This window comes from Carassius gibelio, chromosome A20 (genome assembly GCF_023724105.1).
Source record: "Carassius gibelio isolate Cgi1373 ecotype wild population from Czech Republic chromosome A20, carGib1.2-hapl.c, whole genome shotgun sequence".
In the NCBI taxonomy this organism is placed as follows: domain Eukaryota; kingdom Metazoa; phylum Chordata; class Actinopteri; order Cypriniformes; family Cyprinidae; genus Carassius; species Carassius gibelio.
Window position 1 is genome coordinate 22,630,222 of NC_068390.1, and position 60,948 is coordinate 22,691,169.

Sequence of the window (60,948 nt, forward strand, 5' to 3'; positions counted from 1 at the left end):
CCCTCCCGGGGGAATAGAGCTGCTGGCTCCCTTCGGTCGCAGTGAGAGCCCTCCATCAGACGCATCAAGCCATGCCTCGCATCGCAAGGGGGACTCGCCTTTCCGGTGCAGCAGAGCAGCAGCTCCCTTCAGACGCAGCAAAAGTCCCTCCAACAGTCGTATTCCAGTTAGCGTCAATCAGGGCTCTCCCCTCCGGGGCAGCACTCCTGCTGCAGAGTTGCGAACCCCCTACGGAGGCTGGGAGAACCCTCAGAGGCACAAAAAAAAAAAAAAAAAAAAAAAATAAAAAAACCGTGCCTCCATAAACCCGCAATGGGGGACTCCCCCTTCCGGTGCAGCAGAGCCGCAGCTCCCTTCGGATGCAGCGGGAGTCCCTCCAACAGTCGCGTCTCTTTGCCTTCTCAGCATCGGACTAGGGCTTCTCTTCCGGTGCAGCAGACCCACAGCTCCCTTCGGTCGCAGTGTGAACCCCCCATCTGAGTTATGTTGCATGCTTAACGATGGCTAGGGATCTCCCTCCCGATGGGGTACAGCCGCTGGCTCCCTTCGGTTGCATTAGGAGCCCTTCATCCGACGCGCCAAACCGCGGCTCGAATCTCATTGCCTATTCAGCATCTGACGGGGCTCTCCCTTCTGGTGCAGCAGACCCACGGCTCCCTTCGGTCGCAGTGTGAACCCACCGTCCGAGTTATGTTGCATACTCTATGGCGGCCAGGGATCTCCCTCCCGATGGGATACAGTCGCTGGCTCCCTTCAGTCGCAGTGAGAGCCCTCCATCAGATGCAACAAACCGCGCCTCGTACTCCGCCGCAAGAGGGACTCTCCCTTCCGGTGCAGCAGAGCCGCAGCTCCCTTCGGAGGCAGCAAGAGTCCCTCATTTCTTGATATCCGGCATCGTGGTCCTCCCATAAGCGGCACGGAGGGCTCGCTGGTAAGACGTTGCGAGCCGCAGCTCTCGTCGAACACTGCACGGCTCTCCCGGTCGCTCTGCATTTTCTTCCCAACACGCATATTTTGGGGGGCAACTAAATTTTAGCTCTCTGGCTGCTGTCCTATGGCTTTAAGCTTCTTTTGGGGAGTTATTTGGGTTCGGGCTATGCTCCGGGCCCGGACCCCTCCCCCAGGACCGCACGCCAAAATATGCCTACTATTTGCCTTCAGATTAGATGTAAGGGTGAACTCGTGAAATGTGGTTTTATTAACAAAGTTCGGGAGAAGCACGATCAGATAATCATCCAATTTGGCACAGGTGCATCTCGTTTAGCTAATCATCTTAAATAGCACGCAAGCGTATATATATCCAGTCTTCCTACCTCCTGTCCCACGACAGTTTTTCGGCAACCCTCCTCCACCCCAACTCCTCACTTCTAATCTATTTATCCCAAATTAGGGATAGGGGGAGTTATTTGGGTTCGGGCTATGCTCCGGGCCCGGACCCCTCCCCCAGGACAGCACGCCAAAATATGCCTACTATTTGCCTTCAGATTAGATGTAAGGGTGAACTCGTGAAGTGAATATTCGTGTAAACAGCACACTGCAATGAGGTCAAGTGTTACAAGTATATATATCTCATAAAAGGAACACAGAGAGCCGATTATTTGCGACTAAATTGTGAATGTAAATTTTAAACTGTAAATGTTATGGGACTTGGCAACATGATCATTTCTACAATCTAGCACCACACTGCTGCCAAATACTGCATGTTTTCTTGCCGATCAAAACATCTGGCACTAATATCATATTTGTTAAAATAGCTGCAGCAAACAGACTTAACTGTATTCTAAATAGAATGAGCATTTAAAGGATTAATTCACGAATGTTAATGTGAATAAAGACGCTTCAGTTTCATTCATCAAGGCACAGGCGTCTTGGATGGGAGTGTGGTGTGTTACTGTACAGAATGGCAACAGCTGTGGTTTTCATTGTTTGTTTGCCACACTCTCTTTCCTCCTGTAATGTAGTGGTCAGGTACAGCAGAAGTTGGAGCTAGGTCAGAGATCAGAGAGCTGGCTTTCAGAGAGGGTCAGTAAGAGTAACTAGTTTGTGCTGACAGGCAGCTGGCAAAGACCATGCTGAGAAATGATCAATGGCTAGTGCAAATGTAACATATTCACTACATTTACATAACTACACTGATTTTACTGTACTATAATATACTACTGTCCAAAAGTTTTGGGTAACTTTTCACAACAGGGATGCATTACATTTATCAAAAGTAACAGTAAAGACATTTATAATGATACAAAAATCAGTTTTAAATAAATGCTGTTCTTTTGAACTTTCCACACAAAAATAAACAGCATAAATGTATTCAACGTTGTAATATACAATGTTTCTTGAGCATCAAATCAACATATAAGAAAGATTTCTGAAAGATAATGTGACACTGAAAACTAATGGCTGCTGAATATTCAGCTCTGACATTACAGGAACAAAATACATAGCTCACCAGCTCAAAGTGTTTATACTGTAGCTCTTACACACCAATAACTACATACAAAAAAAAACACAATAAAAGCACCATATAAGTATGCAATACACTGAAGCCGTACAATACCTTTGCATGTTAAACAGACCATAATTCCAGTAATTATTCTCTTACTGACTTATACAAAGTAAAAACACAATTTGTCTATGTGAACTATTCCTTGAAATATCTGAGGGAAGTTTAGGGAATCCCTGCAACCCTCGACACTCTTTATGAATCTGATAAGATAAATGACGCAGACAAAAAGGGGAAGCAAATCCTTGACATACTCTCACTGTCTGAACTGCTAGTAAGGGTCTCTCTCTCCTTCAGCCTGAGTGTTTACTATCGATTATAATAGATGCTTCCAGACCTCTGAGAGAAGGGGATACGTCCTGGTGCACTCAAACATCTACTTAGTTCCCTTTAAAACTCCTAAAAAACCCTTAGAAGCTAAACTAGGTGGTTATCAATGTTGTAAAACACATAACAGATGGTTCTGATAATCTTTAAGGAAATTACCGTGATAATTAAAGCTTGTGGTGTTTTGCATGACAGGTGCTGGTCAGGTCTTTCATGTGTGAAATATAGACTATAAAACAAGACATGAGAGAGTTTGTGTGATGTCACAACACTGTTACGATGCACATCTAATTTAATGCAATCAATGCAGCATAAAAATAAACTAACAATAGAAATGCATTTAACCTAGAAATGCTGAATGAACATTAATATTTCATTAAATTTTTTATATTCATATATAGGGTTAGATACACTGCTATGGGTGTGATATTGAGTTATACAACAGTTCGACAGCACGAGTGTATAGGAAACATCAACAGATTGTCTTTAAAAATATATATATATTGTGCGAACTACTTCCTTCCGCCAAGGATTCAAAACTTAAGCCAACACATCACTGAGGCATGAAAAGTCCCTAGGACAGCATACAGTGCTCTCTGACCCTGTGTGGTGGTCTTCGATACAGAGGGGTTCAAAAGTGAAAGTTTCGTGACATTCAGCCAAGTATGTTGACCCATACTCAGAATTTGTGCTCTGCATTTAACCCATCCAATGTGCACACACAGAGCAGTGAACACACACACACACTGTGAACACCCAGATCAGTGCAGAGCAGTGGGCAGCCCGGGGAGCAGTTGGGGGTTCGGTGCCTTGCTTAAGGGCACCTAAGTAGTGGTACAGTAAGAACTGTACATGCACTCCCCTCACCTACAATTCCTGCCAGCCCGAGACTCGAACTTACAACCTTTCGATTGCCAGTCCGACTCTCTAACAATTAGGCCACGACTTTCCCACATCTAGAAAAGTCTAGATGTGGCTCATCATGACCGCTGCTGCTGTGAAGATGTTTTCGTGTGATGGCAGCTGGAGAATCGAAACTCTCCCGGAGAAATAACAACACAATCTGACTGAGGAAGCAGCATTATGAGGGTCTTGACCCAGAGCTGGAGAATGCTGTGGGCTTGAAATGGTGACAGAAAATTAGCACCAATCTTCTTAGGACAGCCTTCACTAAACAGGTTTTTTTTCCTTATACTGAAAATAATGTCTATTTCACTTTCTAAGTATATTATAGTATAATTATCATATATTTTCCCTATAAAATGTTGGGGTCTTTTGGATATATAAAAAAGGGGTCTTTTGGATATATAAAAAAGTAATTGAACAATTTCATGTGTCTTCCTATATTTATAATATATTAATTCTGCAAAATAAATAAATAAAAATAAATCTTTATAAAGGCATATACCTTGCAATTTTGAAAGTTGTGTACATGCGCCTTTTCGTGGTAAATTCAGCTTCGTGCCACAATGTCAATACAGCATTACACTAGCTAAAATCCAGCTCTTTTGTAACTATAGAAACAAGGACACAGTCAGACAGAGGTCTGAAAGATCGAGCGGCTGTTGCTGCTGCGGTGACTGCAGCGGTCGGTGAAGGGAGTGAGGCAGAGGGAGTTTATCTCTGCTCTTTTGGGAAAATAACAGCCTCAAGGTAGACCGCGCCGAACAGGAAGGGTGTCGTCAAGATCCGAGCGCAGCTGCTGCCGCTGAGCAGCGTCTGTTCCCTCAGACTTTGATGTGTGGGCACACTGCGCTCTGTGCCACTAGATAAACACTCTGGGAGCGAGGAATTGTTTGTGTTACGCATAGCTCCGTAATGACATGAAGCCTGTGAGAAAGTCAGCTGCCGCCGACAGCACCGCGGGAAGCACGTGCGTAGATAATTGATGAGTGATGTCACTGATGAGTCATAGGTGGCACCTTAATGACCTAAATAATGTTAATGTTAACTTTTTAAATGTAACATTGCTTCTTTTTTTACAATTTGTATAGTGAAAAAAGATAGGAAAAAAATATTTTAGCAGAATACCCCCCCCCCCCCCCACTAATGTCACTTTGGTAACTTACACTCTAAAAATGCTTGGTTAAATACAACCCAGCACTGGATAAAACAAACAAACCCAGCAATTGGGTTGTTTTTGACCCAGAGGTTGGGTTGCTGCCCAGAAAGTTGGGTTAAATTTTAAACCCAATTGCTGGGATTGTCCATATTTAACCCAGCATTTTTAGTGTATTGTAGCTTTGATTTCAAGATTTAAAAAAAAAATGAGAAAGATAAGACAAGACAAAGATAAGATAAAACTTATTCGTGCAAGTCTACGAAAATTCGAAATTGCAACAATCTCAGAATTTTGAGATAAAACAGAATTGCAAGAAATAAACTTGCAGTGTTTTAAAGAAAAGTCTGAATTGTATGTAAACTCAGAATTCAAAGAAAAAAAGTCAGAATTGCAAGATGAAAACATGGAATTGTGAGAAAGAAAGTCAGAATTCTGACTTTATATCTCGCAATACTGAATAAAGGCTGAATTGTGAAAGATACTCAGATATAAACTTTTACTTGCTCTTCCTCTGAAGTGATGTTTTTTTCTGCCAATGTCACTTATTTATGGAAGCTTTGATAAAGAAAAATTAAAAAGGTAATTGTGTTACGCATTGTTTGTGTTACAAGGAACTGTTTATGTAATGCATAGCTTCATAATGACATGAAGCCTGTGAGAAAGTCATCTGCCGTCAACAGCCCCGCAGGATGTCAGGCAGAATTCTGAGTTTATATCTCACAGTTCTGAGAAAATAAAAGTCTGAATTGTGAAAAAAAAAAAGTTATTTCAGGATGGAAACAGGCTTCCATATAGGGCCATGCATGGGCTATTGGCTAAAATTAATCAAAAAGCTTGTGTACCTGACTTCATTCTTGCTTTTCATGATCAAATCAATTTTCAATTGGTAAAATAAAGCCTTTCCCTACATTTTATTCCCCTGCATGCTGTTTTACTTGAAATTACAGTTGCTGTTGCTGAAAACACCAATTCATGTTGACTTTAACCTCTTAAGGATTTGTCTAATTTTATTATTTATTTATTTTTGTTTTAAGTGTTCTCAGTTCTCTTGTAAACACTTTAACTGTGTTTAAATCCATTCCGCAGATTTTCCAAAGTCACCACAGAAAACCCCAGTATATTCCCATTTGGGCCTAATGTTAAAAAAGCTGATACAGAAAATAAACTTTTACAATTGTTCGGGATAGGGTAATGTCATTTAACTTCATATTTTCAAGACTTTCCTGTAAGTCACTGGTGTTGGAAAGCATCCCTGTTGTCGTCTCCAACACTCCATAAAACATTACATTCACCTTGGGAATACTGCTGTGGAGAAAGACTTGTGGCATTGAATGGGAGGGAGGCAGACATTCTTCAAGGGTCTAAAAGTCTGTGAGACACTATTTCTCATGGGTCCTGTTGACTCATGAAGCATCAACAGAGGGCAGAGTGTGTGTGGCCTTAAATCAATGCTTAGCATTTGAAACACAGAGTCTGTCTGACAGAAAACAAGTGACTGGTCTAGTGCTAGAAAAGCACTACATGATCATATGGAAATAACCATATGAGTTGGCCTACAGTTCCATATGCTGTATTATAAGAGATTGAGGGTTGCCGGTTGTTTGGCTTCATCCCTCTTTGGTAATCAGTGGTCAGTTTAGGCCACTGGCTTTTTGAATAGGCCCTTGGGACACTAAAAAGCAATTAGGAACAAGTCAGTTTGCTCTGTCAGTTTTGAATACTCTTCAAGTTTATTTTAGTGGCACTTTGCACAAAAAGAGAACAAAATACAACTTGAGATCCTTTAACTCTTATTATTACTTTTTAAATGTTCATTGAAAGTCCTTGAATCTTTTAGAAAATGTTTATCAATCTCATGCTGGTAGTAGATATATATAAATCACACCCCTTTAAAATAAATCACATGTTGTTGCTTTGCAGCCTGAAAATGGACACAGTTTTTATTTTATTCGGCTGTATATGCTCAGTGCAACTTATAACATCAAAGTAAAAAGATAGAACACCAACATGCAAAATTTTTTATAAATAAATAAAAACCAAAATTGCTGAGAAAAAGGATCACCCCCTGTGTGAGTATTTTGTTGAACTTACTTTTGCTTTAATTAGTCTGTTGGGATTTGTCTCTACTAACTTTGCACATCTAAACTTTGCAATATTTGCCCACTCTTTGCAGTGCTCAAGTTTTTTTTTTTTATTGTGACTGTTTGTGGACTGCAGTTTTCCAGTCATTCCACATATTTTCAATGAAATTTAAGTCTGGGCTCTGACTGGGCCATGTAAGAACATTCCCATTTTTATTATTTTACCACTGTGTGCTCACTTTTGCTGTGAGCTTTGGATCACTGTCATGTTGGAAGGTAAACCTTCTTCCTATTGACAACTTATTGGCAGAAGGCAGCAGACTTTCCTCCAGAATTTGACTGTATTTGCCCCAGATGCAGAGAATCACCCTTGTAAAAGGACATTACCACCGAATGCTTTACGTTAGGAATGATGTTATGTGGATGGTGAGCATGTTGGATTTCTGCCAGAAATGTCATTTGGTGTTGAGGCCAAATAATTACATTGTAGTCTAATCTGCCTCAGAATCTTCAAGGTGCGTTTTGGCAAAGCTCAGTCATGACTGCATGTGGCCTTTCTTGAGGAGTGGCCTTTTTCTTGCAACCCTCCTATACAAGCCACATTTGAGGAGAATTTATGATATTGTTGTCACATGCACACAATGACCACTCTTTGGCATAAATTCCTAGAGTTGCTGTAGGCCTCTTGGTCGCCTCTCTGACCAGTTTCCTCCTGCTCTTTCATCCAGTTTGGAGTGACGTCCTGATCCAGGGAGGGTCTGTGTTGTATTAAATACCATCATCTGACTTGTGCCAGTCCACAACTTTATCCTGGAGATGATAGCTGGTTGTTTGCTTCAGTTGCAGTACCAAGCATTGAAATGCTCCTGGAAAGCTATTTTCCCGCTGAGCTGTTCAAAATGACCAAAGCTGAAAGTCAACTGGCTTTGTGTGCCATTGAGAAGGTGTTTAGCTACTCCTGATTGAGGTTACAAGTAACTTTTAAGAGGGGGGTGATCCTTTTTCCAACTCAGTGATTCTGTATATATATATATATATATATATATATATATATATATATAGATAGATATAGATATATATAGATATAGATATATATATTGATTTACATTTAACTTCATTTTAAATCACAAACTTTATAAGTCACATAAATGTCATCGTAAGACTTTCATTGTTTTTCTGGTCAACATTTACTTTAAAAAAAGCTGAGATGTATAATTGTGTTTTAACAAGAACCATACTTCACTCATTAATCGTGGTCAGCTTTCCAAAGAGATCAGTGTATCAATGTCAGTATCAATGTCCTTCAACACAATGTCTATTTTTTTGCGGAAAACAAGCTTTTCAGAGCCAGACCTCTCTTCCTCTGGCACTCTCCATTGTCATTTTCACTCTCTGGCTTGTGACACTTTTGCGGTCCACTGAGAAGACAATGGTTTTTTTGAGCCATTGTTTGGATCTATTTAAAAAGCGAGAGACTCGTGAGAGGCAAACAAGCTCTCAGGTCCCATAGGTATTGGTGTAACCAGCGTTTCCAAAGACGTTAGTGTGCCATAAACCACACTAATTAGGCTTTGGTAATTGGAAATAATGGAATATTGTATTTGTTTTGACTAGTCATCATGAGTTCCCCTTTATTTTGTGGTATTGCATGGAACCAAGAACATGTAGCACTGGGAAACTGTTGAAGAATATAAAATGTATTGTTTTGTTTTTATAATCAGCAGACAGATCATACTGCACACATTGCTATGAGACTCAGCTGGCAAAGCTTTTTTTTTTTTATTTGGGGGGATTTAAACTGTGTATTGTGCATAGTTGAAAATGTGATATGTCAGATTTGGTTATAATGACTTAAAATCGACGCAGACAGCGATCCCTGCACAGGAATGGTTTCACAAGCCAGTGATTTGTTATTTTAATGAAATCAGAATTATTCATTACAAATTATCATTGCAATAGGGCTTTTGGCTAGCTGTTTGCCATTTCCATATTTAAATTGGCGATTTAAACATTAATCTTATTGACAATGCATGACAGTAGTGTGTAATTCGGTGACATTTGATGAAGAAAAGCTAGATTATTTGAGTTCATGGACTACATCGCTTTCTTTCAAGCACGTGCAAAACCCAGGCCCACTTGTAGAATGAGAGAGGGTGGTTCATTTTCATGCACAATGGGCCGAACCCGTCAGCGCAGTGCTAAATTATGCAAAATCAACCAGCTACTTACACGACTCTGCTCTTTATTTGCATGACCTCGGCATGTTAGAGCATGCATTGTAACTGCAACCCCACACGTTCCAGAGATGCAAGCAGTGGGGTGCGGAGGCAGAGTCTTAGCTTTTGCGCATTCCTGTGAGGAATGCAGGGGGTGTGGGAAAGACCTTGAGGTTGGATCAGCTGATTCATCCTAATGTTTAATTCCCGGTACAGTTTCCATTTGTGCTGGGGGTCCGGCTCTATCGCACAGAGTTCAGCTCCATCAGAGTATACACTGTGGCTGTTGTGACTTCTAAATTGCTTTGATTGTGTTGGTTCAAATGCTTGTAGCATCCTAAATAAAATGGCCTTTGTATGTTTTCAAAATTTCAAAGACTTGCCGAAAGATATAGCAGGACCACCGCCACACTACTCAAAGCGAGTCATTGGGGCCTGAGAAAAAAGCCAGAACAAGTGAGAAGACTTGACTGATCTCTATTTCTTTTAAGGGATTGAATAATGAATGGCTTTTTTCTGTGCTTGTAAACAAGCCATATGGAGAAGACAAAGTGCAATACTATAAATCATTTTGTGCACATATATATTTTTGCTAAATGTTTATTAGGTTTTTAGCGTTGACTGTAGAATCTTTTGAAATAAGCAATCTTACATTATACATTAATTAGTAAAAGAGTGTGTGACAGTGGAAATTAGAGTGTTTCAGTGACGCACAAGAATAAGCTGGGAGTTTGCTGCTCAAATGACTGTGAGAATCGTGTGGAGGCTAAGAATGTAATTATGTGATCCGTGAAAGAGAATGCATGTGGTGGGCCAGTGATGACTTACTAGTCATTTAACAATAATCGTTTTACTGCAACAGCTAAAAGATTAGTCAGACAGCACTCCAAACAACACCCAAAAAAATCCTGCCTAGATTTCACAGAAGTTTCCACAAACTGTTCTAATAAAAAATAAGATAAAAGATAGTTTTTTTTTTTAAATCCACATATTTCAGATAAAGTTTGCCATAAAACATCTTAATGATCAACAATAAAATAAGAATGTATATTTCATCACTGGGATACTATCATAGTTTTTATTAATATTTTGAATCAGACTTCATTTTTATATTTTACATTTAGTTTAAGTTTTAGTAATTTTGTTGTTTATAATCATTTTTATATCAGTTTTAGTTATTTTAGTATATCAAGTTAAATCAAATTAGAATGAAAATATTTATAGATAAATATTTATTATCAATATTTCTAGATTTAGGCTAAATGCATGGATTTAGTGGCATTGCGATTTGGTGAAAAAGCAGTAATAGTTTGTGAAAACGTGATCAAATTTAATTACAAAACACATTGTTATTGTTTTATTTGCTAAAATGGACAGAACTGTCCATTTTGCACTTGCAATTATTTGTATTTATTTATTTTTAAAATCTGACTAAAAACTAAATATTTGTATATTCTATAATCTGGATGTTTAAACCAGTCGCATATTAACTAACAGTGAATAAATTATTTTTAACCACAAAGCTCACTAAATGTAAACTGCACTTACCACAAAGCCCCCAGTCACTCTGGTGGTTTGCGCGTAACTAGTGATCACATGACCGTGGAGCAGGTGAGCATATGCTCCCACCACCTGTTTAATATTTAACAGTGGGAACGAGGACTTTGAGGAAGCCCCATGGCATCTGCAGGCTCTGTGTTTCTGTGGTAACATGATTGTTGGTGCTTGTTCGAAGGCACAAGGCGACACGTCCAACACAACACAATTAGGCTGGCTGGCATCAGAGGAGCGAGCTAATGCTGATTATAATTACGTGTCGATCTCATCGCCTCCTCCTCCGTCAACAGGCTCGTTTAAAAACAGATATCCATTAGGATTGTTTTCACACAGAATGCCCGATCGAGACTGCAGTGATGATGTTGCACTGGACATTTTGTTTGAACACAAAGACAGTCATATGCTATTTATTTATTTATTTTGTAATTAATTTATATAAATTATAATTATAACTAATTATTTATATTAAATATACATTTCTGCATCAATGTTTAATAAAATACTGATGTAAAAACACACAAAACAAACTATTTCCATTTTCTTTAAAAACAATATAATGTTTTTTTTTTCTTTTTCTTTTTTTTAATCAGGGCATGTTGAAGGTTTGAACTATAACCTACCACCTGGAACAAAAATCATTCTGTAATGACTAATTTGTAGTAAAATATAATGAAATTATTTTATGCAAGACATACATATAATAACAAAGCTTTTTGAATAAATGTATTTTTATATATGTATTTTATATACAAATTAAATTTAAAGGTAATTTATAAAATACAATTTTAAATATAAAATGTATCAAAAAATGGTACATTTTGTATCGTATTGTTCATGTGTTTGTTACAGAGAAAAATTTACATGCAAATGAAACATTATAAATACATATTATTAAATAAATATATTTTTTTATACATTGATACATTATTAAAATAAGAATATATAATAAAATAAGAATATATATATCGATCAGCCTGTTTTAATCGAATAAATGTTAATGTGTCATTGTGTCGTGGCTTTACTTTGAGGGGCACATCATTATTAACTCGTAACCTACCCATAAACTAAAATCTGCTCATGGCTTGTTGTTGCATTATTTTGACATGACTTTACTTGAGAGGGCCCATAATAATGAATTCATTATTAACTAAACATACACTTATCATAATGAATTAACTGTTTACTACTTACTAAACTCAGCACATGATTTATTTTATACTTTCTATGAAAATCACATGTACTAACACAATGAGTATTGAGCCCGATTGAGAGATGTGGTGTGTCAGAGATCGGCGGTACAGGATCATCACGGCCTTCGACTGAATGGAAAGTGAACTACTGACACTCAGCAATTGTTCTGATATTAGTTTCTAGTTTGGTCATTTCTTAAGGAATCATTCTACAAATATTATTTGTGGGTTTTGAGTTATTTATTTTTTAAGCTGTATATAAGTCACAGTAGGGTGATTTTTTAAAGGGAAGGAGAACAACACATGTACATGATTATTCATGTACCCTTATTGTAAATTGGTACCATTAATTTGAAGAAGTTAGTTTTACATTCTATAACAACAAATCATCAGTCCCACAGAAGCAAAAACATACTCAGACATTTCAGTGCCTTACGTCTGTAATTATCAACAATTTTCCAGCTTCCCAAATTCTCTGTACGGTACTTTAGCAAAACAAGCATCTTATATAGCTGTCTGAAATTGTATTTTTTTCCAAACCACGGATGAAATGAGTTTGCAACTTTATGGTTCTTCTGCCTACACTTCACCTTAAAAAGCCTTCATGAGTGGTGAGTGTGACATGCTTTCATGACATGCCTTCCCTGTAATTGTGAGCCAAGTGCCCAACCAGAGAAAAAAACAGCAGCTCTTGGCAGGTTAAAAGGCGTTGGGAGTAAGTACCTGTGGACACAAGAAGCTACCAGAACTGGAGAAAGCTAGTGTGAGGCCTTCAGGGCACCACTGCTTTGAACCGGGATCCTGCCCACACCAGAACTTCCTTCATTGAGAGCTCGGGCTCTGCCAATTTGGCATCCTCCATTACTCACACTGCCAGTGAAATGGATTCTGGCACTGCATATGTGCCACCTGGAGCTAGCCCTCTTCTCACCCATGCACGATGCTGTCAAACCAGTCTACTGTCACAAGCAGTGGTGCGTGCTTTTCAAAGAGTTGGAAGCAGATGTTAACTCAAATGGGAAAACGTTTTTGTTTAAAATTATAATGAGGTTTTTGTTGCCTTGAGAGATTCAGATCACAAGATGCGTAAAAAGAGTGCATTTTGGCCTCAACTTTATGTAACTTTCCAGGGATTTACAAGGGTTTGATATTGCATTTATTCCAGTTTAAAAGACTAGTTCATCCAAAATTGAAAATATGCTTCAAATTTATTCCCCATCAGGCCATCCAAGATGTAGATGCTTTTTCTTCAACAGAACTGAGAAATTTAGCGTTACTTCACTTGCTCGCCAATTCTTCTGTACTGAATGGGCGTCATCAGAATGAGAGTCCAAACAGCTGATAAAAACTTCACAATAATCCACAAGTAATCCACAGGAGTCCAGTTCTTCAATGAATGTCTTATGAATAGAAAAGTTGTGTATTTGTAATAAACAAATCCATCAAGATGTTTTTAATTTTATTCAGAGGCAACAGTTTAAAGTTAACATTGTGCCATTTTTATCAGCTGTTTGGACTTTAATTTTGATGGCACCCATTCACTGCAGAGGATCCAATGGTGAGCAAGTGATGTTCTGATAAAGAGTCAAACTCATCTACACCTTGGGTAGCCCGAGGGTGAGTACATTTTCAGCAAATCTTCATTTTTTCAACTATTTCTTTGACAGCCATGAGATCAAAATAAAATATGTATTGTGGAGCTTTGAATTGATGGTCTACAGAAGAATGATAACGTTAATGGGTAGACATGCAGAATATCCTCCAGTCACAGTTCCTGGGTCTGGGAAAGTATCCCCTATGAAAGAAGACCTTCAGAAATCATATCTCTCTGATTCCCATCACATCTAAAATAAGAAGCATGAGAAGTGGCGGATATTAGCGACTTTCATCTTTTTGAACAATACTGAATCTCTGTATGGGAGACAGGCTTCATGCCTTAATTGAATTACCATCCTGCCATCGGTCTGTGGGATACTGGGTGTGCCATACTATGATGATCCAGACAGAGGCCAACTTCTCGAACCATTTTCCCATGTCTCAGCGCAAGTGAATTGGCTCTCAGTCCTCAATGTTTTCCCCCTTAGTAATCAGATTTTTTTTCTGGTCAAGTTGAATGTGTTGAAGGATTGAGTATTTTGATGAAGTTACTTAACATGTTGTATTTTCTGACCAGACATCCCACTGAGAGAAGCCCCTTCTCCCCAAACATACGAAAGGCTACTAGTAAGACTAAATGTTTGTGCTGGGATTATAGGCCCTTGACAAGTAGAAAGCATAAAAACCATAGCAGTCATTTCCTAAACGGTCTTAAGAGCTCAGGTCTTGCAGGCCAGCGTGTCTGGTTGCTGGGCATTCAATGAGTTTCAAAAAAATAGCCAGATTAATCTACCGTCGACACATTTTGGCTGGACACTTATCTTCTATCAGAAAAGTGCTGGGTCTTTTCCTATGCAGGTTGACCAGATGAAATAATACTGGAGTGCTGTAGAGATTTTGTTTGGGGTGGGAGGAACAAATGCCTCTGATTCTATACACAGTCACACTTACCAGCTGGAATCTCATGCACATCTGATGCAGATATGATATATCTTAGTTATTCGATGCATTTGGAGTGTTTGGATGCTTGAACTTTATGGAATGCGTTCTTACAACAATGTGGCAAATGTTTAGGCACTTAAAAGAAAAGTGTGAGCTGTCAAACAAATATGACTGCCTACGTACATACGACAAGGACTTTGAACATAATATCATAAATATTACATCACTTACAAAATAAAAAAGCATTAAAATAAAATATAAATTAAATAATGATTACAAAAAATAGATATGGGGCAATAAGAGGGCAACAAAATCTTTATTCTTCTGTCTTAGAAAATAATTTAATTATAACAATAATAATAATTGTTTTATAATATCAACATTAATATGCATATTAATGACATTTTATATAAAATTTAATATTCAATAAATTACATTAATACATTAAAATAAGTAAAATAAAAATGATATATGAAATTATATGTATATATTAATAATATTAATAATTATTATTACATGTATTTAAACTGTAGTGTTTCTTCATGACGTCACTTACAGTAAAAAGCCCTTGCCTACTCAGCATAACAGTAATGAAGCATAAAATCTCCCTACATATACTTGCACAGTATTTTTAGACCATAAAGTCAGTCCAGACTTTCAATAAATACATACAGCAACTTGCAATGGAGCATTAATGCAAAGGACAACAAACCCGGTTTGGATGATTTTTTCCTTCAGGTTTACCTACATATTCAACCCACATCTCACATTGCCAAAAGTCATTCAACACAAAGATGATGCTCAAATGTTTTAAATGAAAACGATTTACTCATCTCCGGATTATTTCAAAGACTTAATCACACACAATGCAAACATTGAGAAATCCTTGTGGCTTAGTGTGTCAACTCCTCTGGAGAGCTAGGGATAATTGTATGTGGTCTTATGAAAGAGAGTTATTCATTATACAAACCAATAGGAAAAGTGGTGGGAGGTTATGTCATGTTTTTTGCCTAATGAAAATCATCACAGCAGTGGTAGTTTGGAAAGACAAATAAAAGATAACATATGGTTAATGCCAGAAATATCACAGTGGATATTTTGTTATTATTTGTTAACTCATCATTGTCTTCATTTGGATGCTGTAAGATATATAATGTGAAACATAACAGACAGTGAGATACAGATTAAAATAAGGTAATTACTGCTTCTGATACCCATGTGTTTATTTCTGTAGACTTTGTTTGTGTTCTTTGAACATATTGTTTGTGGACATGAACAAGACTTGATTTAGGAAAGGCATGGAACAGAACACTTCCAACAAAACAAGAAAACTAATAAGTCAAAGCCGAATACATATTTATTTATTTTTTTTAACTGATTTTCAGCTATTCATTTAAAGGGATAGTTCATTAAAAAAATATAGTCATAATTTACTTACACCCCCATGCTGTCCCAAACCTGTATGACTTTCTTTATACAAAATAAGATATTTTGAAGAATGTTTATAACCATACATTTGCTGGTATAGTCACTGGCTTTCATTGAAAGTTGGTAAATATCACACACACACACACACACACACACACACACACACACACACACACACACACACACATTTGAACACATGTTGTTGAAATAAAAAATGCACTGCTTTAATGTGCTTTAAACACATGGAGTAGATATCAAGGCAGCTCACTAATCTCTGTCTATGAAGGATTTTTTTCACCCATTTTTGCTTTGATACTTCTCTTTAACACACACACACAGACACACAAGTGGTCAAACACTCTAAAGTTCTCATCTCTGTGATGTTCACACACTCACTATCTCTGTGAAGTCCTTCTCTCTCACACACAGCGCTCTGTGTGCTTTCCTGCCGCACGGGACAAAACCTCTCTCTTTCTGTGTCACACGCAAGCTCTCCCTTTCTTTAATCTATCCAAACACCTCCTCCAAACACACTCCTCAGCACGTACACACTCCACAGGCCTCCCTCAGAGCTTGTACTCATCTCATCTCTGAACTGCATGAAAATAAGTTTGAAGGTTAGTAAGTGGGGGAGATGGGAAAGGTGAACACAGGATGGACAGACATGAGACGAGAGGAACTTGAGCTGTGAGTGGCTAGAGAGAACTCTATCTCTCCATCCTCTCTCAGGGTTGTTCTCATGGCTCTTTTGCCAGGGAGGGAGAGGAGCATCGCTGACTTCCTCGGCCCCAGTGCTACAATCACAGAGAGCTTTTTGTGATGGAAGCCCACGCTTGTCACTTGCATTCGATCCTCCTGGACACACTGCAGTGGCAGCCTACTGGGGTCGCCCCCAGGGCGCTGATCAGGTGACCTTCCTACCGCATTCACAATTTCAGTAGCAGGAACAACAGCATGTCTCTAGAGACAGGCACACATATTTAACACACACACATCTTCCCTTTGTGGATTTCGACTACGTTCGCACTTACATTAAAGCACACTCACGCATGCACATGCTTACACACACTCCTCTTTCCCAAAGGTACACATTGTTCACTTCCCAAGCCTCATTAATTTAGTAAATACAGAAAGTTACAAATATAAACTATGAACTATGTTCAAATAGTTTCTTTAACTTGTGTTCAAAAGTTACTTCACTGCTGTTTGTAAACATGATTTCTGAATTTAATGACTCCATTTTCACATGGTGTTTAAAAATAGCATTAAAGCAGCAATGAAAGCAATTCCCAGCCGTGCACACCTTCTATATCCAGGCATCTTATGAGGAGCCATTATGTGCGTTGGAATTACCTTCAATTTGGCTGATTTGACCATCTGGGAATCCCACTATCTGGATTGACTTCCTTCCATTCAACTTTGTTCTTGACTTCTATTCTTTGAAATTCTCCCATGTCCAGTGTGAATAAGTTACATGGAGGCACTATGTCTTGGCTGGGGAAATGGGGGTTAAGGAGGGTCTTCCCCGGCCAATGAGCTTTCGTGATAGACCCTGTCTGGTTACAGGAGATTATAGATTATATGTGGATATTGTTCGATGAGATTAGATGCTATAATTGATATCTTATTGGTGAATGTCCATATTTCTGGAAGTGATAAATACTACTGGTTCTGGATGAGAGCACCTGAAATGCATAGTTCCACCATTTTGAACAGTTTAAGAAACTTAACCATAAACACAGTTGCTATATTGAACACCGATGCCAGAAAAATCCACTGCTGCAAAGTGCAATGAACCCTGATGTCTGCAGTGCATTAAATTATATCCTTGGCCTTTTTGTCTCTATATCTATTATTAAAATATCATAAAAATCTGATTTAGAAAATGTACAGGGAAAATGCTGGAAATAATAGTTCGATTTTGGAGTACAGGAAAAGCTCCCACTAAAACAGTTTTTAAATGTTTAAATATGCCACAATTACAAAAAACAACATGCACACAAAACTTTACAGTTTATTACTGTTCATGTTTCTTAATTACAGTGCAACTGTAAGCAAAGTCACTGGGTTCAGATTCACGAGTGTTTAAGGGTGTTTAGGGGCCAGCACAATGAGTCTGTGCTGCAGTGTGCTCACAGCCCTTCCCAGTGTTGTGCTGGGCGATCCCCTCACCGATAAACAGTGCCCTCTCCACCCTTACACGTCAATATCAAGATCTGGAACCACTGCCACTTTAGTACCATTCCCACATTGGGCCAATGTGTACGCATGCAACACACTCACACACTCCTCTTCCACATCCTTGGGTTCAACAAGCCCTTAAGAAATCCAAGAGAAGTTAAAGTGACAGGCGTGTCTGGTTAAAGCAATGTAACAGTATAAAAAAACACTCTGAGTAAAATTTTTGGGGTTTGTGTGCTTAGTTGATATAGATTGATGGTTTGGAATGAAATTTCAGTGAGGTTTTCATGTTGTTTGCTCATACTACCCTCCACTAATTAACGTTTGATTAATGACCGGCAGTGAGTTACTGCTAAAGCTAAAAATCAAGCCCCTTATAATGAAGGTCAATGGGGTTCAGTGTTGTTTAGGACCCCACTGACTTTTATTGTATGGACAACAATATCTACATGATTTTTTTTTCATATCACTCCATTTTTTAAAAAGATTATTGAATTATTTGAATAGAAAACTCAAAAGAACAGCATTTATTTAAAATATAAATCTTTTGTAACATTAGTCACTGTCACTTTTGTTCAGTGTAATGCACCCATGCAATATAAAAGTACTAATTCCTTTAAAAAAAAAAAAAAAACTTTTGAACGGTTACTTTAAAATCTTTCACAGCTAAGACAGCTAAAGACATTTTGTATTAAAAAAGGTTTGATGTTTGAGAGATTTGACTGAACTTCTTGCCAAATAAGTGGTCTGCAATCAAATAAACATTACAATGTGGAAAAAAAGCTTTCAAGGAAACCAGAAAAGCTTTAAAATAACTTTAAAATAAAGGTCTAAACATGAGAAAGACCAATAAGGGAGAGTGGCCAAAGCCAGAGAAACATCCTTATTAAACATCCTGGTGAAAAACGTGAATCTCTTTACTTAAACCAATGATTTAATGCTGTCAATATCAGTGGAGAAGTCAGTCTGGGGGAAAAAAAGTGTCACCCTTTCATGAAAAATGGATAGGTGTTGGAAAAGGCGAGGGCGAGCCGCAGGGGAAAGGCTGCATCTGGTCACTAATGAGCCGCTCACAAGCAGCGACGTTCTCATCAGCTCTGTTTGTTTTTATAGGCCTCTCTGTGTCCTCTCCATAATTGTTTTGCTTGGTAGGCCCTACCGTCGTTCTCAGGCTCTCGGCCCCTTGTTTATCAAGTGACTGGTCTGTTGTTTTTGTGCCTCACATTCATGGGGCTAAATATAATATGTCCTTCCTTCTTGCCTAGTCGCTTGTATCGTGACAGACAGTGGTTGTCAGCTACATCGGTAAGGAGAGATAGATTGCCGGTGTTTCCCATTGCTTTAACCTCCTCTGGTGGTGATCCAATAAATGCAATAATATCAGGATGTAGAACAAACATTCTCTAAAATGCAAGTGCATGGAAAAGATGCAGTGTTTTTAGATGTCTATGGATTAATAGGTCTGAAGTTACCAAATTAACTTCCTGAACTCTGGATGTTATGGGAAGGTTTTTTATGCTTTTTGACAAAGTTGGTTTAAAAATATATATTTTTTTTCATTTATTTAATAAAATAAAATAAAATAAAATACATTGTGAAGGACTGGCCATCTGTCCACGTACAATTATGTAAAAAAACAACTTGAACATTTTTGGCCAAACTGCTAAACAGCTCCATTAGTGTTACTGAAAAGTGTGGGTGAACAAATAATGACAGAATACATTTTTATTTTAGAGAAGTATTCATTTTCCTCTAATATCGAAGTCAATTACGATATATATATATATATATATATATATATATATATATATATATATATATATATATATATATATATATATATATATATATATATATATATATATATTATATATTAGCAAAGTGTTAATTTTTCATTCTTTAATTTGTGAATGTAAATTTTTTGACTATAAGTTCCATTTGAATAAATACATGTAAACGTGAGGGAGTAATGAAACTTTGAGATCTTGTCTTCAAAGTTTAAGCTTCTTTCTGATCTCATCAACAGATATTAACCGAGGTTGTCTGTTTTTACAGTTTGCAAAAACAACCACATGACTTGGATCAGTAATCCCTCTTATTGTAGACATGTTGTGACTTTCACTGCCATAATTCCTGATCGGTGATCCCTAAATGCTAATATTACCTCTGTGCTTTTTGGACCTTTATTAAAGTCCAGCACAATTCTGTCCAAGGTAAAATGCTCTAAACATTCGACCAGCTTAGGGATAAAAGTTGTCCCCCCCCAAACACCCTTTTGAATATCCTTTCATGCAACCAGCGCGGGGGGGTTTGGACTCTGATCCACACTCCTTTTTTACAAGTACTACCGCTCAAACATGACAGCAGGCCAGCACTTCAGAAAACTGAATCAAAGGTATGTTCAATAGGTCCTACCCATCACATGCTCTTTGGCTAAATCATCATGACCTGAGATTTCAACCACTCTGCCACACTCTTTCCCAGGCTTTTCTCCTTGTGCATGCTCTGGTAACAGCCAAACCGCCAGCCAGAACGAACCCCCAGCCTCTTACTTTTTCTCTTCAAACATTTCCTAACCAGACTCGTTCTATGAAAATACATAACCGATGCTGTCCCCGAGAGAAAAGAGGGATAGAAAGAGCAAAAAAGAGACTTCACAGATGTTGTGTTATGCAATGGAAGTGGGGCAGTCGCTGTGCAGACAGTGGCACTCTGTGTGAGAGAGCGTGGGGCACGGCGGGGCGGCGTAGTGCTGGTGTTGCACTGGGAACAGGATGATCTTCTCTCGCCCAGCCCCTTATCCCTCACATGGGAGAAGTGGGTCAGCTTTGGTGGCCGAGGTACAGTTACATTTGAGTGCCTCCACTGAATGAGCTCTTCTCCCTTGATTACAGGAAAAGGTTTCAAAACAATTTATCAGAAGTGTTACAAAAGATGAAATGAGAAGCTGAAGGGACATCTTTAGGCCTTCAGTAAGTTATCTGGTAACAGGAGCTGATATGAGATTATTTGTTGTTCTCATTCATGTTCTTGGAAAATTATGACAATTCTACATGTTCATGTCCTCTAACCTAAATATATGCTTCAAGACTGCTGATAATTAATGCTAATTAATAGATATGATAGATGGATAGATAGATAGATAGATAGATAGATAGATAGATAGATAGATAGATAGATAGATAGATAGATAGATAGATAGATAGATAATGAAAAGAGTTCACACATGGTAATACTAAGAGCCACATGAAAATGAATTAAAACTATTTTTTTCTTGGTTTATACATTATTGACGAGTTTACTTAAATTATGGTTGCTCTTTTAGATGTCATTGCTGGGGTTAAATTTCAGAGCCAAAATGATGGCATTTCAACATGGTTGTCATCAAAGAGGATGTAGTGTTACTGCGTTTAAAGTACGTCAATAATCGATTCCATGGCCGCCAAAGGCTTCACCTCTACTTTAACAAGAAGTGAGTAGAGCACAGGCACAGACCTCTCACTGTGTGTCACCGCCGCAGCCTCTCACAGGCTCTAAATCAAAGCTCAGGAGCCATGAATGACAATGTCCCTTTCTTCAGGCTCTTCCCTGTGAGGAAGAAAGGCCTGCAAGCCCCCAATGTGCTCCCTGAGAGGGAACAGCGTGGCCTCCCCCCATTCCCTCCCCGCCGCTCAACTCAGTTTATGGCCGGCTGTGGTTGCTCACTTCAAGGTAGTGTTCTTTTGAACAGAGACTTTGCTGGAGCTCGTGTTACACCTGCCCCCGCTCTAACCTCTCCTCATTCACACGGCCCTCCGGGACAAGGCCCTTTTCTGTGTCTGCCTGCCCCGCCGCACAAAGCACCCACAAGCCATCACTGCCAGTGCTATTTGTTAGCCACCATCACCCCAGCACTGTCCACTCACACAATGCGTGACTGTGGTGTAAAGGCCCCCCTTCCAGATCCATTACCCATTGCCATAGAGATCTAAGCAAAAGAAGGATGCATGCTTTTTATATATAAATGTATACTTTGTAAGTCGTATATGCATTTGCTGAATTAATACAATAAAAACAGCAATATTTTCAAGTATTCTTATAATTTTAAATAAAAGTTTCCTATTTCATATGTCATATGATCCTTCACAAAAACATTCTAATATGCTCAAGATATTTTCTTTTCACAGTTGTAAACAGTTGTGCTGCTTTGTGGAAACACTGTATATTAAAAACAAGCTCAGAAGAACAGCATCTATCTGCAATAGATTTTACTTCTGATCAATTTAATTGCAGAATGATTAGTTAATTTCTTTAAAAATATGTAAAATAAAATATAATACTGACCTATAATACTGACCCGCAACTTTGGAATGGTACTGCATATGGTAATCTGCATATTTTAAATATTTCATCACAATTACAATGCATCATTAGCAGTTTTCCCAAGTTATTTGTTTAAATTATTACTTCTCATACATGTTATTGTTAAAAATATTTGTCTATAGTTTGATGTTTTTTAAAAATAAATTGCTCCAAAAAAAAAAAAGGTACCGTCTATACATTTTTACACCTGCCTGCATAAATTAATATCACATTACAGTTCAACAAGGTGATTATTACACAACAAAGAAGAGCGATTAATACATGAATGTCATCAAGTCTTATTTGGATTTTTAGAAATCACAATATTGGCTTAGGAATAGATCACACAAAAATGAAAATTTGCTGAAAATGTAGTCACCCTCAGGCCATCAAAAATGTAGATGAAGTTTATTCTTCATATCAACATTTTTGGAGAAATGTAACAATATCATGTAGGTATAGAGGACTCATACTTTAACAAGAAGCATTTTAAGTTAAAGATGTCTTGATGGATTTGTTTATTACGCTTCACAAGACATTAGTTGATAGACTGGAGTGGTGTGGATTATTGTGATGTTTATATCAGCTGTTTGGACTCTCATTCTGACAGCACCCATTCACTGCAGTGGATTCATTGGTGAACGAGTGATGTAATGCAAAATATCTCCAAATCTGTTCCAACGAAGAAACTCATCTACATCTCGGATGGCCTGAGGGTGAGTACATTTTCAGCAAATTTCCATTTTTGGTTGAACTATTCCTCAAACAAGTTGTTTACGTGACACACAGATAATTGGTTTATGGCCAAAATCGAATTAAAATGTAAATATTCTTGTGCATGTAGAAGAATTCAGTGGCCAACTCCTACACAATTCTGAATTGTAAATGTTTGGCAAGTCACTCTCACTTGACTATCAAGCAGTATATGTTCAGGGTTGTGGAGGTTCGGTACTGTGTAAACAAAGCGTGTCAGAATCTAATCTCAAACACAGACAAGACAGCACTGAGCAAAGAAGGCCTGTTAAAGTATCAGCGGGGTGCCGAGAGCAGATCTGCCGTCGTCCCCGACACACCCCTGTGAGTGATGCTCTGAAGACCCCACGTGCCCTCTGTAAACATCCCCCTGCACCACAGACGGGACAGCACCGCATTCTCACGAGAAACTGTCGTGTCCCACTGTCCACATCCGGGGCAGTTCACACAACTTCCAGAGAGCTGCAAAATCCCCAAAAAGAGTTCCCAGAGCATTTTTAGCTTCACTTTCTAATATTAGACCTTCTCTGGTCAACGGAGATGAAAGGTCGGTGGAACACTTGAAATGTATTACAACCGAACAGTTAAATATAGAGGAAGAGACAGTTAGGGAGATGAGCGGCCAGCAGCCAGTGTCTTTCTGCAGTCAGCTGTGGGCCTGTTTTCTGCTGCCAGAAGAAGAGAGGAAGGAACACTCTGTTTCCTGTAAATAAAGAGCGGAGTGCAGCAATCATTGTTTTGACAACGGAAGCATCTTTTTCTGACACTCGTCACATCTACGTGTGAAAAGAAGCGTTCCCTACTGGCCCAGGGGTCAATCAGAACCATTCACAAGTTGAAATGTAGATCTCTACGTCAGGTGAAGTTGTAAACAACACTGGAGTTTCTTGCCTCAAAGGGACGAGGCGGTTCAAATTACATCCATGAAGGCACTTTTAGAAACATGTCCGATCTTGATTTTATTTTAAAAGTGATCTAAAACCCAATCCCAGTTTTAGAGTTTAAATACGTGTAATAATAAAAATCACATCAAACTTCCAGAAGGAATCACAAAAACAAAACAAAACAAATCCTGAAAAAGTACATTTTACATTTTTTTAAAAAGAAGAATTTAATGCTTCCATTTTGCAAGATTACATTGTATTACATTAATCAACTGACGTTAAAGTCATTTATAATAACAAAAGATTTATATGTTAAATAAAAAAATCCTAAAAAAATTATAATAGTTTTTACAAACGTATTAAGCACAACTGTTTAAGAATAAAAATTCAGCTAAAAATCTCAGGATTTATAAATATATTGAAATAGAAAACACACACACACACACACACATATATATATATATATATATATATATATATATATAAACTTTAGCATGATTTTGAGAATTTATAATTATATTTATTGAATAAATAATCTAAATTTAGTTTGTCATTTAGTGTGACACAATACGCATTTCCTAACACTGAACTGTATTTTTACATTAATTTTCATGTTAAGCAGACAAAATTACTAAATGCATCTTATGTTTTCAACTGTATGAGCTAATCAAATAATTTAAAATCCTATTTCATTAAAGCTGATAGTATCCCACAATGTGCAAAATATCCCCAGTCAGTACATCCTTCCTGGTGGATGTTCAAGAAGTGATAACCAGAACACCCATGAGCAGGATGTATTGTCTACACCCTCTACAAATAGAGAGTACCTCCAGGAAACGGTGTCATGAGAAAAAGCGATGACTTAGGTAGGGGGAAGATGAACATCACAGAATAAAAGCTATATCTGTCACTACAAACACACACCCAAAAAAAGATCTGCATGAGGAAGAGACTCGTATCCTGTAAATAATGAGTCAGCTGCCTCACATACAACACTGTCTGAGGACCCTCATTTGCATTTTATCACTGTAGAATGAAATTGAAAATGATTGTGGTTAAATCTTAAATCATATACGGAACCACAAAGCTCATCATTTAAGGCCTGCATTTCCTGTATTAACCTTGAATCGATTTTGTTTTGTAGTCTGTGAGGAATGAGCACATGGTGAAGAATCCCACTCACTTACTTTAAGGAAACATTGTAGACAAAGTGTATGTCAAGGCCAAAACAACTGAGGGAAGAATGATTACTATTATTATTATATTTTTTTGAACATTTACTAAGAATCACAAGATGATTAAAATTTGAGAAGTACATTTCAATCTATTATAACAAATATTCTATTTTTGTCAGTTATATTTAAAATTTACATTTAGAGTAGAAGTGAGAACCATGCTAAATTATGGTATTATTCCATAACAGATGGTATCAAATGGTAATAGTGGTACTCTGAAATATACCATTCTAGTGGTTGAGAATTCATGGTATTTACATGTTAAATCTGTAAATGCAAAGGTACATGCAATGTATGTATTTTTCAAGAACCAGTTAATTTAATGTATAAAATTCATTTTATTTCATTTTATTAATAAATAATCAAAAAATCTATTCAAAAGAAAAAAAAAGTATTGTGGTACTGCTTTATATTTAGATGTAGAAATATTTTCTTACTTGAATTATTTATAAACTTAGATATAACTGTACTAAAATTGTGTATACGCCTTTTGTGTAATTCTGTAGGCCTAATACATGCCTGTAACTCATTCTCAATCTCTAATCATTGCCTCTCTCTCAAGTACTATGTAAATACATATGCATATTTTCTATACAGCCGTATATATACAATAAAGCATAAATAATACTCAAATCTGTACATACATTTTCTATTCCAGATTGATACACATTATTATTCTTGTTAAGTCTTGTTAAGTATGTATGCATGTATGTACCAAGAGCTTTTCTAAAAAATAAAAAATAAAAACACAACAAATTCCTTACTTGGCGAAAAAATATATTCTGATACTACTTGAGTAGTAAGACTCAATCGACTCGCTTGTATTCTTTCACCATCTAGTGGCGGTTGCATGTCATTACAAAACCCGGCAATTTTACTCCTGGGGGCTGTGATTTACATCCAGGTCGAGGACGACGGTGTCTTATTGGTTGGTGTTAGGAAACTGACAACATGTTGCAGTTCATGAAACTAGTTGGGCAGCTAAAAGTGATTGATATTCGTATTAAAAATATCAATGATTTGCAGGTTAACCTATATTAACGCTTGCTTGTGTAACAGCGCGTACCAGGTACAGGATGGGTGTACAGAAATATCAAACAGCCTGAGAGTGTGTCTGATCATATGTACAGAATGTCCATGATGGCCTTAACCATACAGGACGTCACTGACTCTGTCAATAAAGAGAGGTTTGTATGAGGCGTCTTAAATTATCTCATTTATGCGGTTCACACTTATTATTCACACTTGTGCAGCTCATTTGGACTAATTCATAGTTGTGTGGCTCATTAGGATTAATTCACACTTGTTCTGTTCATTTAGATCCACGTTTGTGCGGTTCATTAGGATTCATTCACACTTGTTCGAATTCATTAAGAGACATTAAAGGGGGGGTGAAATGCTCGTTTTCACTCAATATCCTGTTAATCTCGAGTACCTATAGAGTAGTACTGCATTCTTTATAAATCTAAAAAGTCTTTAGTTTTATTATATTCATAAGATAAAGATAGTCTGTACCGATTTTCCCCGAAAAAACACGACCGACTGGAGGCGTGACGTGTGGGCGGAGCTAAAGAATCACGAGTGCCAGTAGGCTTTTGCGTTCAGAGCGTTTGGAAGCTGTGACACCGTGAGGAAAAAACCATCATCCAAAACAAACCATGTATATGGCTAACAGTCAGATTCAGCGTATATTTATGATCCAGAATCAGATCCCGAGGCTGAAACTGAACGAGAGCAGCAGCAGCAACGACTCGCTCCGAGCGGGGCTCGAACCCGGGTCTCCGATGGGAGGCGGACGCACTAACAAGGAGGCAGAGATATTTTAAGCAGTTTTACTCACCGCCTGTGGTTCCAACACACGATCGTGACCCGTTTTCGTTGGGATTGCATCATCCTTAAGAAATACACCATACCGAAATCCGTCGTCAAACTGGGCCTTGTTTCTAAAACAAGCATCTTCAAAATGCAGGGAACAAACACTTGCACAACTCCGTTGATGCTCTGTAAAAATAAACTCCATCCACTGGTTCCTTAATGCTGTTTTTTCTTTGGTAATCTGTGCAGGGTTGTCTTGCCCTGGCAACCAAAAACACACTCCTTTTGTGACATTACGCGAAGCTCTCGCTCTGATCAGTGATTGTCTGTGCTCAGCCTCTCTCTGCTCTGCTATATGGGAGCGCGCGCTCTTCCGGGAGAAGTGCCCGTAGGACCCATATAAGGAAATTCCGCTCCATCTAACGTCACACAGAGTCATACTCGAAAAAAACTTTCCAAAACTTGTGACAAACCGGAAGGAGTATTTTTGGAACAGAAATACTCCTTCAAATGTACAACTTAATTTTTGAAACTTTGTCCATGTTTAGCATGGGAATCCAACTCAGTGTAAACAGTGTAAAAAAACTCAGTATGCATGAAGTAGCATTTCACCCCTCCCTGTAACACGTATGAAGTTAATTTAGTTTCATACTTGCTCGTTCGATTAATGAACATCCAGTCGTTCATTCATGTACACTGCAAGTCATCAAATCACCTTCTAGTCGGTCAGTTAATTGTCTTAAAACCCCATTGGGGCTTATACTAAAATTCTTGAACGCAGCTTTCTAGAACAATTATTATTTAATTTTCTAGAATTATTATTTAATAAACATTTATTGTAAAGAAAAAAAAGAAGAAGCTGTCTCCAAACTGGAGCAGTTCCTTGAGATGCATTCACATTGATCAGCTCTTCTCTTCACAGATGCATGAAGCTGGCTTTAGTTCATGACCTGGCTGAGTGTATTGTGGGAGATATTGCTCCAGCAGACAATGTTAGCAAAGCAGAGAAACACAGAAGGGAAAGGGTATTATGGTTTTAAGCTAATTTTTTTACAAATGAAATATTTAGTTTGTGTACAAATTAAACACTGAGAATCTTTCTCTTCAGGAAGCAATGGTTCACATCACAGGCCTGTTAGATTATGGCTTACGGAAAGAGATTTACAACTTGTGGGAGGTGAGTTGATCAAAACTAAACAACTGGTATAAGTTTTGTGTTCCTTTTTTTGGTTCGGAATGATTGGAATACGTCCCTTTTTTTAGGAGTATGAGACTCAGTCTAGTCCAGAAGCCAAACTGGTGAAGGAGTTGGACCAGCTGGAGTTGATAATACAAGCTCATGAGTATGAAGAGTTAGAGGGGAAACCTGGAAGACTGCTTTGTCAAACCTTTAGTGGAGGTAAATAACTTCTGCATGCAGGAGTTCTTTACCTCCACTGAAGGTTTGACAAACACACATATCCAACAAGCTCAAGATCTGATTACATAAACAATTCTAAGAAGAGATACATACATCCATAAGAAGAATCATTGTTATCATGGCAAAGTAAATTGTATCAAAGTGCTCAACAGTGGCCGTTCAATCCTATAGAGAATTGTGAATTAAATAATTTGAACACCTAGGAATAGTTCACCCAAATATCAGCATTTGCAGAAAATGTACTCACCCTCAGGCAAAAAGAGTCCAAAATGGTTCTTAACAAAACCTGTCAGTGGATTTTAAGGAACGTAAGACGACAACAGGGGATGGACTTATCTTTACTGTTGGGAAGCATTACTATGGATTTTTGCCAGAAGTGCTGGTTTAATGATGGATTTGTTTCTTACAAACACAGTTTTAAAAATTTTATTTTGGGGTGAACTATTTCTATTTTGCAATGAATTGGAGTTTTCATTCTTATAATTACTGAATAGCTTTATATTTTGCCTGTATGTATTTTCTCCTCTGATCATAGGCAGGTTCCATCATCCGGAGGTGTTGGGCCTGGTGAAGAGTCTGAATGAGGAGAGAGCTAGACACATCGCTGCCAGAGGAGATAATGATTCAGAGAAAACCACGGACACAAACTCTCACACACTAGTGACACCATGATCTCAGTTCCTGCTACCTCCACACATCTGTATCTGAGTGTTCACTTTGTCCAGATAAGCTCTTTTAGTATAATCTTATTTCACTGCACAGAAGCATGCATGGTTTGTGGTTGTTTGATATTTGTGTCTTGTTTGTTTGAATGTTCTGCAGGAGTTTTGATAAAAAATAAATAAATACATATTTTTCTATTCAAATTAAATGGAAATACTGTCAGAAGTTGATTTTCTGTTTCTGCTGCATTCCAGTAATAGATGCTTTAATAGAAAACAACATTTTCTTTCAGTTGAAACTGATATTATTTTGTTAAATGCATGAAAATTGCAACGGAAATGTAAATACAATTAATTCTAAAATTATAACAACTTTTAAAATATGTTTGTGTACACATTCGGTTCTGTGAAATTTTGTCTTACAACAGTGACTGACACTGAGAAAGTGAAAAGCAAAGCAGAAACTACAAAAAAGATTCTTTAGAAGCAACTCAAAGGTTATAACTGAGCAGCATCTTTTTTGTGAATTTTTTTTTGCAGAGACTTTGCCACACTTTACTGTTTTAGTGACTAAGGAAGAGTCAAATTAATGTTCATTTTATGGTTTCTGATTACAATTCAGTTCACCTTATTTTCATGACTGATGAGTCTGGACTGTCACTTTGCAAAAAAAAAAAAAAACGTTTAATGACATTAATAATAAACGGCATCTCAACACTGAGAATGACTTTGAAGAAAGATTTTAGCTATAAAATCCTGTTCCTTAAAACAACAATTGACTTCAATGTCAATGTTAAGTAAAGCTGCAACACATTATGTATCAAGAAAAAAAAAAAAAAAACGGATACAATAATTTTTGGCCAGTGACAATTATGGTTTCCAATACATTACATTTAAAATCAGGCATATCAGAAAAGCTAATAAATTGCAGTGAAATGTAAATCCACTTTTTTAAATTAGTTGTTTGCATCTGTTATCAGCAAATATGTGCTGAAGTTATAGGCATGCAGCAAGAATAAAAGCATTAACATTCAGGAAAACAAAGTCTAACATCCATTTTGTTAAACATTCTTTTAAGTACTTCTCTTAGGATTGTATACGCAGCCATTATTTTTGGAAATGTATCAAGCTTTGTTACAGTTAAACAATGTTGAGTTAGTTTAAATAATAAAGTAATGCAGGACTAAATCCAAAGACAGTCTCCTCGAAAAATATACATATTTTGAAAAGAACTTAAAGAATAAACATTCTCCAGTTGGTTGTTTTTCTTCAATGCAAAAGTTAAGAAATATTTTGCACAGACAATGCACCAACAAGTTTTTCACAGTGCTCTCCAAACCATTAAGGGTCATCAATGTTTCACTGGTAGACCATTTAAACCCTTAGCATTCATTGTTCTTGGTCATGTTATTAGTAGGGGTGTCCTGGGAGCTGGCTTGGGCCGCTGAAGACAGGACCTCTTCAAAACTGCCCGCACCTCCAGTTCCTCCAACTTTAGACTGCTAGCAACACAAAACTCTCATGGCATTAGTATGTTGACATTCAGGACAGTGAAGCCGAAAATGACCATGTTAAGCTGTTCAATAATTAACAGCACAGCTACAGTTTGCTTGTTTGACCACTAAGGTTACTCTATGCAAGGCTTACCTTAATGTTTGAAACTGTGCTTTCGACTTTCTCCTCAAAGGACTTGAAACTAGGCGAGTTCCTGTAAAATAAAAATAGTTTAGTTTTATTTACCTAATCTAATCATTAAACCTCATCTGGTCCATTCAACTGCAGTCTTAAAAATCTCTCCAGGATGTTTTAGTATAATGTTAATATAATGATGGTACATGCAGGGATTACCTTTTTTTTTTTTTTTTTAAATGCAACAAAACCACTATTTATTCTAATCTGACATACAGTCAATTTTATATATGTATATTTGATATATGATGTCACATGCATTTTTGTGTTGTTTGTATCCTAGAACATCCTATTTTTGGATGCTTTAAAAAGTTTTTAAATGCAATAGTAGAACAAACATGCAAAGCAAGCTGTCACACACATTTACCTCATTGTAGGCAAGCTCATTGAATGCCGTATAGAATAGCTGTCCCATGAAAGCATGGCCAAGCAAAAGATAGGTTCAATCATTATCATGGAAAAACAAATACATTGCAAATAAGACACATAAAAAGATCATATGTAAGTGTAGCCTGCACCAGTGCATTTCACTACACCTACCAAACGTTTGATCTGATCTGATCTGACAAGAGTATATCAATAGTTATCAAAAAAAAAAAGCGACACATGCTGAAACCAGTCATCTGTTAAACTGCATGTAGTCAGTGTGGGAGACAGTGGGAAAAATGATTGTGACTTTGGCTCAATATGGATTTGAACACGCATTTCTGATTAAAACAAAAGTAAGACCTTCTTATAATGCTACAGCACAGTCTGAAACATTGAAACATTTCAGATCTCATATTATCTAATGAATGTATGGCTCCACAGTTTTTTGTTCTTCTCAGAATTAATGTTAGACTGACAAGCATTGAAATTGTGTGGAGACATTCATATTAGCTGTGCAAATACTTGAATACTTGAGTCCCGTCTTGAAGTCAGATTCAGTTTCAGCACCGTCACTGTTCTCATGTATCATGCAGATGCTAAAAGAAAGCAGCTATTGCTAATCTCTATTCTGGGATCTATGAACACAATATCTTACCCAAGAGAATATGACCTTTGTTGTGCATCAGAGATAAGGAAAGAACACTGTAAATATATATTTTTTTATTATAGGCCATACAACAAAATGTTGGCCATATGAAACATTTAATGTTAACATTTAATAAATTATTTTAATTTTAGAGAATTGTGGTCACAAAAAAAATTTGGACACCTAAAAAGGAAATAGGAAAAATATTAAACCAAATGATTAAATCAAGTGTCCAAATACTTTTTAAGTGTATATATATATATATATATATATATATATATATATATATATATATATATATATATAGCCAATTTGTGACTGGTACAACAGGCTGAACAAAGCACTCAGCGTGCACACACACACACACACACACACACACACACACACACACACACACACACACAATATTTATCATAACTTGAGCATTTTGACACTTTTTGAAGTATTGGTTTTTCACATTAGCTCCATATACAGTATGGACTGTAACCATGCTGTATGCTGTTATAGTTAGTAGACAATAAGTATAAAAGGATAAACATGTTCATTGCAAACATGAGGTAGAAAACTCCCAGACTCATGCAGAGAGATGGTGTCACACACTGGCAATAAAACACACATACCTGCTGGGATACAGTATCTGAAAGCCAAACATGCCGAAGTAAAATAAGGTACTGACGTGTTGGATCTACATACATTTCCAATAATAGTAAAGTCAAAAGCAGTAGTGAGTGCTAAATTAGACCTGGGCATCATGCACAGATTTTGATCATTCTTTATATTTTATAATTGATATATATGTGTGTGTGTATTAGGCATGGGCCGGTATAAGATTTTGACGATATGATAACCTTAAGCAAAAATATCACGGTTTATGTGTTATTTTTAAATGACTTGGGGAAAAAACACTTTTTTCCTCGCTGAGCACAATATATCTTGTTTTTGAGCAACATACAGAATATTTGGAACAGTGATATTTGTTTATTTTTTCTTTGGTTTATTTCTGAAACGTCTGCTGAAATGTGGGCTGTCCTGCAGCTTTTTTTGTGGATGGTTGATTTGCTGCTAGCGCTTATGGGACAGCAAAAATTACTGGGCATCATCAGTATCAAATCCTTTATATATGTATACGTACTTACAGTCTGTGAGTCAGAACAGCCTGCATTGTAGTCTACTCTCAGGAAATAGTCCACTGTAAAATAGACTATATACTTCTGATTATTTGTTTGATCTGTTCTGGAACAGTATTGTAAATACAACTTAACTACTGATTTCTAGCTGTGTCCTCTTTTGGAAGGCCAAACTAAGAAGTTTTGCTTTCACAAGGAAACACACAGTGAGTGACTCCACAACATGGCGCCAGCAGCAACAGCGAGAATAAAAGTTACGCCTTCTTTCTTTGCGTGAACATTTGGGCGGTGTTATGCAAATCTATCGACATTGAGACATAGACATGTGGGGGCGTGTTAGACTGAGCCATTTTAGGACGGCGTGGTTGACTCTAAACTTTTATAAAAAATATCCCCTTCAGTTTGAGACTTTAGTCTTTGCAACTTTACAGATCTTCACTATGCACCAAGAGCTGGTAACACTCCAAAGAGAAAGGAAAAGTTGAAATCACATCATATGATCCCTTTAATAAAATACAATCTAATAGGTAGAAAATTCAATTTATTGTTAGCTTCCTGTTTTTGCTGTATCCCTTCTAGCCATAACCTGTTGCACTGAAACACTGCTTTAATCTGAATTATACAGAGACGAGATGAAAAGAAAATACCATTTGAACAGTGAGTGATCTGCCTGCTACAGTATTTTTCTCTTTGCGTCTGTCTTCAGTGTCTCTGGTTTAGGTTAACGGGAATTTACAGACTTTTTTTTACTTTATTTACTTTATTTACTTATATCAGACTTTATTTATTTACAGACATAAATTACTTTTTGGAAAATGTTTGCATTGCAACATAGTTTGTGCATGTCCCAAACAGAGAAAGCTGCAATAAAACAAAAACGTCTGGTTGTTTATCGATTTTTGAAGTGTGGATCTGTCCACAAAAAATAAAAATGGTATTCAACTTATACCTTGAAACCGGTAATCGGCCCATGCCTAGTATGTATGTATTGTATATATATTATATAATAACAATAAAAAAATTTCAGCAGTCAATCCTTTATCACCCTGCAGTAGATGTGGACACTTCTTTTTTACTGTTCTTCTGAAATGAAAGCATCTCTTGTCACAGAGTGTCTCAACCATCTGGGATCCAGTGAAGAAGAGCTGGTAAATTCTTCATGCCATCACAACCTCTTATTTTTATGCCAGCTGGACATGCCCCAATCTGGCCCACTGAAAGCTGCTTAAATGAGGCTTACGTAACACAAACATGCCACTCAAACAGACTGGCCAAAGTAAATGGCTCAAGATCACTGCCATTTCACTGTGCAACAAACACAGCATATGTACCATGCGTTTGTGGGAGTTCCCTGCAGAAGAGAAACAGAAAAGCAAATGATGGACAGCAGAAACAGGCACATTGAGATTTTACCTTATATCTCCGAATTTCCTGCTGATGGCATTGCCCAGGTTACTGAAGGCTGCTGAGGTCCGCTGTCCTGCCGTAGACAGGGTCTCCGACGTCTTTTTGTATCTGCCAGAACAGAACCAAGAAAACAAAAAACAAAACAAAATGTATACACTTAGACATTCTTATCACAGTTGTCATTAATAAAATATTTCGGACAAATATATATTTATCACACATAAATGTTTCTTCTTTAAAAGTTACACCGTGTCTACACTGAGCACAACTGTAGTCACTCACATCGCATTGTGCCTCAACAGCTAAAGGCTGTCTATACTGGACTTGACAATGTGCCCACTGCTTATCACTGGTACTTTGTGGCAATTACACATAATAATAAAACATAATACACATTTAAATAATGTGGCTGCAAAATGAACTGAAATAAAACTGAAAACCCAATATTGATTAAGGCGATTATCAAATCAAAGCCTGTTTGTGATGTGTACATTCACATTTCTGTGGATAAAAGCATTTACAGCATTTCACTAGCATTCTGCCTAAATAAAAGCTTTAGGATCTGAAAATATATAAATTAAGAATTGCCAGTTCCCGAAGGAGACTTAAGAACAAGAACAAGAACAAATTTAGAACAACTACAGGCCAAATTTTCAGAATTGTAGACATGAAGAATTTCACTTCACTTCACTTTTTCTGTGATCTCGTAGAAAACAGGAAGAAATGCTGCTTCAATACAGAGGATTCAATAAGAGTCTACAAAGGGAACACTATGCACAAATTGCTACCAATACTCTACAGAAAATAACAATTAACAATAACAATGATTACAAGTTGTAAGAATGATTCCTACTCTTTGCTCTTCCCTAAATGTTCTCAAAACCAGTCAACTGAAGTCACAGAAACTTCTAGACCCAAGAACTCTTCATTTGTCAGAACAAAACTCCCATATTTAATAACATTTTGCACACAGTACAGTAGACAAACCTGGATACTGATCAGCACATTTTGATCAGCCAAAAGTCTACAGAAAGCTTTGGTGTGTTCCTTACACAAAGCCATGGTATGACTTAGAAAATCTGGTATATAGTACATTTGGATTACTTCTGTGGTGATATTATGCTGTTTATTTGTCATTTTCCGAGTTGATCACCCATTTACATTTATTAAAAATACAACAAAAATATGTCATACCGTGTTATTTTAGTATAATTTATATGCTACTATACTTTTTTTTAATGATATTTAGAACTAGCTTTTATTCTTATATTTTCAGGTTTGAATTTTAATTTAACTTTTTAGTCATTTTGTTATGTGCTTTCGTAAAAGAAAATATATAATTTGTTTTGTAAACAAACCTTCTTAAATATATTTTAATTTATTGTTTCTAGTTAGTAATTTTAGTTGCAACATTTCTAATTTTCGTTTAGTTTAAGTTGTTCATCTAATGTTTATATTTTATTTCAGCTTCATTTTAATTAACAATTTTTTTTTACTTTTAGTTAACTTTAATAACTCTGGGTCACCTTCAGAAATATATAAAATACATACATACATATATATATATATATATATATATATATATATAAATATTAATAATATATTATATATATGTATATATTATAAATAAATATAAATACAAGTATATACATCCAAAATCTAAAAATTCAGTATCTAAACATTTATTTGGCTGTGAACTAAACCTTGAGTTACTTGTTGTACTTGATTTTTCCTTATCTCCAAGTCAGCAAGGACCACCACTGTTGTCTTCTTAAAAAATGTGCATGATGCATCTGTTGTCACAAGCCAGAATGAAATATGACATTAATCACAAGGTTTAGCAAAGACTACTTACGCAGTGCTGGTCTGCATGTCGTACCAGCTCTTGGAGAAGTTCTGTCGGAGTTCACACAGGGGTGTGATCCCAAGTTTCTGTTTCAGCTCCAAGTGACGCTTTTCTTTGGAGGCCAGGACTTGTTTTAAAGTTGTGATTTCTTCTTCTAACTGACAGAAGGAAAATAGGTTAAGGGCTGATTTTTTTTATATTTAAATAACAGTTATCAGAACAACAGATAATTCAGTTTTAATATGAAGTGTCCACTCTTTTCTTTTTGTCTCATATGCAAACTGTTTCACAGTTAATGCCTTGCTCAGTGGACCATGAAGATCTCAGAGGATAAAGTAACCAAAGAAAAAAATGGGAAGGATTTGATCATACGATTTACAATCATGGGTGTATGTTCTGAGATAATGCAGACCATTTGTGTGGCAACAGCACAGTATATTTCAGTAAATACAGTAAAGTAGACTAGATTGTATTTCAATACTAATTGCTTTAATATTGCTTTATAGTAGTATAATAGTAAATGTCAGTTTAACTCTCATGACAGATAGAAATGGCTCCTTAAGTGAACAGTGGCACATTTTGTTACTATTTAAAAGTAAGTCACAACATGCAAAGAAGAAAATTGCTGAAAATGATGTAGTCTTTAGGTTCACAGAATAACATAGTTACTAAGGATCATCCAGCCCATTTCCTGGTCTAAAACTAAAACACTGGGTTAAATACCTTAGTCAGTTCATTCTCCATTTCTTCTCGCTCCTCTTCTGTGACAGTGTTGTTGAGATCCACCTCTGATACTATGTCCTCATCCACTTCCTTTAAAGGCTCTTTGTCCAATGAACCTGGAAATAAACGTATAAAAATAGCAGAACAATGGAAGTTAAGTTTTTATTCTCAAAAAATCAAGAGTGCAATTTATATACTTAAAGGAAAGGTTTACCCTAATGAAAGTATGGCATATATGCAATGATAATGCTAAAACATACTTTTTTTTTTAAATATGCAAATGTCTTGTTACTATTATAATGTATTCACTCAAAAACTCAAATGTGCTATAAAAGCATTATGTTGAAGAGTCAAAAATACACTCATGATAAATGTGAAAGTAAAACTAAATCTTACAATAGCTAGAAAATGAAAGCTCAAATGATGAAGCACTAATGCACTTAATATGACACCAGTAATATGAGTAAATGTTAAGGTTGTTTTTGTCCACAGGAAAACGAGAGTCACATCTCAGAAGTCTGGTAAGTCATTACACGAGAAACTGATTAGAGTGCTGTGGCATGAAACGCGTGATACACTTTTAGCAGCTAATGTAATCAGCAGGTAGAAGAGCAGAGCTGGGCGGTCTAAGCAAAGAAAAGTGCTCAGGAATGAGATCTCAGATTCATCATTTACACCACACAGCACACAACGGCTTGTACAGAAGATCATATCTATCTTTTTGCAGAGTGCATTGGTTGCTAGAGAACACTGACATGATAGAATCAGAACATTTGTTTTGCAATTAGAGTTTTCTTAATTTGTATTTTGAACTATATTTGCTATTTTCACATAACCCATTTGAATTTCAGGTCAAATTTCATTTTGAATAAGCAATAAAATAGAGCAAATAAATACAAAGTTATATAGCACAATTCACTATAAAATGATGCATCATCAATGTTTCATATATCCACACACACACACACACACACATATATATATATATATATATATATATATATATATATATAAATGTATATCTCAATTGGACCAATATACAATTCTGATTTTCTTATCACATATAAGCATATGTTATTATTTGTGAATTTATTTTTGCATTATTATTATTATTAGTTTGTGAATTCATCTGATGAATTAGTAAATCAGCATATCAAAAAATTTTTACTCAGGGGTGCCCAAAGTCAGTCCTGGAGGACCGGTTTCCTGCAGAGTTTAGGACACCGACCCTCCAGGACTGAGTTTGGGCACCACTGTTTTAACCTCTTAACCGGTTAACTGTCACCCGTCCGCTCTGTGGGACGCCTACATTTACTTCACTATATTACAATTAAATCTAATCTAATCTTGACAAACTATATATCGTTGGAAAGGTCTAAGACTCCCAAATATATATATATATATATATATATATATATATATATATATATATATATATATATATATATATATATATATTATATATTATATATATATATATATATATATTTTTTTTTTTTTTGTATATTTATGTTTTTTGTTAAGAATTATGTAGGAAAAGTAATAGATTAATTTATGACAAGAGTGCACCTTCAAAAATCTACATTATAACTGGAATTTTGACCTTTGTTAAAAAAACAAGACTTCTTTGATGCCTTTTTCTCTATCACATTTTAGAAATCATGATAAATTATATATCAACTGAAACTTAAAATCGCAAAATTCATCCTTTAAAACTCATTTTAAAATCAGACATTGCATTACCATGTAAATGGTACATCAATATCATGTTACAAAATGTTTTCATTCATGAATAATACAAATTTAAGTTTGGATCGTGCACTACAAAGTCAATGTTCAAAAATATGAGTGACAGTTAACAGTTTTATTTTGTTGACATTCTTACTTTGGACAAACAAATTTTAACTATTTCAGCTTTGGTGTAGACATATAAATGTCATTATGATGGTTGAAGATTACCCCTCTGGGTCTGTAAGATGTCAACATTGTTTATGTACTTATAACAACTAGATAGATTGGGGTAGTCCTGCCTAATGGTTAGAGAGTTTGACTCCCAGCCCTAATGTTGTGGGTTCGAGTCTTGGGCCGGCAATACCACGACTGAGGTTCCCTTGAGCATGGCACCAAACCCCCAACTGCTCCCTGGGCGCTGCAGCATGAATGGCTGCCCACTGCTCCGTGTGTGTGTGTGTGTGTGTGTTCACTGCTGTATGTCACGTCACTTTTTTTTCACTGAATAGATTTCTTGATACAGATCACAACTGAAGGTTGGATCTTTGAGCATAACTCAGAAGAAAAGTGACTTTATAAAGGCAAATTAAGTCAGTTCCACAGCCTCACTGTTCAGGTTGCCTAGCAACTTTCTTGATGCCTAGCATCATCCTCCCAATTATCCCATGAATCGGATTCTCTAAATCTATTTAAGGGTGAATAAGAGGAAGTACAGAGGATCATTTTCATGTTAAATCTGTAAAATAATATATTTTCCATTCCATTGCCTTTCTACTGTCTATAACCACTGAGCTAAATCTTTGTTGAAGGTTTATTACTGGAAAAGAGAGCTGTGCAATATTAAAATAGTTCATTCAACAACACCAAGATTAATTGATTTAAGCCAAGATCATTTGGAAAGATAATGTTATGGTACATTTCATAAAGAAAAAAAAAACTATTAGTTTTTAAACTGATTTAAATAATGACAAGGAAAATGCAATCTTTGTAGATAAGCCCTCCAATATTTTCCTCTAAGGTTAGTTGTCTATTTTTGTAATTAATGCATGGACTGATCAGTTTTCTCATCTTTCTCATGTCCATGTGTCTGGGTGGGTGAGCGAGTCAGAATCATCTCATGGTGATCAGGGTGTCATCTGAGTAACTTAGTGTCCCTTCAGGGCAGTGTACACGACAGTTCAGCTTCTTCAAGTTCTCTGGCTATGCATCCAGTTCTCTCAATGTCCTCATTTTCCTTTCCGAACACACAACAGAATCACAAAGAATCACTTCACTGTCCTCAGAGAAAGATTTCAATGTGAGGAGGAGGGGGCATTAATTTAATCAGATGAACAAAACACCTTATTTCTTATCACCCACTGATTGAAATAAAAGACAAAGGCATTCAAACCAAGACCAGAGATATATTTTATATACTGTTTTAATCTTGTGTAAATCTATGTACTGTAAAAAAGTGCTGTTAATTAATCAAACTAATTAATCACAACTAACTCATATTTTTTATATAGTTAATCTGTTAATGCATTCAGTTACCTGTTACCAGTTACCTGGAAATAAAACTAAATAACAGGACTCTGTGTAATTATTAGGTTCAGTATTTTGTGTAAATAACTTTTATATTGTACATTTCTGCAAGTGGTATTAGTCTCAATGACACACACACACACACACACACACACACACACACACACACACATACACACACAAATCTCACACTTGTATCTAAACACTGAACCTTAAACAATCAACAATAATTCTATAAAACAAGATAAATAAACCAATTGCAATATATATATATATAGTTTAATGTTTCATTAACTTTTTATTTGCTTTTGTCATTTTTATTAATATTTTAATATTTTTTATTAATATTTTTTTATTCTATTTAGCTTTCATTTCTTCAGTTTTAGTGCTACTTATTTTAATACATCAAGTTAAAATAGTTTTAGTTTTAATTAACAATAGAAATGCTGGTGCTATCAGGCTAAGTTTGACAGCACTACTAACGAACAAAAAGTCCTAATAAAGTGTGTGTTTTCAGTGACAAATTGAAGAAATCCTAGTTCTTTTTTCACTATACGGTATAACTCCATTTCAATAATGCAAGCATAATCTATTTGGAGCCTGAAATAAAGCAGTATAATTTAAGGGCATGGTTTTAGTGAAGCTTTGCGTAATTTCTGGCTTTGCCGGAGTAATCTGAGGGATTTCTTCTTAGTGATTATCTGACTGGATTTAATTCTGGCTGACTGCTGCACAGAGACGCAAGTATTTAGTGACTGGCAGGAAATTACAAATGGTGACCATGCAAAGTGGGTTGTTTCTGAGACCTACCTGCAAGGAAAATCTCTCTGTCTTCTGTTGTGCAGCAAAATTTAAATAAGGAGAACGTTAGATGATCTGATTCATGAGCTGGTGCACCATGTCCAAACAGATTACAAATTACAAAATAGTAGGCTACCCAAATCTCACAAGAGCATGCTTTATCAGGCAGGCTGCATTCAACAGCACAGAAGTGAAATTAGATGTGCAATATCATACAAAAGCAAAATGTACACAGACATGCGCATCAAACCCATGTTGTCTCATTCAAGAAACCTAAATCATTTAGGTTAATCATTTAGCATGCATTTAAAGCACAAGAAAAGGGCCTGTCAAACAATTAATGTCACAATTCTTGGGTTTAGCAGTGTCCACAAGTTTTGAATGTGCTAAAGTCTGACATGGCTGTCATCTTCCATCTTAAAGCACCTATGTCAAAGAGCTACACACAACTCAGCACCCATCAGCTCAGAAAAGGAAATGGGTGATCGACATGGCTAGGTTGGGTTTATCACATTCAATTTTATTAAATTACACAGCAAGCTCTTACCCCAGTCTACTATTGCTTCAGGAGTCAGTACGCTAGAATACAGCTCTGTGAAGTACGGTTGGCAAAACAAACAAGATATTTAAGTATGATAAAAATGGAACATATATGCATTGACTTTACTGCTTAAAAATATTTAAATAAATGTATTAATAAGGTTAAACTATAACTACATATAAATATATTTTATTGTTTTTCTTTAGTTAAGGAACAGCTAATTCATTGGTACTACCACTCGAACATACAGTATCTGGTCACAAGATTTCAATTATTTTGCTCTGGACAGTCACGTGGAAATAAAATGAGAAGGTCACGTGGTTGTCCAGATCATTGCACTTGAGAGAGAGGGGGGAGGAGCTGCATCCAATTCCTTCAATTGTTTATGTGTTTTGACAATAGTTCCTGTCTGGAAAACTTGATCCCAAGTCTGATTTAAGCTCATGTACATCAATAGAATGAAGCCTAAATTAAATAGAATAGAGGAACATGTACATGTGACTTAAGTAGCCTAATATTTATATTAAAATATTAATATTAGGCTGTTAACTGTCTAATTATCTGTTCTATCAATCATATCTATTTTTCTGGTATGCAAAAATAAAATCAGTATACAATAACTTGCCTCTTCAGTGAAGGTCTAACTTACTCAAGTTATTTGAGGATACACAAGAAAATGAAACCATATTTGCAGATGTATTCAACAACATTTACATGCACAAGTATGTTTACAGAATAATAAGACACGAAAGTGTTTGGAAAGTAAGCTCACCCTGTTGTCTGGGCTCCATATCTGCAGTACTGTGTAAATGCTGGTCCAGTTCACATGAACAGCACCTTTCAGTTCAGAGAAATATCCCGTTCAACAGAAACCGATGCACACAGGCGCCCTCTGCTCTCAAACCCCGCCCATTACCGGAGCCGCTTAAGCCACTAACCAATGGGAACAGTTCTGATTAGTTCTAATTAAATTATACTACATATTATAACCATTGCTATTTAATTCGTCTTTAATTTCAATATAAACCTATCTATAAATATATAAAAGCGATTAAAAACTACAACGGTTGACCGATTCCTAAAGCAGTTTACTTGTTTGACAAACTGTTACTTTTATTCTTCTTCTTCTTCTTCTTCTTCTTCTTCTTCTTCTTCTTCTTCTTCTTCTTCTTCTTCTTTTTATTGCAATTTAGTTTAACTAAGAATTAAAATGAAAATCAAGAGGGAATATGACTCCAAAATGTTAATTCCTTTTAGGTTTTAAAGCAACATTTCATAGTAGTCTAGGCTAATTTATAATCTATAGCCTTAACTGGTCAATTATAAACGAAGCACAGTTCTTAATAAAATCCTGGTAAATTTAACAGCGTAGATATTCTATTTGTTTACAAAGACGTTTGGCACGCCACACCGATGATGTCATGAGTGACGCCATAACCTGAGAGCAGCGAGTTTACAGTCTGTTGTATTATCGTTGCAGTCAACAGCGCCATCTCATGGTGAGACAAGGAAAGACAGGCTGGCCTGAGAACGCAACAGAGATGTTTCATATAGTAAATAAAATAATAATTCAATATAAAAATATCAAATTGTAGAATAGAACAGAATAGAATTTGCTGAAGTATTGGTTTTGGCAAGCTACGTGCGTAAAAGCGTTTAATGATGTGTAACAGAAGCTAATATTTATTGATGTGATTATGGGAGCTTTAAGACAATTATTAAACTTCATTGTTGTAATAAGGAGGGTTAAAACTGTAACGAGTCAACAGCACGCCAAGCGTGGATATACAAACAGAGAATAGATGATCCCACACAATAATGGCACAGTTTAATTAAATGGGTGGTAATCTTTGGCGTGAGACCAACCTATGCATATGCGAGGCAGATCTGTTTTAGAATGTAATCAGGTCATTTTGTTTCTAAGTGGCTTTTATATGGTGGTTTATATGTATGCGTACGTTTATACTGAGTTTACTAAACATAGGTATTTAGGTATTATTTATAATGATGGTAAGACAATGTCACTCGAGTTAAGTTTATTTAACTCCCATTTTTAACCACAAGGTGTCAGACTTGTACAAAATGACCACATAATAATTTTTTTCAAGTAAACTTGTCTTTTTGAAAAACTTAATATAATTAACTGTCGCATGCATTTATTAATATGGTAACATATAATCCATAGCATGTAATCATTTAGCATACACTTCTGAAGCTACTATAAATGAGGTAGCATTAATAATATTTGCACTACCATGTTTCATGAGTAAGAACTACAACATAGCAATGTGAGTCACACTTTTATTGTATTAAAGTGAGAGAGATTGATATTTGTTGTCATTCTTCCGTGGCCTGCACTGCCATTAGAGTTACTGCTGGTTACAGTGATGGAGCAGCAGGGTAGCTGGTGTCAACAGGATGTCAGTCAGTCAGCTGACCTCAGGAAGCACCTCTTCGGCCAGCAGACCCCTAACAAAGCGCTTACACAGGCAGGAAATTGATCTGACTGGAACTTGCATTATCAGAGACTACCAGCAAAGAGGGTCAAAGAAGGAAATCTGAGGAAACCGTCACTCATGTGACACACACAGGTTGTAATCTCTGGATGTAGATTCAAACTTCACAACAGACAATCTGTTTACTCACTTTCATGTAGTTTCAAACCTGTATGACTTTCTTTTTGGTTTAAAATTGAACATAAATAATATTGGATCCCACTGACATCCATTATATGGACAAAAATATATTTTCCACAGAGAAAAAAAAAGTTATTAATGACATGAAGTCTGCATAATTAAATTAACTATATCAAAATGTACTTTAATGTATTTCATTATAAAAGCTAGCCTGCCACTTGGGTGACGTTTCCAAACTTAGCTAGCGTCAGCTGCTAGTTCAGCGGACAGCTACACCCAGACCACATAATGAGATGGACAACAGCTCTCTGGATGTGAAATAGAAGACAATAGTTATTTTATCCCAATGTGTGGTTAGACTTGCATATTTTCTCTTGCTGCACATGCAAATCACAGTAGTACGCTTAGTCCAGCAGTGACGTCTGTCACCACACTTCCTTTATGTAGATGTAGGTCACACAGTTAGTTGCCTGCAACTACAGTAAGATTTTGTTAGTTGAGAAATTAGTTTCTTTATATTTAATCAGGGACAATGCACAAAAAACATTAGTCTAAAAAAGAAGAGATGTCATGTGCCAGGTTATAGCAAAAAATGCTAATTTCCACCTGCAGTCCCTGGACAGATGTTACATTTACAAAAGTTCATAAAATACAGTATTATACATGGAGGCATTACTTCACTCACATCATAAGAACACTCTCCACTTCATGATATACAAAATTATACATGGAAACTTGTCAGGTTTTTCTGGTTTTACTGTATTAGCTAAAATAAACATATTTATAATTAATCATTGTAGCATGGTAGAAGATTAACCTTTTAAAATGGTGGTTGATAAGATATAAGATATATTGTAAGATAAGATATTTTTGAAAGACATCTATGCTCAACAAGGCTGCATTTACTTGACCAAAATGCAGTAAAAACACTATTATTGTGAAAGGATTACAATTTAGAATACATTTTCTATTTTAATACATTTTATAATGTGTTTATTCCTCAGATGTCCTCTCAGTCTTTGGTGTCACATGATCCTACAGAAATCATAATATGCTGATTTGGTGTTTAAAGGTATAGTTCACCCAAAAAAGAAAATTTTATGTTTATCTGCCCCCAGGGCATCTAGGATGCAGGTGACTTTGTTTCTTCAGTAGAACACAAAGAAGATATTTAACTCAAACTGTTGCAGTCTGTCAGTCATATAATGGAAGTGAATGGGAAGCACAGGTTTAGAGTACAAAAAACATAAACAATCAAAACCAAATTAAACACTGCAGCTTGTGATGATACACTGATATGTAAAGACATGAAATGATTGGTCTGTGTAAGAAACTGAACAGTATTTACATAGTTTTTTTTACTTCTGATTCACTGCAAAGTCCAAACTCTCTGTCCTGAGCACGCACTGGCTGTCGAGAACGCGCTCAGGACAGTTGTGGTGAATCAGAGGTAAAAAACAATATAAATACTGTTCAGTTTCTTGTACAGACTGATCGTTTCCTACATCTTGGATGCCCTGAGGGTAAGCAGATAAACATCAAATTTTTATTTTTGGGTGAACTATCCCTTTAAGAAACAATTCTTATTAATGTGCTGCTTAATATTTTATAGAAACAAAGATACTTTTTTTTTTTTTTTTAGAAACCAAAGATTCTTTGATGAATAGAAATTTCAAGAGGACTGCATTTATTTGAAATTAAAACCCCCTTTGTAACATTATAAATGTCTTTATAAATGTCACTTTTGATCAAAGTAATACATCCCTGTTGAATACATTTATTAATTACTTTAAAAAGTGACTAACTATTGACCTTAATTTTTAAATAGTAGTGCATCTGTAGCACAAATTGTGCATCTTGGGAGACATGCTGTAATCTAATACTTAGAGCCCCCCCCTCCCAGATCACTAACCCTGAGTATGAGCAATTATAATAGTGATATTTTACTTAGCAAACACCACTTATTAAAAGCCAAGTGAAACCAAATGTTGGCAGCTTCTTTTAATTCTTACTGAAACATGATAAAGACATATATTTGCTGTCTGCAGGCCTGAATTGACTTTAAATCTGAAAATAAAGTGCAGCAGCAAATGTAACAATAATAATAATTAAAAAAAATACAATGTGCATTTTAAAAATAAAATATAAAAAAATTAAACAAAGGTGTTGTGGAATAGATTCAGACACATTCTACAGTATATTTAGGGAATAAAATATTACAGGTCTTTGGAAATCAATCACAGCAGGTGTGCTCTCAAAATACACAAAGTTCCTTTGAGTAAAGTTCAATCCCACTGGTGAAAGGCACCGTCTCTTGAGTTAAATAAAAAAAAATAAAAAAAACACCACCACCACATTGGCAGTCAAAGCTTTCAGTTTATAATGTTAGCATGTCTAAAACAGCCCAAGGTAACATTCAGATTGATTTTTGTTTCTTCCTTAATATAAGCACAGATAATTCAGTTATCTGCCCTGGAGTGATAATGCAGTGTGTAGCAGATGTGACGAAATTCTCCCTGAGAATAACAGTGGCATTCACTACCGGCCTGAGTTTATCTTCATAACTGATTGTCTTACAAAATCCAATTAATAACCACTTTGAAATGATCACTTATAATCAGAGTTGAATTAGGTGCTATTACATTGATGATTCTGTGTAGGGCATTACCCAAACGAGTGTTAGACAACCTTACAATCTTTCCTGCAATACTTTTCCTTGTGCTTTCTTGGCTTTTCTCCAGACCAGCCTTAGTTTGAATATTAAATGGATAGCTCCAATCAATACAAGCTTTAGGGGTTGCCATTTGTTAAAATTTCTTTGCATGTACCCTAATATACATATTATGGTCAAGGTTATAAAACATGCTACATTATAATTTTTTTTTGTAACAGCTTGAGATTGAAATAAACCCAACATGTTGCAATGGATTACAGTGGATATGAATCTATAACACTGTGCAAAATACAGCAGGGATGCCTATTGGGCTGATAGTCTTGAACGCTGTGCTGCTCAGTAGCTACGTCTCAGTGTGCATTCTGTGCAAAGCTAAAATATACTAGAAATGAATGTCAAAGTTTCCATATTATGGACTTTCAATTTAAATGAACATATATACACTCAAGTAGAAAGCGGTTTGTTCAAGGTGTAAGGCATGCACTATGTCTCCATGTGGGGTTTAAAAATCAGAGACCACACTGCGAATCTGGGACTCAAAATCAACATTATTAATATTCTCAACGATTCTTCATTTCTGATATCAATCTTGTGAACTCCTACATATGATGAGATGTTCTTTGGATTATTCACAAGTCATTTTGGATAAAATGATCAGGATTCGCACAAACAATTTTTTCTTTGTAAATCACATGCACAGATGAATCACTCTCAAAAAGATATTGAATATGCATGAAGAAAGTAAATAAAGTGAATTTTGAATTCATGATGAAAAAAAAACGTGACTGCTAAAATAGACTATTAAAATACGGCTAAATTCATTTCAAGTTTTCATTTAATTTGTTTTCACTCTAATTGTTGTTTTATCAGATCATTTTGAAATGTGTGTGTGTTTGTATATATATATATATATATATATGTGTGTGTGTGTGTGTGCGCGCTAATATAATTTATAATACACAATTCATTCTTACAATGTTTAATATATGTGTGTGTGTTTATAGAGTAAAATTTTATGTAATATATATATATATACATATATAATAAACTTTTTTTGTTATATACAGTATATTAACATTAAAAAATCAAGTTAGGACATCTAAAAAATTTTATCATTACAAATATTATTATAAATAAATAATATAAATAGCATTACCAACGGCAGTGAACCAATTCAAATTTAAATATTACATTTGAGAATTTAAATTCAGGTCAAGTTTACATTTAATTTAATTTGTTTTCCCTCTAACTGTTATGCTGATAATAAAATAAATAATAATACAAATATTTTAGATTTTTCCAACTTAAATCTTATATATATTTTTAATGACCTATGTATTGTACACACAGACACACACATTTTTTTATTATATATATTTACATAAATTTAGTTAGGAAATCCTAAATATTTTCATTGCAAATTATTTTATCAAATAACAACTCCAGTGAACAAATTTACATTTAAATATTAAATTAGAGAAATTCAAAATGCAGTTTCAAAAAGTGGTCTCAGAGTTTTGGACCCCATGGTGTATTTTGTGTCTGGTTTACAGCTTTAGATTTGTCCAAACACAGAGCTAAAACACTTGCATGATACAGTACTGATTTGCATGACCTAGATGACCTCCATGTCTTGGCGTGGAGCTGCGGGTCCCTGTAATTCAGGGCCTTTTGTTTTCCACAGTGCAGTAGACAGAAACGGGTTTTGTTGATCATGCAAATTCCTGCGGATATTGGCACAGCATGAAGGGGAGGGAGGGAGGAATAGCGAGGGGATCAAGAGGGACAGACATTAATTCATCAAGTCACCATCATCATGCACTAAACGCTTACAGATTATAACATCTGATGTACGTCATAAGTAGAATGAAGGACAAAATCATTCACGCTGTTTGGCTCCACTGCATAACACATCCTGCAGGAAATTATTAACCAGTCTGTAATTCCATTCCTAAAAATGAACTGAATTCAAATCAGTTTGGGGGTTATAAATCAAACATCCCAAAAACAGAATCTCCTCAATTAGTCTCTGATCCTGATGCCAAATACGCCATGTGGAGGAAAGGGTCACTGTGCAATTGAGGATATTCACGAGATGCAGCCAACAGGAAAACTGCATATTGTGACTGTTGTATAAGTGGCCAGTGTTCGTTCACTTGGCACCCAGGGCTATTCAGGGTGTGTGTTTGTGTGTCCAGGTCCTGAGCAGGAAGACTGAAGCTGAATCAGCACAGCCAGCGACTCGACCCCTGTGAGCGCTTCCTCCTCCTCTTACAGATGTAGTAGATAGGCAGAGCAAACAAGCCTGCGGAGAGATCAGTCACAAAACAGGACAGCTCGGTCACACAAAACAAGAAACTAATCTAGCCATTCAATCACAGTATAAAGTTATGTGTGCCATCAGTGAGCTTTACGCAAAAAAAAACAAAGATAATATATATATATATAAAACTGAAGCAAATTCCAAGTGACTTAAGATTCATAAATAAAAATGTTTGGTTCAGTATACATGTGTACTGAATGAATACAGTTTAACTAATGCGTGTTCAGAACGTCTGTGGAAGTTGAGCTATTGATATTTAGAAACTGTTTTTGTAAGGTATATTAATTTTTTTGGGAGTGCAATAATTCAGACTAAAAGATAAGTTTTGCTAAAATATTTAGCATCCAGAAGTGGAAGAACAAATCTCTTCTGCCAATTACAACAGAACCATGAACTACAGTATGAAGAGTGTTGCAGCAGTACCGACTGACATCTTATTAAAGAAAAAGATACAGATTGTTCAGTTTGATTTTTAATTAATTATTAAAATTATTTATTTATTTATTTATTTTCAATGGAATAAGTTGTCCCATCTTCAATTTTATTGTCATTATTATAATGATGTTATTTTTACTTTCAGGATCATGAAGTTATTTATTTATTTATTTATTTATGAGTCTGATTACTTTTTTCATTTTGTTTTTCAAACATAAATTTTTTTAATTTCGTGCCATTTTCATTAGTCTCCTTCATGTTCTTATTAGAGATTAAGTGAATCCCATTACTGTTAAAAAAACCATTAAGGTAATATATAAATACATAATGGCAATAAAACTAATATTGCCAAGATGCATATAAATAATTAATTTCTGTAATATAAATATATACATTTCTTGAAAGTAGGCAGTTGAATGAAAGAGATAAATGATACTCAACATCCTAGTCACCCATATTTCCTTTCTTCAGTTTTGAATGCTTAAATACATTGCTGCATTTCACCATTGTATTTTATGTCACAACCACATTTATGTTTTCATTATAAAACTGAGACAGGTGCTTAACTGTCATGAAAATAATGTTAAAAATGTTTTAAAAATAGCTATAAAAAGCAAATATAATGATATAATCTTTTACTCTTTTGAATTTGTGGAATCTGGGATCAAATATATTCCAGACATGTTCCTGACAGGCTTTGTGAGATTCATGAAGTGTTACACAATCCTTACCTATGACCAAAGCCAGAGCTCCAACGACCACCACGAGGACAATGACCACGGGAGCCACCAGCACTTTACTCACTGTGAAACGAGCAAAACAAAACACATTTACAATTCCTATCTACTGCTGGACTAAAGAGAAGATGGAGTGCATTTGTCTTTCTCAACAAGTCAGTCGGTTAATGTGAACCCAGTGATCTCTAGACCAAACACTTGTGTCTGTGATGTATGGATGGTTGGGTATTATACCACAGTTCGTTGCACTAGCCTGAGGACACCACACAAACACTGGCTCACGTAAAGTGTACACAGATATGCAAACTGAAAGAAGATCATGGAGTCGTTCGTATCTCTGTGCTATTACTAACTGGCGTTATCAGGGAGTTGTAAACTAGCATGGTCTGAAATAGTGTAAACTGTTCTTTTAGGGTGCTCTATTTGTGTCAGGACAGTTTGTTTTTGTGATAAAATCTAGAAATGAACATATTTTGTATGCGTAAAGAAGTGCAAGGGTTGTACAGCTATAAACGAACATAAAAATATACATATTTAACTTTGCAGTTATACACAAAATGATACATACACACACCACAGTGTGTTTGTATACTAATGTTCATTGGTGAGCTTGCAATCTAAATGAAGTCAATAAAATAAAGAGATGATACATAAATAATGCAACTTTTTTTGGCCATGTTTGACTCAAAATGATCAGAAAACAGCCCCCCCCCCCATGCATTATTTTAAAGAAAACAAAAAAAATGACAGTTTGTAAAGTCTGTGAGTCTGTCTTCATTGTTGGCTATTGATTTGTTTGTTTTTTTGTTTTTTACAAATGCACAATTTAATAATTATCATTCCTAAATGTAATTGGATTCAAGGGAAAAAGAATCCAGTATAAACACTGATATATATACTGTACAGCAGAATACTTGTATATTGGAAACAAGCAGGTTATGAAACAACTAAGAGCACATTATGATAACAAACGGCAAGAAAACTTAAGATAAGCCAATGTTATGTTTCCAAGGTAACCCCAAATATTCAGAAAAAGCTTAAATAAATCATGTTGTATTCTCTGCTTATGCACACTCACTACAAACAGAGCCTCGGACCAGCCGGCGCAGATGGGGTTTCTCCGGCAGGTAGCGGTACTTGCATCCAAACACACTCAGGTTGGAGGTGTGGTCCCCAAAAAAGCGCAGATGCCTGTACTTCTCCCCGCAACGGTAACAGAAGTTAGTGTTGCACTGTGTGCAGGTCATGTGATCACAGCCCTCCGTTCTCTGAATGTGGATCTGTTGGTATGGAGAACAAATAATTTGGCAATGAGTAATCAAATCACAATGATTTTCACTTGTTTTTAAAATGTCTAGTTAGATCTGTGAACTAGTGGGGCAGATTTTCAGCGACTGACATGTTCAATTAGTGAAAGCTTAGAGCTCACAAAATGATAATTCACAATGATTACACTGCGATTATTCCAACAAACAATGCACTTCTCAGTATTATGGGTTGAGAAACTTCTTCAGAAAGGGAAGATCTTAGCTAAGCCTTCGGGTATCTGGCTCAGGTATGTGCACTATGCTAAAAACTTGTGTTACGATGGGTCTTCCAAAGCATCATGACTGCACATGTCTGGAGGGAAAACAGCAACGCCTTGTAGAACTCGCTGATCTCTTGAAATTGTTTCAGTGCAGAGAAAATGATCTTGTGTGGACTTTCATTCAGGATCACTGTGCCCAGACCCCAGTATTATGACGTCTTATGACTGGAATGCTGTTTTTCCCAAGACCGTAATTAAAGTTAGACAGGAGGAAAGGAAGAGAAAACAGACAATAAACACAATCCTTCCTCACTATCTCAGACGGGAACATTCAGTTTTTACAATGACTGACTCTGTTTATCTGAACTAAGTAACTCCTATTAATTTTAACTAGGCCATATTTTACATTGCATTTTATTAATCCCCTGAGGGCTTGTAAAGTGTCTTGAAACTGTGACAGATGAGTTTTCAAACCTTCTCTCAGACTAAAATTAAACAATACTTTACAATAAGCTTCTAATGACATTAAGCAATGCAATAGTTAACATAACAAAACTGTTTTCAAGTTGTATAAATAAACATTAAACATTAATTGATGAATTATATATGTATAATATTTAACTTGTGTTAACAAACTGAACTTTATTGTAAAGTATTACCAAGACTATATATAAATGAGTTTATATGTAAATGTGGGAGGGCATAAATGAATATACTCATGGTTGTGATGTCAATACCATACCAAATGTGGTATCATGAACATCTGTGTACAGTAGTACTGTAGTACGTTTCCATGTCAAAGAAAATGAACAAAAATCCAGTTTTCAGTATATGTACAGAGCATTTTAGGAAAGCATGTTCATTACCTTGCAGAATGGACACTTCTGAGCGTTCCTCTGGCCATGTTCGATGACGCTGGCCCAGTGACGCAACAGTTTGTCTCCTCTCCTGTAGTCTCGACATTTCAGGCCTTCATGCCAGGGTGCATGGCATTTGAAACACCAGACAAACTGACACTTTGTGCACTGAATCTACGGGGAATATTTGAAGAGACAGACAGACAGTTTGCTTACTCAAGAAAGCCTTTTGGCAAAGAAAGTCACTCTGATTCAGAGTTAAGACAAATAATTCCACATAGTAATGTTCTTAACTACAGAATGGGCAACATGTGAAAAAGCACACCTTATACTTATGTTCACTCTTGGTGGACGTCTGTTGGCTACGACCCTTCAGGGAGGTAAACAGGCTGCACTGGGGACATGGTTTCGTGCTGGAGTCCAGTCTGCTCAGCTCCAAGAAGTACTTGTATTTTGCCAGCTCTTCACTGGACAGGTGCGAAATCACCAAACTATCCTCCAAGAAACCACTGCATTCTGTGATGGGACACACCAAGTGTGCCCGACCCACGTGAACCTTAAAAGAAACATGCAATCAGCCAAATCCATTGAAAACCGCTCCATTAATGCAGTGGTAAACCTTCACGACTCTATGAGCAGTTAAATATGTAAACCACCCTGTTTGAGAGCAGTTAACCGTACAGTGAGTATGATTTCGTGTTCTTGGAAATAGTGGCTTTTAATCAGTGATTAGAGGAAGTCCAAACGATCTGTGTACACAAGCAAGTCAAACAGCCACTGTACAAGCAGCATTGTACATGAGGTACTTCCAAGTCAACAAGCAACGTCACCTTATCAAACAATCACTGAAGTACGGTAATACGTGATTGAAGAGGGCTAACCCTAGGGGCTAGTTTGCACAGGCTGAACGTGGTATGATTCGTTGATAAATGGATCTGTGTTGAATGAGCTTTCCTAGTTTCCTAGAGGGAGTTAGGTGATCTCATGGATCAGTGAGATCCATTTCATTCTCATTGTTCACATAACAGGGCTTTGGTGTAGTCCTACAGCTGCGGGACTATGACAATCAGCACCTCCCCTGTGAGAGGATTACATCCTGCTTCTGGTTCCCCACCCATCTTCCTTCATCTCCCCTCTGGGACGACTGGATTACTAAGCATTTCCATTGTGAGAACTAATCTACACTCCACCCTCTTATTTTTGTGCTGGGATTTCAAGCAACAGCATTTAAGGGACATTATCTGAGGTGACAAGAAAAGAGTTTGGTCAAGAGAAAACTGTAAAACCGGGCAAGTCTTGGGTAGTTACGAATCAGCTGGAATAAAATCTGCCATGACATCTGGAAGCAAGGCATTCTGGACTAAAATAGACCAGACTGAATTCCATCTGTCAATGCATGATGATGTGAGCACCAAGAAAGGATGACAAAAATGAACCCACACAGTTACGTCCACTATGAAAATGTCCATCCCTAAAATATGGAAATGGCTTGATAACAATAACCCCAATCTGAGGAAGCTCTTGAGATAAGGTTAATCCTGTAACAGTGTCACAGAGCAAGAGTAACTTTTAGAGATGAGTCACAGTAATTGACTAGCCATACAGCAGCAGTCAAACATTTTTTTAATTGAATTGTCCTAATCCAATCTTTTGGTGAAATGACAACCTTCTCTCTGTGGTGACGTATATGTCAGACTTATCCAATCATCAATTTATTTTGTCAATAATAATGTACAGTATGTCACAATATGGAAGAAAAGATGTCGCTATTTCCATTACATTGTGACTTTAAGACCAAATAATCAACTAGTACACAAATATTGATTAATACAGTTGGGCTAAATGGATAAATGTGCACTCAATTGTTGCAGCTTCCCTTACATAGTCTATGGAAAGTGGCTATTACACTCTGATGTTGGACGACAAAATAAACTATTAAACCTCATGCACTAGATGAATGAGTGCAGTGGATAGTATAGTACTGTACATCACTTGGGGAACACAGTTTAGTTTACCTAACTTCTGCTGGAACAGGCTTGTACTAAGTTTGGGGACGCTGCTTAGGTCATTTTTAAATGATGCACCTGACTAATACAAAAGATAGTCTTGGTAAACAGCATTAACAATGCTCATGTTGAGAGAAGGGCTTTTGTGGCAGAATGTGTGGCACCTAATGAGATCTGGCAGTCCCATGAGAGCCCTTACCTGAGTACGTGGCACCAACTGGTGACAGCAGTGCTAGCACTCCCCCAGGGCCACCCACCGGCCCTTTTTACACCTGTCAGCCTGCTGCTAATGGGCCGACCACACAGCTCGCACAATAACGGGACTCAGCACCCACTGCAGGTGTGAACATTCCTCTCAGTATGGATGGAGAGTTTGATTTCCAGCCTGCCATATCACACGCTGGCATCCTGTATTCACTCTGACATGTTTCTTATTGATCAGCACCACCTTTTGAGGTGGGCTATCTTTTAAAGGGACATATCTTTTTGATAGATTTGAAATCGAGTGCAGAATTCACTCTTTGAGGCCTGTTAAGAATATAGCAGATCTATTACAGTGAACACTCAGTCAACAGTAAGACAGCAACCAAATTGCTGTGGGAAAAGTGCATGTCCAAACACTTTCAGTTTAGCATCTATAAAAAAAGTAATCAAACATTTTTTATTTTCTCAGCAGATTTCCTGCATCACCTCATCTGAGCACTGCATGCATATTTTAATCTAAGGCCTCATACATCTCAATTACAGTAGGCTGTATGCAATATTCAGTCTAGCAGAAACTATACACATTCATACATTTAAATGGACCGGTTATTCTGCAAGCCTACAAAAGGTCAGTGAAATTAACCAACAAATCTTTACCAAACATTCACACAATCTGATACCTAATATCAAATCTACTGAGGCATATACTGTACATCAAAGCAAAAATTCAAAGCAGACATTTCCAAAATGTGTAGGCATTACTCTGGTACAGTTTTACCAAATCATTTTGTAAAATACAAAACACTCTGCTCCAAAACTTGGTTCCATGTTTATGAAATAGACAGGTGAATGAAAAAGTTTTTGACTATAGAAAAAAAGAACAACAACAAAAAAAAAACTTCTGTGCTCTAGGGTTGTGCCACTTTAAGTTTATGAGTTGGATTTCATATACTTTCACCAGTCACACAAGAGATATTTCATTACTCCAAAAAACCACAGATTTCATGCATTCACACAGATTGCATGCTTGGGTTTAAAAACAGCTGGACGGGGCATAACAAAGTGGAATGGAATGCAAGGATCTTGGATCTCATGTTTAAAAAAAATTACAGAACTATTTTTAACTTGATACATTCATGATGCTGAAAACAAGCTTTGTTTTTTTTACTCAGAGCAACAATCAAAAAATAGCACAGACTGAAGAAGTCCCAGTTTATGCATAATAATGAAAACATTACTTAAAGCAGTCGTTTTGAGGTCTGACAGTAGTTGTAATTTATTATTGAAGGCTATGTAATTGTTATAAAAGCAATGTTTTGATGGCTGTAGCAGTACTGCTTAACAGGGGGTGAATATAAAAAGACACAAACTCTCTAAAATAGTTTACCGTGCCAAATGCTGTCAGTACACTAGAAAGCTCTGAGAAGTTGTCTCTTTATCCATGTCCTTTGAAACAATGCTGCTAAAAAAATAACTACAAAAATCTAAATAAATTTGTAGATCTCAAACCTATAAAAATAGGCTATGATAACATGTTTAGAGGCCAATGTTTACTTGCATGTTATCATACTCACAACATGAATGTCTTTTCATTAATATTAAAGATTACAATTCTGTATCCTGTTTTGATTTCATCACACAACACTTTAATACACAACATTCATTTCAAAAGCATTAAAATAGTCAGATTACGAGACGGTTGTCACCATATTTATAATCGTAATCCTGATATGGCTTTATATAGTGACATGCTGTATATTTCGACAATCCAAGTCTCTTTAAACGTAATAAGTAAACCACTGACGTCCCAGTACAAGCCAGCATTCTGAAATATCACTCCTAAGAATGAACCAAACGCCCTTGCCATAGGCACCTGACATTTAGACCAGCCGCCCCATTTGCCAAACCCAACACAAAGGCCTGAAATGAGAAACAGTGGCTCGGTAAAGTTAAATATTAGCTATTTAAATGAGTCTTTTGTAGCACAAACCTCTTGCCATTTCTCCTCGGTAAAAGTGCAAATTAACCGATCGCCCTTTCCTTTCATCTGCTTACAAACCATATTCATAGCATTCATTTGATCTCATATATTCTTATTATGCAAATTGCTTTTGAAATCATGCACTGCACAGGCCTAGAGATGACTGATATGAAAGCAGGATTGCCGAATGTCACCTTTAAAAAGTAGAAAAGCGCACCAATGATGATTCAAATCATACAACAAAAGGGAAAACTTAACTCGTAAACTCAGACTTCAAAGGAATAGTTCACCCGAAAATGAAAGATGATATTTTGAAAAAAGTTGCAAATGTCCATAAAATTTAAGCCAATATCACTTTAGATTAAATCATTGCTAAAGTAAAAACATAAATCTAGTCATAGACTGTACTTTTTTATCCTAATGCTCACATAAAGCTGGACACTTTCATGTTTTCAAGAGCCGGAATCAGAAACTAAGTGCTCATTCATTACACCACCTTGTTATGACGCTGTACACAGCTGTGTCACTGGATACTATTCAAACAGACAGGTTTTACAGGTAATCAGCTTTTCATATTAAGTCCATGAATAGCAAAACAAGCGCTACAAAAATGGGAGCCGTGGCGATCTATCTGTAAGCGGCTACAGAAACAAAATTCTTTTTGGCAGCATCATCGTCATAATTGAGCACTCCAGAACACAGTCATGAAAATGTCTAGGCTTGCAGCTAAACAGGCCAAGCGAGCTCACCAAATGCAGGTTACTGCTTGGGCATGAATAAGACAAAACCAGACTAATACATTTCAGTTACAAAAGACAGCGATCATCATCACAGCGACCTCTGCCTGACCCCCAAGATCATTCACGGGGGCAATAAATCTGATTTGAGGGAAGAACAGCAACAGGCAAGCCAACGTTACTTGATTACAACCAAGATCCCGCCAGAAGGGGAAATTGTTTCTATGTTGCCTCCAAACCTTGCACAGACCTTCCAGCCAGCAGTCACGTAACGTAATTAGGGCACAGAGAGGCTGAGATCATTGATTAAGCAATCAATTACAGCACAAGTTCTTCCTCCACTTGCCAGCAACATGACTCACTGCCACTGGGTAAGATAGAAAAAAGAAATGTCTAGACCTCTTCCTCTTTCTAAAAACCTGATATTACAGTTTCTCATCCAAACTACGGATGTGAAAAACTATATATTTTTAGTTTAGGGTTACATGTCATGAAGGTCTTAAAGAAGTTCAAAGAAAAATGAAAAATTAATTTAGGCCCCCTAAGTTTTTCATTTTTTTAATGTCCATATCCTTTTTTTTTTTTTTACTGTGAAACTCAACATTTTAAAGATGACTACAGAACGTTTTACAATAACATACAATTTCAGTCTTTCTACTTACAAATGTGTTAATTGTAATTTCTTTTCTGAAACTGTTTCAAAGTATATTGGGTTCCAATGTTTCTTTTGTGTTGCACAAAAGAAAGAGAGTCATACAGGTTTAAAATGAAATTAGGTTGAGTAAATGTTTGCAGAAGTTTAATTGTTTAGATCGATCATCTATCCCTTTACAACTTCGGGTCCAAGAGACGTGGTCAGACACATTTCCTAGACTTACCATTTCAATGTCTGCAATCTCCAGACACAACTGTCGCAATTCTAGTAACACAATTTATTTTAACATAAAACACAGCTTAAGGGGTTGTTTACATGAGGCATTTTCTTCTTTTCAAAAACAGCTACATGGAGTGGAATCCAATGGGTCTTGAGAAGTTTAGAGGTTGAAATATTATAAACTTGTTATGCTGTCTCAACTCCCCCCCCCCCCCCCCATTAATATCAACAGCCAATCTGAATTTATATATCAGTGATGCTCTCAACAGGATTAACCTAAAGATGCAACTTTTCAAAGAGGTTTTTTTTGCAAATGCAAAATATCTATTAACTAAAGTACTGCATGCAAATTAAAGCACCAATAATAATTGCTAAATTGACTGTGCCTAGTCCAAATTGTTTAAAAGTAAATATACAAATAAGTTTTAAAAAATGTACGTTTAACCAAAGCCTTGACCAGACTCATTTAAACACATGCTGGTGTGTCATACAACTTTATGAGGAACTCAGAATGGTCATGCTTTTTATGTCACAAAGACATGACTGTATTGTGTTACACAATAAAGGCCTCTGCTCTGCAGCAAACGAAGTACCAAAATGACTAAAACTAACATGTCCAAGTCTATGATGACACGGGCCAGTCTAAGCAACACAGGAAATGCATCACTTCTCCAAAGCAGGGCAGGACAGACTGAGAACGTTTTCACAAACACAATGGAGAACTACTCCATTAACAAACAGAAACATGCTATCATTAGAAGACAATCAATTAAAAAAAGCAAATATCGGGCTGACAGGTGATCCTCCAGCAAAACGTGCTTGTTGAAACACTTTGGAGGTACCTTGTAATTAAGACCATAAACATGGTGATCATTCAGTATCACAGTATTACCCTCACTATACCAAGGTATAAAGACAGAAAAACACATGAGGATTAGATGACAGCTGTTTCACAGGTTCACTAGGATGCGATTCTCATTGCTGGCATGTAGAGGCATATTAGGTTTGCATCAGTCCACTTTAAAGGTGGCTGCAGACACAAACAAAGGAACATCCCTGCAAACAAGATTTTATTGAGTGCTGAAAAGAAAGGAAAACCTTGCATTGAGATGGTATCGATGGATGCGGCTACCTGTGAGATGATGTATCTTTTCAGACATTCTTCACAAACTGCATTTTTGCAGCAGTGTAGTGGTAAGGTTTTTTTGTCATCAAGACAAATACGACATGTTAACACAACAGATAAACTGTTGTCAGCATTGTAATAGCTGTTTATTCCAGACAGCATCAAGTCGGTGACTGTGTAGGGCGCTGGATAGTGCTCATAGTCCAATTCTGAATTTGGCAAGTCGGTGGGAGGTAAAACCAGCACATCTGATGAAGATGATGATGATGATGACAAAGATGTAGTTTCGTGATCAGATGATGTTTTTTCAACAGGTATCCTATAATTATCATTGGCAATACAGTATACAGTGCAGTAAACGTGCTCTTTTGATTGGCTGGGATCTTCACCACTCTTCAAATCAATATGATCGATTTGATGATTCCCATCAGGATCTCCCAATCCTGAGTTACTGTCCATGCTTTGTTGGAGACTTTTTGTGCTACATTGCATCCTTTCATGATCCAAGTCGTTCAATCCTACTTTCTCCAGGTCTTTGGGATCTTCTGGATCCCTGATACTAGTCGAACCAAAATTCCTTCTTAAAATGTCCACGGCTCTTATGTTTTCCCTCTCGTCATTTTCTTTATTATTGTTTCCTCCTGGCTCATGTTTGTGTTTATGAAATTCCAAAACATCCTTCGAGGATAACGACAATGATGACGGCACCTTCGCTTCACTACTGAGGACCTCCCGGCCGAAATCAGTGCTCCGTGTCCCGCTGGATACATGGACAGATTCCACGTCGCGTCCAATATAACCGGGCATATTATGAGCCGTGACATTCACACGCACGGAAGACTCATCTTCCATTCCCGAGCGGTCAACTTTCCATTTGTGCGAAAACACACACACAGTCCGCTTTCAAACTCACAAACTAAACACAGAGCGAGAAACTATTACACCACTTCCGGGTCCGAGATCACGAATCCTACTACGGCGAAGCCTCTGCTCATGAATATTAATTAAGCCACGTTGACATTGCGTAGCAACGTTCCAATGGCATACGGCCAAGCTCATGAATATGAATCAGGAGGGTTTGACGTTTGTTGTGCCTTCCAATGGCAATCGTAGGGTTAATAAATTTAGAGCCAGGCATTATGCTACTTTCAGTTAGGTTCTATAGTTGAAAACTAATACTATTTATAACCTATTAAATGCGCATTTAATATTAATACAAAATGTAGTAACGTT

At 36.5% G+C, this 60,948-nt stretch overlaps 3 protein-coding genes across 11 annotated transcripts; 1 reads left to right on the forward strand and 2 right to left on the reverse strand.

The window, feature by feature from the left end:
• Nucleotides 1-21,457: 21,457 nt before the first annotated feature.
• Nucleotides 21,458-29,429, forward strand: LOC127938245 (5'-deoxynucleotidase HDDC2-like). Its single transcript, XM_052534701.1, has 8 exons — nt 21,458-21,555; nt 21,664-21,954; nt 26,352-26,483; nt 28,034-28,136; nt 28,220-28,288; nt 28,375-28,486; nt 28,527-28,553; nt 29,067-29,429. The coding sequence occupies exons 1-8, from the start codon at nt 21,458-21,460 to the stop codon at nt 29,201-29,203; spliced, it is 969 nt and encodes a 322-aa protein (XP_052390661.1). The 3' UTR covers nt 29,204-29,429.
• A 437-nt stretch (nt 29,430-29,866) lies between these two features.
• Nucleotides 29,867-42,514, reverse strand: LOC127938074 (tumor protein D53). 9 transcript variants are annotated; one of them, XM_052534469.1, is made up of 9 exons: nt 42,370-42,491; nt 41,066-41,089; nt 37,001-37,116; nt 36,287-36,435; nt 34,438-34,539; nt 31,907-31,921; nt 31,250-31,288; nt 30,841-30,901; nt 29,867-30,692 (listed from the first exon to the last, which is right to left on the reverse strand). In XM_052534469.1, the coding sequence occupies exons 1-9, from the start codon at nt 42,386-42,388 to the stop codon at nt 30,576-30,578; spliced, it is 642 nt and encodes a 213-aa protein (XP_052390429.1). In that variant the 5' UTR covers nt 42,389-42,491; the 3' UTR covers nt 29,867-30,575. The 9 variants fall into 9 exon arrangements, with proteins under 9 accessions (XP_052390429.1, XP_052390428.1, XP_052390432.1 ...); XM_052534468.1 differs by having other exon boundaries at nt 29,867-30,695; nt 42,370-42,487; XM_052534472.1 differs by lacking the exon at nt 41,066-41,089 and having other exon boundaries at nt 29,867-30,695; nt 42,370-42,514.
• Nucleotides 42,515-46,407: 3,893 nt separating this feature from the next.
• LOC127938951 (E3 ubiquitin-protein ligase RNF217) lies at nt 46,408-60,676 on the reverse strand. Its single transcript, XM_052535883.1, has 6 exons — nt 59,722-60,676; nt 53,113-53,343; nt 52,797-52,961; nt 51,481-51,682; nt 50,397-50,468; nt 46,408-49,212 (listed from the first exon to the last, which is right to left on the reverse strand). The coding sequence occupies exons 1-6, from the start codon at nt 60,565-60,567 to the stop codon at nt 49,133-49,135; spliced, it is 1,596 nt and encodes a 531-aa protein (XP_052391843.1). The 5' UTR covers nt 60,568-60,676; the 3' UTR covers nt 46,408-49,132.
• Between the last annotated feature and the right edge of the window lie 272 nt (nt 60,677-60,948).

What these genes read in the sequence shown, in the direction of transcription:
- LOC127938245 (XM_052534701.1), top strand. Translation starts at nt 21,458, where the DNA reads ATGGTTGTCATCAAAGAGGATGTAGTGTTACTGCGTTTAAAGTACGTC. An exon ending in CATCACTGCCAGTGCTATTT is followed by an intron (nt 21,955 to 26,351) that starts GTTAGCCACCAT and finishes CTTGCTTGTGTA; the next exon opens with ACAGCGCGTACCAGGTACAG. An exon ending in AGAGGGGAAACCTGGAAGAC is followed by an intron (nt 28,487 to 28,526) that starts TGCTTTGTCAAA and finishes ATAACTTCTGCA; the next exon opens with TGCAGGAGTTCTTTACCTCC.
- LOC127938951 (XM_052535883.1), bottom strand. Translation starts at nt 60,567, where the DNA reads ATGGAAGATGAGTCTTCCGTGCGTGTGAATGTCACGGCTCATAATATG. An exon ending in AGAGTGAACATAAGTATAAG is followed by an intron (nt 52,962 to 53,112) that starts GTGTGCTTTTTC and finishes TATTCCCCGTAG; the next exon opens with ATTCAGTGCACAAAGTGTCA. An exon ending in GGTCCGAGGCTCTGTTTGTA is followed by an intron (nt 50,469 to 51,480) that starts GTGAGTGTGCAT and finishes CTCGTTTCACAG; the next exon opens with TGAGTAAAGTGCTGGTGGCT.
- LOC127938074 (XM_052534468.1), bottom strand. An exon ending in CAGAGAGATTTTCCTTGCAG is followed by an intron (nt 37,117 to 41,065) that starts GTAGGTCTCAGA and finishes GTTTATTTCCAG; the next exon opens with GTTCATTGGACAAAGAGCCT. An exon ending in ATGAGCTTGCCTACAATGAG is followed by an intron (nt 30,902 to 31,249) that starts GTAAATGTGTGT and finishes TTTATTTTACAG; the next exon opens with GAACTCGCCTAGTTTCAAGT.